This window comes from Crocodylus porosus, unplaced genomic scaffold (assembly GCF_001723895.1).
Source record: "Crocodylus porosus isolate Cpor-Errol unplaced genomic scaffold, CroPor_comp1, whole genome shotgun sequence".
In the NCBI taxonomy this organism is placed as follows: Eukaryota; Metazoa; Chordata; order Crocodylia; family Crocodylidae; genus Crocodylus; species Crocodylus porosus.
In genome coordinates, this window is record NW_017728939.1 from 3,176,176 (window position 1) to 3,248,264 (window position 72,089).

The window sequence follows — 72,089 nt, forward strand, 5'->3', positions numbered from 1 at the left end:
AGCCCTGCCTGGGCGTAGGGGGTGGCTTGGGCACAGCTGCTTGGGGGATCAGGGCAGAAGGCTTCAATAACCGAGACGGTGAATCAGCCGGACGCCTCCTGGCCAAGAACGTAGGGGCATGGGGACTCGGGATGGTGGGAGGAGAGCTGCCTTCCCCTGCTCCGCCTGTTCACTCTACTGCCCAGCCCACCCCCACCCCCACCCCAGCTGCTGGCGGTGACGGTAAGGGTGGGGGCAATACGATGCTGCTTGGCAAAGAAACACTCCTCTGGATCAAAGGGGAGATGGAGGGCTGGGGGGAGGCATGAGGGAGAGTACATAAAGATTAATCCATGGGCGAGTGCTTGACAAGGGGGAACTGGAAGTGCCATGGCTGTGCTGGGCTTTTGTTAGGCACTGCGATAACCAGGAGCAGGCAAAAAGGAGAACACAATGAGGGAGACAGCAAGGCAGATCCTCAGAAAGGCAGAAAGCCTCACGCCGAGGGACTGACAGAGAGATACAGAGGCTAAGGAGCGATCTCCATGGAGGTGGGGGGGCTGGCGCAGTCGTGGGCACTGATGCCAAGGGAGATGAAAGAAGCATTGTGGGCTGACATCCTCTCTGGAGGGAAGCACTGGTCCGAGCGTTCGTTTATTTGCACGGGGCTGTCGTTCTAATCGGGGGCTCGAGTGCATGGCTGAGCCACTGATGACAAATGGGGTGGAAAATTATCTAATTAAACAGATAAAACCTTGAAGGCAGGTAGAGTTATGACTGTGCCTCAGTCTGATTGGTGGGAGAGAGGGACGGGGAAGATGGGGTAGAGAGGAGAGCAGAGGGAGGGATAGGGCAAGGGGATTTTGTTCTGGGCATTGTTTCAATGGATGCCAAAGCTTCAATGACTGCTTGTGCAACGGTGGCACGGCTCAGCGGAGGTGCAGCATGCCGATGTTTTATGGGTGTGTGATGAGGAGTGAGTCTGAGGACTAGGCATCTGCAGTGGGGGGGGGATGGAGGAGGGGAGCACATGTGGTCATTTGTGAGTGTGGGTGAATGTGGAGATGGTGTTCATGCAGAAGCATGAGGCTGCTGGCAAGCAATGTAAGAACGGCTGGTGAAAGTGTGGATATGACAGAGGCAGGAAGGGTTCTGTATGAATACGGCTCAGCCATGTGTGTGTGGGGGGGTGCATGCATGCATGCGTGTGTGTGTGTGTGTGTGTGTGTGTGTGTGTGTGTGAACGCTATCCCCAAGGGCATTCAGAGAATGCATGGGTCTCTGCTGAAGCCACCTTCTCCAAACCTCTGTGCCTGGTGATTTCAGCCAAAAAGTGTCTCCCTAGATACGAACTTTCCCACACTTCTCTCATGATGACCCTCCAGGGACAAATTTCCTTAGGGGCTGAGCTGGGTGCTGGGCTTCTTGGTAAGCTGGCTCCCAGCTGTGGGCTCTGTATATGAGGAAATCTCAAACTGCTGTATCTTGGCATGTGAGATCTGAATAGCTGGAGTTAAGCCCACTTCCGGAGCTGGCTGCCTGGAGAGCATGGCAATGGGCACGCCACAAGACACACTCCACAGAATCAGTGGAAGCAACTGTCCAGGAACAAGTTTAAAACTCTGCAGAGACTAGCACCTGGGAGTCACCCCTCCAGTCTCACTGTTTGCGGTGAGGCAACAGTACAGCACTGGACAGCAGGGAGCCCCCTGCGAGCCCAGCTCCACTCTCAACACTCCCTGCAAAACCAATGCAACTCTTTCTCCCAGGCCAGGCCTCTTTCCCATGTGCTGTGAGGGGAGGTGGGGGGGCTTGGAGATGGTCACGCTCCCTCGGGAAATTAACGAAGTGTGACTCGAGGGACAATCCTGATGGGAAAGTTATTTACACCCACACACCGAGTAACTGATACACAAACTCCCAAACATCCAGCCAAATACAATGGCATAGACACAAATACACAGATTGGCATGAACACATGCACACAAAGATATACGAGTACGCACAAACACATGATCACACACAGTGACATATAGGCACACGCTGTCCAGGCCCTGGACAGAGAGATACAGACAGGCACGCCAACTGGTGACTATTATACTGGGAGAGGAATGTACAGATAGACAGGTGGATACCCCGGGACAAAAGCACTCATGCCCCCACCCCACACACGCACACACTGTGGTGTCCAGACTGGACCAAGTGGGAGGAAAGACGTCCTCTGCTTCTGTCTATGAGGCCCGAGTGTGACAGATTGCTGTGTCAAACAGCTAATATATGGGTGTAATTCAGATCTGCAAATGTACTAGGAAAATCCCCAGCCCTGAAGACATGTGCTGTATCTCTGGGAATAGCTGTGTTCTGCATTGCTTTGTGCTGCCAGCAGATGCAAGGAGCTTTATCCAATTTCTGTTCTGTTCCCCACAAATACAACTCAGCACTCCAAAAGGCAGCTCTGCCACTCCTGCAAATTGGGCTCATCTATTTGTTTTATCCTGCTGGAGGCAGATCCTTCACAGGACAAACACCCTCTTGGAATATAATATTGCCAAGCTGGGCACACAGGAGCGTTCCACATAACCGCTTCAGTGCTGCATATAGGCTAAAGATGCTTCTGTGGACAAGGATGGTGCTGGAGTTGTTCCACTGCCTCACACACAGTTCCTACAGCAAAGGCTGTCACTGTCCATAAGTGACATGGACTGATAGATGAGGTGTGGGCCTAGGAGTCAAGAAACCTGGCTTCTGTTTCTGGCTCCACCACTGACCTCTCATGGGACCTGGAGCAATCACTTCTCTGGATCTCTGCTTCCTTCTTCCTGCCATTAGTTTGCCTTATCTGGCAGTAAAGCTACACAGCTTGCTACCCAGAGCATCCACGGGTGGCAGATAGTGGAATGACCTCCAGGGAAGGTTAGCTGCAAAACAAGCAGGGGTAACTGATGAATAAGCAGTCATGGACCAAGCACCGGCAGCACCACCAGGCTGCGGTGGGGACAGCAGATGGCAATGCTTTCTCTCCTGAAAAGCCACATTTACCCTTTGATGGTGCTGTGACGTGGCAAGTACAGTTTGCCATTATAATAAGTCTTCCCAGCCCCTAGCCATGGGTCTACAAGTCCCCAACAGCAGAGCATGCAGAAGATGTTAGAATCTCAACAGCTGTGAAGGTAGATGAAGGCTGCAGCAGAACGAGATCTCCAATGGTCTTGGCCTCCATGCCATTGTAGCAAGGCCCTGTTCTGTCCAGAACCTCATGGAAGCTGATGTGCAGCAGCTTCTCCACAATAAAGAAATCATGTACGGGCATCTTCCATGGAAACAGCTTGTCCAGCATATTCCTCAGATAAGGAATTGCAGATGATGATGATGTCTTTTCTGTTCAGACGGAAGGCTCTTTGGGGCAGTGACTCTCAGGATGCATATGTGCAGTGCCTAGCACAACAGCAGCCTGATCTCAGACCATCTAGGAGCTACTGTTGCAATAATAAGAGCAGGACAGGTGGAACATTTAAGACCTCAAGCAAGTGCCTAAGAAGACATATTCTTCATAACAGTATTGGTCAGTGTGGAGGGCACTGCCCTTGGAGTCAAGAGAGCAGAGTTTCATTTAGGTTCGGCTGCTAATATACAGAGTAGATCTGGACAGGGTGCTCTACTCGGTACAATGCTTTCTCATCGGAAATTGCTAATTCAGCAATGCCAGAATGTTTCACAGAACTGCTTCCACTTGGATGAATTTTAGCCAAGACCAAGGCAGGAGTCTAATGCAGCTCCTCAGGGGTTGGGAAGCAGCTGGAGACTCTGTTCGTTTCGAGTAAATTGAAAGGAAATGTCTCGTTTTTTTTCCAAAAGAAAAGAATCCAGAATTTCCTCTCCCTGGGGAGGTTCGGACCGTTCAGGTTTTCATTCCAATTTGGAAAGAGACCTTCAGGAAGCTGGAGATGCCCGGGACAAGGAAACTCCATGCTTGATCAGCTTAACTGGGGGAAGGCACATCCCTTCCCCACCCTGCCATTATCTGTGTAATGGCGACAGCAGGGCTGGCCTAGGACTTGGACGTGTAAGAGGGAACTGACACCCTTTGTAACGGGGAGCCAGTTAAGGGCCGTTCAAAAATGGTTAGTCAGGAAAGTGTTTACATCACAGCACCTCCATCCCTAAACCCTGTGTGACCTTGCTGAAAACCTTTACTACTAGCAAAGGAGAGGTGAGCTGGATTTGCTTCTGGCTCGTGAATCATCAACAGATTGGCCAGGTCAGCTCCATTCACAGCTTCTTTACTGCCACTGATGGCATGGGGCAGGAAACAGCCTGCCGCCTTCTCAAATCTAAAGACCTCTTAGCAATGCCATATGTAACAGAGGAAGCCAAGCCTAGTGGTTAAGGCACTAGACTAGGAGTCAGGAGATCTGGTTCCTCTTCTAGGTTCTTCCACAGACATCCTCTGTGACTTTGGATAAGTCACACAAGTGTGACATTTTCAAGAGCTCAGGGCCAGGCTTTCCAGGACTCAACAGGGGCCAGACTTCTGGAAAAGCTCTGTTCCCGTGTAGCCCCTTACGGGGCAGATTTGCACAAGTGCTCAACCCCCAGGGGACTGAGGTCTCCTTGAAACCCAGTTCTGGTTGCTGAGACCAGGCCCAGAGATACTGCCTGCTGCTGGCCATGCGGGTGATTGTGTCCCGGTGCCACGAGGCGCAGTGGTCTGGGCGCTGTGCTTTCAAGAAGGGCTGAATTTGGCCCTTGATCTGTGAAGGGAATACAGTGCCATCTTAACTTTCCCCTGAGGATTTCATTGGGACACAGGCTTCTGTATATAGTTAATCTCACCAGCAAAAACCATGAATCCTACAAGGTTGAAGGTTTATTATATCATTTTCCCTGCTTTACAGGTGGAAAAACCAAGGCACAGGGACATTAAGGTCAGGATTTCACTGCCTCTCTCCCCCATTAGCCCTGCAGAACTGGCACAGGCTCGGAAAGGTGACCCAGTTTCTATTCCAGCTTATGTATTGACAACACGAGGACTCGGGGAGCATATCTGATGTGGTGAAAGGAAACTTTTGTTGCTGTCTGGGTCTGATTTCCATCCCACCAACACTGCATCTATCCTACGGACAAGGCACTGGGATGAATAAGCACTGTTTCTGTTATAGTTTTAATCCTAGCCCAGGGCATTCTAGTTTCAGCAAGGAGCTTTTGGCTTAGAGGCAAGCGAGACTAGGGGGCATCTGAACTCCAAGGCCTCTGCGCTTGGGGCTTGCACACAGGATGCCTGCCATGGATTTGGGAGTATCTGAAGCCGCAGGCTGATGATTCTGGGATGCAGGAAACTTGCCAGTGGTATTGCCACAGAGACTTGAATAATTGAGCTCTGCTCAGTCAAAAATTGGAACTTAATTAGAAACCGATTTGAGCTTGGAAACAAAATATTATTAAAAAAAGGGTTGGGGGAAGAGGGGGGAGCTTTGCTTCAAAGAAGATTTTTTCCTGGGAGTTCAACAAACCTCTACAAAGTAAATCATCCCAGGCAAGACTTGGAAGGGGAAGGCTGGTTAATTTACTGGAAACATGGAAGACCCAAGACACATGACAGCTGAATCACATCTAAAAATAACAACCCATTTCACCACTGCAAAGGTCTCAAGCAGGCATGTGGGCCTGGCCAACTGTTAGATTAACCCCCAGAGTAGCACCACCGAGCATTCCTGATGCTTCTCGCTGAAGTGTTTGTACTTTGGTTTGCTTTTTACTATCTATTTCTCCGCCAACCTGCAGATCAATAATTGAAGCATGACTCATCCATCTTAATCACTTGCTTGCTCAAACTAACCTTCTCCCTCGCACAGAGTTCCTGCCTGCTGGGCTGGAGGCTCTCTGCTGCCTTCAAGGGAAAGCCAAGGTCCATTCAAAAGCCTCCAATCACAGCTGGTATCAGCAACATTTTAAAAAGAGCACTGTTTCTTTAAACCTTCAGCCAGCGTGAGCTGGGCTGGGGTAGGGTTTTAGGTTCAACAGAGGAACGCACAGATAGTTTTTTTTCTGGTTAATCCTGATTTCCACGTTCTAATAAGGTTGCCGTCCGCAGCACAAAGCAAACTGCAAAGCACAGTCCTGGCCAGAGGCAGTGCTGCATCAGAGCCTCTGTATTTAGCACCACTGAATCAAGGTGCCTTCCCAGCATTTCCAGCTGCCCATCCTGTATGGGACAATTCCACAGGAAAAGCAGTCTGGAAATAGCCGCTGAGTTGACAAGGCTGATGGTGATGGACAAACCAGAGCAGAATCTGGCTTTCCCATGCTGGTGCTGAATCAGTGCTGCTAGGCTAGTACAAGAGAGAGTCTGTGAGTGTTAAAATCCCCGGGTTCAGCTCTGAAGACCCACAGATTGAGAGATGCCAAGCACCACAAAGCCTTGTTTTGCAGTCACTTCCCCGAAACATTTTGGGCAAATCATTGATGCTTTTCACTTGACTGAACCAGGACCCAGCTGAAAGGAGCTGCATTTTCATCAGCTACCTAATGCATGGAGGTTTCCGATTCCAGCTGGCAGTGGTGAGTGCTGCTTCCTGCAGAGGCCCCGTGCTTGCTGGAGTGTTGGAAGGATGGGTGCCCCACTGGCTGAGATTTCAAGCCTTCCCCCAGCTGGTTGCAAAATGGGGTCAACCAACAAACCACAGAACCAGGATGTGGCTCCTGCTGGGAGCGTCCATGACACACGGGTAGCATGCAGGTCCAGCCTACGACAGAACGTGTTGCTGTTGCAACCTCACCCTTCCATGGGACTACGTGGCTAGTAGGCCCACTTAATTTTGGCTGAAGGGTCCCCAAAACCTCCGTGCCCCACGAGACAGGAGTGCAAATATCTCATGGAAGGGAGCACCCACTCTGCCTTCCATCGCCTGCACCGCAGACTCAACTTGAGGCTCCTGAAGGGAAGGATGGAAGTGGGGCAGGTGCTTGGCTGTCCACTGCTTAGTGCTCACTGCTGCTCGCCACAGGGATCCTAAACCACAGCAGGGGGGAGCTGGCCAACAGTTCCCAGCATGAACTTCCATGAGGGCTTCAGGAGGCTGCAGACATACAGTCCCCACGCCACCACAGCCCTCTACAACTGCAATAGTCCCCATATAAAACACAGCTTCTGCCCCAAGGATCCCAGGAACTTTACAGATGCATCACACAGTCTCAGCTGGGGGACACATGCAGAGCTCACATCACCAGCCACCGAAATGCAGCCACCCCTGGTGGAGAAGGTGCCAGCTCTCCGCTAATCTAGTCAGGGTCAGGAAGTGAAGGGGAACCCATGAGAAAGCACAGGGGAGGTCTGGGAACAGCAGACCATCATCAGCTGGGTGGGATTATAGCAAGGAGACCGAATGTTAATGCTGAACCAAGGTCAGTTCTGCATCTCATCCCAGAGGTGGGGACGCAATCAGTGAATGCAGACGACTCATTCAGAGAAACAGCAGAGGCAGCAACATTGCCGAATCCCAATTTCAGCTTCTTTTACACTGATGAGGCTGCCTGAGAGGAAAAAGTTTACAATTTTCCTAACTGTGACCAAGATAGGTGCCTATTTCAATGAATGCAACAACTCACTCCAGCTGTTGGGGGTTGCAGCCTCCCTCCTCCTCTTACCTCCTGCAGTCAGTTTTATTAACTCTTGCTACTTTAAAATCAATAGGCTGTGATGAGTGAAGGGCATATTGAACAACCTGCAAAGGCAGCAATAAGGAGATAAACATAAGGGTGCAAACTCTGCGACTGGGCTCCTGCCATCCCCAAGGGTGTCAATACTCAGCGAGCAGAAGATGCAGAGATGCCCATTTTAATTAGAGTAACTGTGAGCTCTCAGGACAGTGCAGCTGAAAAGAAGCCATCGCTGGTCTCATCTAGAGATGCTGCATGTTAGGAGAGGGCCACGCTGAAGAGACCCCTGCAATACTGGCCCAATCCTCCTTTCATTCATATGGCTGGGAAGCTGCCATTGAAACCCACAGAGTTACAGGCCTGCTGGATACAGTTCTGGCCTTCAAGGATTAGGATGAAAGAAAATGAAGGCAGTGACAGGGAGAGAGGGTAAGGGTCTGGGAACTTTTTGAGCGGCAATGCAGAAAGACCGATCCAAGAGTAAGGAGAGTGGGGGAATGTTGTCTAAGGCCCGGAGGAGATGTCTGCCTGTGGCCACAGGACATTCAGCCTCACCACACAAGCAATATGCCCACCTATGCCCGCTCCCCCAGCACCAACCTTGTAAGTGAGGTGGTGAGAGTGCCCTGCTTAAGACCTGCGTTCTTAACCTGCTCGCGTGTGGCATTCTCAGGGCACCCTCATCACCTGATTTCTAGGGTTGATGTACAGAGGGCAGAAGCAAGCAGGCAGGGCTTATTCCATCAGCAACAAGACATCCCTCTTGTCATTGTGGTGTAAAAATACCCAGAAGTGACTTAAACACTAAGTCCCATCTTCCTAAGTGACATGTTTCATTAGAAATAAATGGGATTTGAGCTTCTAAGTCACTTAGGGGCTTTGGAAAATGTTATCCTACAGCTAAAATAATGCAGAAACTGCCAGACGGAAAGGGCCAAAAGGAAGGCAGAGGAGTAAAAGAGACTGCAAATCAGTTGGAATCAATTGCAACTGATCAATTGGAAAAGCAGTATGAAAAAAATAGGATGCAATTCAATAAGGACAAATGCAAATACAACACACTAAGGAAGGAAAAATCGTGTGCACAAACGCAATAAAAAGGAGGCACTGGCCAGGCTGCAGTACTGCAGAAAAGGACCGGGTGGTTATAATAGACCACAAGCAGAAAGTTAGTCAACAATTTAACAGTTTTGAAAAAAAGCCAGGAGCAAACTAGGATGTATTAAGGGGAGCGTTATATGCAAGTCACAGGAAATAATTCTTCCACTCTACTCAGCCCTGGTGAGGCTTCACCTTGAGTACTGTGTTGCACTCCTTAAGAAAGATACGGACAATCAGAAAGATGCCAGAGGAGCATATAACAAAAATTATTAGAAATCTAGAAAACATGACATCTGAGGAGAGGTTGGAAGACCTGGGATTGTTTAGAGCGGCGAGCAGAAGGTTGTGGGGGGAGCAGTGGGATTGGATAGCAGCCTTCAAATATAAGAAAGGCTGTTATAAAGATGGCAATCAATTGTTCTCTGAATCTACAGGGGACAGGACAAGCAGTAATGGGTTTAAATTGCAACAAGGGAGATTTAGGTTAGATATTAGGAAGAGCTTTCTAACAATGCGGGTGGTTAGGCACTGGAACAGATTGCCAAGGCTGAGTATGGAACCTCCTTTACCGGAAATTTTTAAGTGCGAGGGCAAGCGAGGCAAACCCTTTTGTCTAGGCTGGTTTAGATAGAGATGATCCTGCCTTGAGCTAGTTCACAGGACTAGTTGACCCCTTGAGGTCCTTTCTGGCCCCATTTTTCTATGATGATCTGAGCTGTAATTCAGGACCTTGGGAGAGTTCACGTGGGACAGGACAACTCATCAAGAAATGCACCAAAGGGAGCAATCCTTCCTGGCCAGGGCAGGGGCAGGATGGTCTGACAGGCCTTTCCCACCCAGAATGTACCTGGTGCTATGCTCCATCATCATCACTGATGAGTGTCAGTCTCACGATGGAGGGAGCTCCAGAAGCACGTGCTTTCCTCCAGCCCCAGGCACACAGCAAGTCTTCCCTTAGCCCTGTGTCAATCCCACCTCCTCCCCAGATCAAACCCAGAGAAACAAGTCACCTCAAAGAGCACCATTTACAGCCCCAAACCCAGGCAAACTGCTGATCACGGAGACAGTCTAGCCCCAAGAGCAGATGCTGATGTATGTTATGATCCTCACCTCTCCCTTGAAGCCAGCTCAGCCCCCAGGGAAACAAAGAGTGGGGGGGCTGTCTGATATTAAAACACTGCACTTGTGCTCCCACTTTTTCAGGGTTGTTGTTGTTTAATTATTTAGAGCTCCTCTCCTATTTCCTTTGAAGGTGGAAAGCTGCAATTTGATGTCTCCATTTTTGAGAAGTGGCCCCCCCCCACTGTAGGAGAGCAAACAGCAGGAGCAGGCCAGCTCCACGAGCTGCTTGATGGATGCATCAGCATGGCTTTTGCTGATCTGTAATAAAGTGTCTGCTTCATTAGCAGGGGCCCTGACACGGAGGAGCGATTTTCTATGCTAATTGCCTCGCTTGCCTCTCAACCCTTGCTTGCGAGTAGGGCTTGATGCCATGGAGGAACTTTACTGGAGTCAGGGGAGGGGGGAGAGGACAGGTCTGCTCCCCACTCAGATATCAGGCTAGTGTAGGAAGCAGCTGTCTGCTCCCTCAATGTCTGAGGAGCCTTAGGAGCTGCACAGGGTCTTTCCCAACTCTGCTGATGAGGTAGTCACAGAGAGGCAGGTCCAAGAGCTCTTCCCACCCTAAGGGGTCTTTTTCCAGCCCTAGCCCAGTCTGCAGCTAAGTCCCAAGCTGTGTGTCCAGCCAGGTGTGTTTGGCACAGTGGAGTGTGGAGGAAGGACAGCCAAGCCCCAACCTCCAAGCTGTCTCAGGTCTTCTAGGGCAGTCCCAAGCCCTTGCCCTTCCTGCATCTCAACACAGGATGGAGCAATGTTTGTTGCACTGTGGAGTGGCTCCATCCTTGCTTCATCACATGGCCACTCTGCCCAGGGATGCACTCATGGGACTTTCAATTCCTACACACCTGGCCTTCCCCCTCATGTATTGTACTGTGCACTGGCTACAGTGGAATGTATTGCCTCCACCCCAGAGGTAGCTGCATCTCAGCAAGGCTTTGTGGAGATAGCCTGTGATGGATTTCAGGATATAAAGCTTGGGGAAATCAAAGCTCGTGTTTGTCAGCTCTATAACATTAGCCAGCCTGGGGAAATGCTAGGTCGCCTTAGCTGCGTGGTCCATGTTAAAATGCAGCTCCTGTACACACTTTCCCAGAGGAGACAGCAAACATGAACTCTGTGCAACTAAGCTTGGCCCGTCTACAGAACCAGACACCTGGCCAGTAGCGTGAGAAGGGATCTATAGCCCCTTGCTGAGTCATCTTGACAAATCCTCCTCCACTGTGGCTGAAAGCCTGTTAACATAATGCCCGATAAAGGAATTACGCTACTAGAAGAACACAAACCCAGGTTAGCTGGCAGCCAAGCCAGAAGGGATCAGAACTGGAGAGATACAAAACACCTGTCATGAATGACTATCCTACCTGACAATGAATGGCTTGTCTCAGCTTCTTGGGATGAGCTTCCTGTGACCCACAGGCCTTCCCTGGAATAAAGAAATGAGCCCGTGCACAGAAGGAGAAAGTTAATTAACTACAGTTGATGAGCCACATTTATGATGCCACTTAAAAGTCTCCACACTCTGCTTGCTATGGTTTAATAACCCTGAGCTTTCAAAGGAGCCCAGCCCTACGTGGCTGCTAAAAATCTCAGTGTAACTACACTGTAGTAGCACCTCAAAGCAGGACCCCAACATGCTAGGTGTTGTACACACCAACTAAGGGGTGCCTGGACTAATATCAATAGGCAAGGCCTAATAAGATCAACAAGGCCTGCACTATCTCATGCCAGAGCTGCCCGAAGGATAGGGCACTGGGTAGCTACAGTACAGAGTTGCACTGGCTGGTATCAGGGAACAGCCCCTATCTTGGCAGCCTGGCAGAGGAAGGCACTTGTACCAGGGATGTTACCTACCAGTTGGTTTTCAGTCACTTTGCATCAGCATAAGGACAGGGCAGCCAGAAATCAGGCTCTGAAGTTGCAAGCCCAGCAGAAGGGAAAGAAGGCAAGCAAGCAAGAGCAATAGAGAAAACAGCCACAGAGGGCTTGGCCCTGTTTGAGGCCCCATGCAGAAAGCAGTGCACAAGGTTCCTGCCCCTCTGGATATCGCCATGAGGCTGAGTTTGAAGACATATTTGCAAAGTTATTTCCCCCTCCTCCATCAGGAATGCTTTAACCCCAACGCTGCATGCATATTACAGTAGCTGCAAACAGAAAGTCAGGACTGCCAGGGAGATTAAAAATCAAACCCAGAACACATGACATCTCCAGGTAACCAGTGGCAGAGATCATATCTGTGGGGACTCCAGAGACTACTGCACAAATTAATCATTTGCATCCTAAAATAGAGACACAATTTCTGCCTGACCTCTTGGCCTTACCTATTAAGTGGAAATTAGAATAGATGTTCTAAGTCCTTTAAACCATCACCCAGCCCAGTGGGCCAGATCCCCAGACAATATCAGTTGGCCTAACTGCAATGAAGCCTGCAGAGCTAAGCCAGTTTACACCACTGAGGATTTACCCCAGCATGCTGGAGATCACAAGGGCTTTTCCTTAAGATAATTGCCTTGGCTTCACAGTGGGTCACATGTTTAAAACCAGGGAGGACCAAGGCCAGGAGCAGAGAAGTAGATGTAGCTAGGACTGAACACCCTCTACACATAGGAGTAGCCCTAATCTGTAATGTAAGATTAGGGCTTGTTCTTGGGGTTAGTGTGGGTGCAATGGAGAGATAAGCAAGGAGCTTGAGATTTCTCCCCCACTTTTGCTTCTGTGCTCCAGACACCAGGGCTGCAGCCCACGGCTACACACGACAGGAGAAGCGCTTCCTCCAGTAGCCCCAGGGGTAGGCAAGGAGGAGGGGCAGGCATACCCTGCTCCTGGAGCTGGCGAGGCCTGCAAAGGAAAACTGCCCTCCGCACAGGGGCAGGAGTTGTGCCTCAGTGGTCCTGCTCCTTCCTGGTATTCCTTGTGATGCCAGGCAGCTCTAAAGCAGATGCCATCATGGACTCACTCCTGCCTCAGTCCCAACTCCCATCAGCTCCATTTTTTTTTTTTTGAAGACCTAGATAAGGAGCAGCTGTGAAGACAACACAGTGTAAAAACAGCAGAGGGGCTTACACGGGGCTGCAGCAGGGACTTTCTCGCTGCAGTCACTTCAACCTAGGCAAACCTCTGGTACAGCCCTGCTGCAATCACACTGTGTAAACCCACACCAGCCCTTCCACTGGCTTTACCCCAGCCGCACAGTTTTACTCAGGTGCCAGTGAAGAAAGAATCAGGCCCATCTCTCTCCCTCGGATATTAAATCTATTAGGACGCAGGCAGTTTTTCAAGCCAAACCTACAGAAAGGAAATCACCCACAATGCCTCTAATCTAACATTGCTTTACACTGCCAGGCTCCAATCTCTCTCCAGCCAAATGCAATCACATTTTTGCGAGGGTATTAAAAGGAAAAAGAAAAGCCCTCAGCTGGTTGGAAGGGAAGAGAGCAAGGCAGTCGATCTTCCTGGGGCCAGATTGGATTCTCACCCCTTGTACAGTATTTTCTGACACATTCCATAAGTTTCATGCCTTTCCTTCCCCAAGGCTCTTTGGGAGCTGGGGCTATTAATACAGATGTGATCCAGGGGATTGTGTTTCAGGGCAGGCCCGACAAAACCTGAAGGATGTTCCAGGCTCCAGCAATTTCACTCCTGTCTTGAGTTACTCCTTTAAGGAAGCTGGGTATGGAGTCCTTTTTTCTTCATGCCTTCTTCTGGGCATGCATCAACAGAGACCCCCCCACCCTCGAAGCCTGGTGTAAGGAAGGTTACTGTCACACAGGACATGAGCTTTTTTAATCCTATTTTTCCTCCCTCCCCTTAAACTGTGATTTAAATGGAGCTAATGCTGGCATTAAGGAGAGGCAGGAGCATGACACTGGCTTTAACAGAGCCCTGCTTGATGTGCAGAGACACCAGCAGCTACAAGGAGATGAGCTGCACCTCCCCTAGCTGCTCACCTGGGGAAGGATCAGCATCTGCATTTGCCATCTGCAATCTGCAGGTTCCTCCAAAGCCAGCTGCCTGGGAGTGGGGTGTCCACATATGAGCCACCTAACAGGTGCAGAGATGCACACCCAGGCCATGCCACATGGGCACGGAGACCCAGTCTGGATTCTCCTTACCACATAGACCACGGAGGTCAGCTGGTACTGAGCTGCACTTCCAAAGCCACTGGAAATCAACAGATTTTTTTCTTGGTTTCAATGGACTTTGGGCCAGGCCCTTCATATGTACTTCAGAGCCCCCAGCAACAGAGGGTGATGACAAAATTCCTGGCTAGAAGGTACCCCAGCCACTTTCTGGTAGGGGAAACCCCCATAACCAATGGGTTTTCAAACAGGGGCCCTGGAGGAGCTGCAACTCCAGCTAGAAGGGCTCTTTGTAATCCACGCCCACTCACCAATGCCCCCCTCCACTGGTGACGGGCCCAAAAAGGACAGAAGAACAATTTAGCATGGCAGGAAGGGGATAGGGCTTAAACTACATGTTATCTGCAGAAACACCCCATGTGAGGGCTCCCATCCCACAGGAAGTGAAAATAAAACCAAAGTAACTTACTCCTCTTTCATTGAAGGCTAATCTACTGAGGCTGGCATCTACCTCCTAGAGGGGAAGAGTATGCAGACTAGACGTTACTACCGAGCAGCTCACACACAGTAAAGTCCCAGCCCTTTTAGCCCTACGGTGAACTGTGTGTCTGTCCACACCATACCACAGGTTAATGGGCTTGCTCCTGGAGCTAGGAGAAGACCTGATTTTTTTGCCTCAGTAAAAAACTGGGGGAAAAGTCAATTTGAGTCATCAAATTGGTCAATTTGAGTCTGGAACAGAAATAATTCATGGCTTTTGGGAACACAAAACCAAAGAAACCCCAAACCTGTCATCTGGAGTCCATCTAAATGGCTCATTCAACCCCAAATGCAATCTTTTCCTTTCAGGTTATTTATCCCTTTTGTTTTAGTCACTTTTAAACCCAAGAAATGCTACTTCAGGTAACAAGTGTCATTTAGAAAAACACTGAAATAAAACTTTTGGGCATTTCTGCCAGAAAATGTTTTATTGAGGAGATGTCATAACAGAACATTTTGACATTTCATTTCTGAAATCCTCCCTCCCTGCAACTTTTTCAGCTGAAACTTTGTCAAATTTGACCTGAACTCACCTTGAGCTTTGTCTCCCCAAAACTCTGTGGCTGGTGAATTTACTGTAAGTCACCATAAATGTCCCCAACCTCGCCTTTTCACAGCCACAGCTGGCAAAGCTGAGTCTGACAGCTCAGGTGGCAACACACCTGTTTTCAGTTCTGTTCCCCATTACTGGTGACCCAGCCAGTGGCACAGCACTGTGCCTGCCATCCCCACCTAGAGCTCTTATGATACTTCATGCTGGGAAGTAAGAGCAGGGGTGATGGGGATGATTCACCGTGATCAGAAAGCCTCTCTCCCTCACCTGCTTCTATCTCATTATCTCTCCAGGAGCAGAACAGCAGCCAGATGTGTGGACTCCAAAGGGCAGTGGGCTCATTTGAAACTGTCACCCTAGCCATCCGCAGAGTGTGGACAGGAACATTCAGGAGCTGCCTTTGAGGGCTGGGGGCTCCAATTAGAGGGAGGTAATGACTTTCTTTACCCATACTGCAATCAGTCCTGAATCTCACTGTTCAAGGGCTCTTTGGTCTGGAAAGTCAGAGAAATGCGATGTGGCATCTTAACAAGGCATGGGCTATCAGCTAATTATATGTGCTTCTCCACCTCTGTTGCCACCCCACCCAGCACAGTGGGAGACTTTAGGAGTGCTCCCCCACCCCCACCCCCCACAGACCCCTTGTGGCAGTAGAATGAGGACAGTGCAATAGGTAAGAGGAAAGCAAATGAGGGAGACACCAAAGGAAGCAGCGGGTAATAATTCCACAGCGGCAGCAGCCATCTCTACCTGGGTGGTTGAAAAGCTCCCTACAAGGGTCTCTGAATGCTTTAGCTAGGAACATACCCATCCTGGGGTAGAACTACCCCCAGCCTCCAGACCTGAAGCACTGAGGCTCCTCTCCAGCCACTCCTCCACTTTTCTCTCCTCCTCCCAGGGATCTCTGCTGCTCCCAGAAGATTGGCATCTATCGCCAGGCTCCATGCCTAAGCTCAACACCAGAGGCTTTGGCTTCCTTCTGCTCTGCCCACTCAGTGTTGGTAAATAGCCCTTGTCACGTTTTCAATTGCCAGGTCTTTGGGGTAAGGAAGAGGCTTCTTCCTTATCTGGATAGAGCAGAAGTGAAATGTTTTTGTCCATAGTCATATGGCAGGTCAGAAACAGAATTCAGGCATCCTGGCTGCCCATCATTCCTGCTCCAATCACTTGTCACATGTCTCCAAATAAGAATGAAACCCAGGTATCCCAACTCCTCATCCTCTATCCTAATCACCCAGTGACATCTCTCCATATGCTATCTACCCAGTATTCACCCACCATGGACCCCACTGTTCCTTGCTTGCTGATTATTACACAAAGAGAATGGAAATGGATATTGTCTAGCACAGAGTTTCCTGAAGTGTGGGGCATGCCCCCGCTGGGGATGCACAAAGCTCCTACGGGCATACAAATAATGGGCACCAATTTTTACTGACAGCGGTTGACACTGAGGAATATCAGTGCTGGGAAGCAGGAGTGGTGGCTGAAGCAGGTGGGTGCAAGTGCACAAAGTTTGGGAAATGCTGGTCTAGCAAATGAAAAGTCCAGTCTAGTATCCTGCACCAAGAGGTTCCCAGAAAGGTCTGTAGGCTTGGTTTAAAGAGGCCCCAAAACACAGTCCCATTGGAGCTACTAAAACATTCACATAGGGCATGTATACACATGCTATTAATGCTATAAAGGCTTACTGTGCAGTAAAATACTGCACAGTAAGCCTACCTTGGGAGCACATTTTCATGTGCTCCCTGTTGGAAGCAAATTTGATCTGAACAGCAGCAGCCACAGGGCTGCTCCTACCCTGCTCTAGTCCTCTGCAGCAGCCAGAGGGAGCTCCAGACTCCCCCAGGATGCTCATCCAGGCAGGGAGCACAGGGCTGGTCCCAGTGCACACAGGCCCAGGAGATCTCTGCTGGCTGCAGCAGCAGCTGTCTCCTGGCCCCCATGCAAATCGGGAGGGGTCCTGATGTGCAAGAGGCTGGGAGACAGCTGCTGCTGCAGAGCATTCCTATCCCCACGCACATGGGGACAAGCCCCATGCCCAAGGATTTCCCTGCCCAGCCATGGGATACAGAGAGCTCCCCAGTTCCAGTGCTGCCCAGCTCCTGGTTCCTGTGAGGAGCCAGGACCTGGACAGTACCAGGACAGGGGAAGGCAGAAAGGAGAGCAGATTTGCTCCTGGTCAGCATCTATACATATGCTACTGTGCAGTATCTACTGTGCAGTTAGTTTACTACTTGTATTTACAGGTAGTTAGCTAACTGCACAGTAGACTAATTTACTGCGCAGGAAATGGTGCCCACGTATAGATGGCCATGCTTCACTGCGCAGTAGATTAGTCTACTGTGCAGTAAAGCATCTCGTATAGATACAGCCAGAGAGTGTTTGTGCATGCATATGTGTGTGTGCACACAGTCATGCACAGACACAGCAGCACACACACATCAACAGGAACACATAGGTACAGTCACTCATAGATACAGGAATTATTATTTAAACTTCAGGAGCATCTGCAGGGTTATGCCAAATATGCAAACTGTTTCACTCACAGAGAGTCAAATGACTGTCTGTTCCCCCTACAACCATCCTAGCATCCAAGGCTAAGGCCACAGACAGTAGGTATGGGGGAATACATAAGAACAATCAGGCACTTAGGAAGGGTGGGATACACCCCACAACCCACCATCTCCCAACCCACTGTCAAGCACTTTGTAGACATCACAGTATCAGTAGGCTTTAATGATCAAATCAATATAATTTCCCCTACCACTGAAATGCAGCCACTTCTGGGGTAGAACATGGCTGATGCTGAATGGGTTGGAGCTGCACTGTGCATTAGTGCAGGAAGTGAAGATGCTGGAGGGGTTGAGTTCAAGTCAAAGAATGTCACTGCTTAAATCACCTCACTTCCCTACTCTTAGACATGGAGAATGATCACATATTCCTTCCAACACACACTGAGGCATTCGTTTAATAGACTCCAGAGAAAGAGGGCCACCTCCTCTTCCTGCAGCACCTGGCTTTTCCTTTGAGGTCCCTCAGTGGAATGACTGCAGAGGCTTGACCCTTCCTGACTTGTCAAACCTGATGAGGTCACAGCCAGAGGTGGTATGGCTGTAGGCAATACAACCCCCCCTTGGCTATGGCTGACAGCAAATTAAAGCCAGGGCTTTCAATGCATGCTCTGCTGTGTGCTCCCAATACTGTCAGCTCTTTAGGTGCTGTCGCTGCAGTACAGGGTGATAAGCCCCGATGCCATCATTAATTCTGTTTCCTTCTTGACAAGGGCTGCAGCATGATCTCAGGGAAGGGCAGCCAGGACTCCTGCATCCTGTCTGTGACCCTATTGTGAATAATCAGTTAATCTGGTTTATGCACACGCAGTATTGCCACAACAGGGGTATTGTGAGATGAGGAACTGCTCAAACTGTGCTCTGGAACCCCCCAGGAAAAAAATCCTGAAGCTGCTGTACCAAATCCAAGGCCCTACAGGGCTTGGCATGAGTCACTGTGCAGTTCTGAGGATCCTGACAGAAACAAGAGCTGGCCCTGGGATTAATGGATAAGACACTGCCCTAGAGTCCAGGAGACCTAAACTGTGTCTCTGCTACAGACCTCCTGTGTGACCTTGGGCATATCACTTGTTCACTTCATGCCCTGGTTCTTTATCTATAAACCAGGGATAACAAAGCTGCCTTTGTCTTTCCAGTCTGTTCAAGCAAAACATTCCTCTCATCAGCAAGCAACCATCTTTGACTCTTTGTCCATGCAACCCCTAACACAACAGGACTCTGAGCTCAGCTAAGGCCTCCAGGTGCTGCCACACAAGAGCTCAGGTCCTCCTCTTCCTCCCAAAGCACAACCACCTTGTTCGTTACCCAGCAGAGAATCCCTGCCAGCAGTCTAAGGCCACAACAGGTTTGGTCCCATTCAATAGAGGGTAGCAGAGCACAGCCCCACCTACTTGCTCAGTGCAAGGTTTTGGCTACTTGCCCCCAGACATGTTGTTTTCATGGAAAACAGCATTTTGGATCTAAAACAGCAACAGCTCATTAAAACTACCTCAATGTGGAGAGCAACTGAAGCCTCCGAGTGACTCCTGGCTAATGTGGAAAGGAAAGAAAAACATCTCACCCTCCCCCTATCCCTGGCTCACTTTCGATGAGCTTGTGATTAAGTGCCTCCATGCAGAGCTCAGTATGAAACAGGTTTAATTTCCAACACGCTAAATATGTTCCTACAGCCTAACAAGAAACATTAGTGGCAGGCATTGCAACACGCTCACATCGCTCACTTGCTGCTGTCACAGGACAGGCAACCAAGATGCTGCCTCCTGATTTAACAGCCCTCTACTGAAGCCTGGGTGGTCATCAAGGCATCACCCCAGACCCAGGAACCTGCCCATCAGATCCCAAAGTCTAGGACTGTGTTAAAATGGGACTAAGTGAAACGTACTGGTACTACAGGAAGACAGAAGAGGACGACAGGAAAGAAATGGCAGATCTCATCTGGTGGAAAGCGGTCTGGCATCTGCTTTTTCAGGGGCAGGCCCTCTGAGGGGGGCAGTGGGTGGGGGTACGGGTATGAAGATGGGCGCATGGGATACCTGATGCAAACTGTGAAACAGGGGCTGCTTGGCAGAGTGTTGGAGGTGGAGTTGTACATATTTACCAAAAAAAATCCCAAAAACAAAAACAAGGCATCACTCCAGGCCCCTGCACTGATGGAGAAGTGGTAGATGGTATCAGCAACAACCAAAAAGAGGCAGGTTCCTGGTAATTGTCAGGAACAACATCTTCTCTACCCTGCACTGCTGTACCTGGGTAATTTTCCTAGCAGCTCCTCTCCCCATCTCCTATTGCCCTTCAGTACGCAAGCCCCAGACACATCACCACTCTGATAAACCTCAGACCAGGGCAATCCACTTTCCACCCCAGTACCCACCAGGTGCAAATTCAGAACACTGAAGGTGCCTGCTAGAAGCAGGGAGTGCAGCTGCCATGGGCAGGGCATGCGGCAGGTCCTTGGGGGAAGGCTTCTGGAAGGAGCTGGCGGGGTGCGGGGCAGGCAAGTCCAGGTGCAGATGGCTGGGCGGTGTCTGTGAGGGGGAGTTGTCTCTCTGTCTGTACTGGGTGGTACATAGATTTCTCCCCATCTACAAGTGTCCAAGTGTGGTAAGTGGAATATGGGAATGTGTCTGCAGGGATGTTCATGCATGTGTGAGTGCATATATGTGTGTATATACCCATGTGCATGCAAGAAGGGTCTCAGTTGGCAGGGACATGTGAATGCATGACACAGAAGTGACTTTGCAGGAACCTGCCTGTGTATAAGAAGAGGTCGCTTGTCCATCTGTCTGTCCTCAGGAATGTGCGTGCAAGTGTGCTGCAGTTATACCCCAAAATCCATGTGAAGACACCCCCAGTTTTCCCATGGGAAGGAGGGTGAAGCTGCCTCTTGCTAAGGGTGATTTTCTGTTGGTCCCCAATGCTGGGGAGGTAAAGTCAGGCTGACTCCCAAAAGCTTCTGACTTTGCCAGCCCCTGGCAGGAGCCATGCATCCTTTAGTGGCCTCTTGTTCTCTGTGGAGGGCTGGCATCGCACAGAGAGCTGACTTCTACTCTGCATAGGTGGGTACAAGTGTCAGCTGCAGGGGGGGAACACAGCAGAGATCAACTGAGCCATTCAGCTCCCAGGAAGAGGGCTTTGAGACCTCTCCCACCAGCCCATCCCATACTGCTGCATCACAGCCTCACTGTTAAAGGAGCTTGCTCTCCTGAGGAAGCAGGACCCTCCCACCCCCAAAGGATAACTCCTGTCAAGCTACTGCTCCAGTGGGGTAGAAAGGGTTCTCCCTTGCTCCTGTTATGCTACTGCAAAGATAGCAGAGGAGTGGTCTGTGGAAGTCTCCAGGCTCCTTGTCTGCAGGCCTCTTGGTTTTGCAATGCTGGGCAGGCAGGCACATTAGATGGGTGAACCGACAGCTCTGGAGTCTGCCACCTCCTGCAGAAGAAAACCTCAGGACCATCAGCAAGGTGGCAAGAAATGCCACTGAGCAATTAGAGCATGAAGAACAATGGGGAAGGGATTGGCTTCCTCCGTGCAACATTAGGGAAATCATTCAAATTGACATAGGCTGCAATTTAAATTTTGATGCATCTTGGACAGGGAAGAAGTTTTCTGCCAGAACAGAAAGGAAGCAATCAACAGCTGACAGCAGGGACAGCAAGGAAAGGTTTTAACACAGGCTAGCCAGGCTCAGCAAAGCAAAGGGTAAATGCTAGTAGCCTGCACATGGGCCTGGGTCATGGGGACCTCATGAGCTCTAATTTCAGCTCATGCTGATCGGCTGGATGAGCAATTTCTTCCCCTCTGTGTGCCTCAGTTTCCCTTTTTAAAAATGAGAGTAATAATACTTTCTTCTCTGAGGTCCTGTTCTGTAACAGACTCCAAAGCCCACCTCTACTAATGCAGGGAAGATGATTAATCCCATTAAACTGAGGCGGGGGAGCTGAAGCCCAGAGAGAAGGGAGTCTCTTGCCATCACAGACAGTCAGTAACATGGCCCAATGCTTGGGACCCTCAGACAGGAGGTAGCAGAGAAGAGTGATAGTCTTGAAGGGGTAAACTTGAGAACAAAGATGAGGGGCTGGCCAAGGAGAGTTTTGGGTTCAAGCTCCCTACTCCAGTAGTGGTAGACAATGTTACAGTGAGCAGGGTAATCAGCCCCTCCTGCCTCTCTTTCCTGGGAGTCAGGAAGCCCAAATATCCCTCTCCAGGATATGAGCAGCTCCCTCTGGCTTCAGTGGGAATATCCTGCAGTGGAGGAAAGAATGGGCTGTCAGACTGGCACTAAATTCCCTTTTTAAATGAACTGGCCTGATGTGATATTGGCTTTTCAGATTGAAGTAGAGAAAATCCATAGGCAATATAAATATATCCCCTTCCATCTCTTTAAGGTCATCTCAGCAGAGCTGACTGGCTCTGGCTGCCGGCCATGCTAAACTCCCTCTAGGAATACTCCACTCACTGCAGCACACTCTACCTACACCCCAAGCCAAGTAAGTGAGCACACAGATGCTTCAGGGAACCTGACAGACCCCACTGGGGTAAAGTCTTCCCCTAGGAGAGAAAAGGCTACGGAGGGATGAGGGATGTTCTCCTTTCCCAAGGAGTAAAACCCACCAGAACCACCCAGGTCTGCAAGCCTGGAAGAAGGGGCAGCACAATGGAGGACACTAGCCTCACAGGAGTAGGACCACAACCTTGAGAAGTGGGGATGCAGCAAAGGGGAGCCACGCTTCCCTAACTTTACCTCTCCAGGAACTTTGGCTGCCTCTCCACTAGTTTCAGGGAAGGCAACCCCTAGGCATTTATTTGCTTAGAATGACACAGCATATACAGCCCACCCATTTCAACAGGACATCTATACAGTTTCCCCCTGGTCCTAAACCACTGCAGAGTGCTGCTAGCCAGGAGTAATGTTCCACCCCAGAGCTGGCTACATTTCAGGGGTGCTGCAGGCTCCTGTCTTACTCAAGGTGACATATGTAGATATAGATGAAGTTAATAGGACCTAACTGAGGACAGAGGAATGACTTGGCAGACATCAAACCAGCAAGCACACCCCAAACAAAAGCCCAGACCCCACACCCTGTGCTCACAGGAGTAGGATCCCTTCAGCTTTGACAGATACTGCTTGACTCCCCCAGCACTGTGACTGATGGGCTTTGTGCTCTCCCACTGGTGACTGGGAAGTAAACTGGTATGCTGCAACTGTGTAGGGTTATATAGGGCCCTTTCCTCTGGGAAAGCCCAGTGTTCCTCATTAGAATCACCTGCTAGTTCTTACTGGTTTCTGTTGAATGCCAAACAGACCCAGTAAAACCCAGGTGACCAGCTGCAGTTAGCAGGAACCAGTCAGCCTGACCCCTAGGTTTGGCTTAACACCTACGCATTCCCTGAGCCTAGGAACACACAGGGGAACCAGCATCACCTCCTTTATGTGCCCCAAAATATGAAAGGGAGAACAAGTACCCAGGGTTGGGCTAAGACAATGTCTGCCGCTCCCATGCTGTCCTGCAGGCATCTGCTTGTGAGGGGCTCCCATGAAATCCCAGTGCAATTGAGTGCCACCAGGTAGCTGAGGTCAGGTGAGCAGTCTGGATGCATCCACAGTACATACAGCTGGTTTTAATTTAATTTGGGTAAATGGGATTTGTTTTTTAAAAATAATAAAAATACTGCATGAATAATAGATACAAATGAGAAGCAATTTTGGAGACAGAGTGTTATTGCCTCTTGTAAGTGAGAAAGGAAAGAGAAATGGGATTACTGCTGCTGTAAAAATGAGCAGGGGGTGCTAATTAGAAAAAAAGAGGTCTGAGAACAGCAAAGCAAGGGGACTGGGATGGGTGGAGGGGGGCTGTAGTAGCATTCATGCACAGGATCTGCCAGCCCAGAGCTCTCTGCAGATATTCATGGACACTCGTGTATCATCAGTATTAGCCTTGTTTTCATAGCATCACAGGAAATTAGAGTTGGAAGGGACCTCAGAAGGTCATCTAGTCCAATGCCCTAATCAAAAGCAGGATCATCCCCAACTAGATCATTCTAGCCAAGGTTTTGTCTAGCGAGGTCTTAAAAACCTCCAAGAATAGAGATTCAACAAACTCTCTGGGGAACCTGTTCCAGTGCTTTACTACCCCCCCCCCATGTGAAAATTTTTCCTAATATCTAAGCTAAACTTCCTTTGCTGCAACTTGCAACCATTGCCCCTTGTTCTGTCATCTGCCACCGCTGAGAACAGTCCAGCTCCATCCTATCTGGAACCCCATTTCAGGGCATTGAAGACTGCTATTATATCCCCCCTTCAGTCTTCTCTTCTCTAAACTAAATAAGCCCAGTTCTCTCAGCCTCTCCTCAGAAGTCACGTGCTCCAGCCCCCGAACCATTTTCATTGCCCTCCATTTGCCTTTTGCAAATGGGGAAATTGAGGCCTGGGGAGGTCAACGCCAAGGCAATGAAGGCCAGATCATTCCTACCCAGGTTGTTAATTTACAGTGGGTTGTTGAGTGAAGGTTGAGCAGCTCAGCTGTCTACTACAATTTGTACTGACAAGGGCACTGCTTCCCCAGTCAGCTGGAGCTCATCTATGCTCCCCTACAGTCAATGGGAGCAAACAGCTGGAGCATCTCAGCAGTCCCATGCAGCTGTTTGCTAAGACTATAGACTGCACTGGATACTCTATGAGCCCATCTCTTTGCAGGGGGTAAGGAACCTCCCCCTACCAACTATCTAGGTTCTTCTTGATTTTTGCCTCTGATTTGGGATGGAGAAGCTCAGTCTCCACCCTAATTTCTGGAAGGGCCGAGTGGTCCCAAGACCAACTGCAGCCTGCAGACATTCTCAGAGCTGGATACTTTTGGAAATCTGGTCCAGGCTCTCACAAGATGATCAGCCAAACGTGAAAGCAGCTGCAGATGATAAGGTCATTAGGACTTTTAAGTGACCTGCCCAAGGTTGCGCAGCAGAAGGGGCAGAGCTGAGGACAGATGTCAGACAGTACTGCCAACCATAACCCTCAGACCTAGTTCTGGCAGGGCTGCAGGTCAGGATCCCCAGGTTCTATTCCTAGTTCTGCCACTGGCTCTTTGACTGACCTCAGGCCTGTCCCTTAATCCATCAGTAAGATGGCAGCCATGCCCTGCAGGTGGGAGGCAATGCAACCCTAGAAGGGATCACAGAGCAAGGCAGCTTACCTCCGGATTTGAAGTGCTGCTGTTGCTTTGTAGCTGGCAACTACAAAGCAGAGGGAAGGTGGAGGGGTGAGGATGGGATTGGGGCTGAAGATAAAGGTGCCTGATGTGTGGCTGTGTCCCATTTGTAGTGATGGCAGCAGCAGAAGGAGCATGTGGCAGGTTCTTCGGTGTGGTTCCTGCTGGGATGCAGTGTAATGAAGTGCTGGGTTTTTAATTGTATTTTTGTCCTCGGTGGGCCTGTCGAGATGAACATTTTAATTAACCTGAACTGTAATGAAGTAGTTGGGAGGCTGGGAGCCTGTTGAGCCGATTCACAACAAGCCAGCCCCTACCTGATCATTTCAGCAAGGATTTGTGGGGGAGGGATGGGAGAAACAAACCACACTGCTTCTCCCTTGAACTATCCATAGCTCTGCCTAACAAAGCCCCATTTGCACTAGACAGAGCCCACCCACCTTCTGGACAGCTCCAGGAGACCTGCCTCTGCCAGTGCCACTGGGGTTTATTTGCAGGACAGCTGCTGGGTGAAAATCATGGGCAGAGGGCTCCTTCCAGTAAGCACCATGAATGCCCAAATGCACCATTCAAACTCGGACCTTTAAACGGTCTCTTTTTTCCAAAATCTGCTCCCCATACTCCACAGTGATACGGTGCAGCCTATCCCCAATACATGCAGCAGGCTCCATCTCCCCTTCCCTACAGGTAAGGATCAGCTCTTACACTCACCTCCACCTATGGATTCAAGTCCTGTCCACTCTGACCCGTACTTACCCTCTCACTAGATGTGTGACCCCGAAGGAGGCAACAAAGAGGGCTCTTCTTGGGCATTCTGCAATGATAGGGTCTCCTTACAAATAAGACCTGCAGCTCTTCCCCTGAGGCCTAGGGCTCCTTCTGGCTGAAAACGGTGGTGAAGCATCACTCCATCATCAAGCTGTGATGCTTCCTGCTGCTAGCAGCCATGACCAACTTGGTGATCAATGATAACCAGCATGATCAGGAAAGACCAGACTTCTAATGGCTTTTGAAAGAAGATCCTTTCGTGATGCAGATGTGAAGGACAGAAATCTGTCTCATTGCTAAGATACCTAAGTGGTACTTACAGTTTCCAGGCATCTAAATCACCCAACAACATGGTACTTCCATGCAATATCCTGGATCACATGTACATAGCTAAATATTTTATGTGGTAATAGTTTTGCCCTACACACTGAAGTATGTCTTTCTTGCATATGGTTGGAACCAATTCAGTGCTGGGCCAGAGGCGTCTCTCTAAAGTCCACTAACACTATGATATAGATTCATATAATTGCAGTACAGACCCCCTAAGCATACATGTGTGCACACACCCTTTTGCCCAGCAGCTTAGTGTTAGAGCATCTACCCAGGACACAGGACACCTGGGAGATGTAGGGTCTTCCAGGCTCACTTTCCCCTGAGAGGATTTAAACTTTCACCTCTACATCACAGCACAGCAATCTAATCACCAGGCTACAGGCCAGGCAAGACTGAAAGCACATCCCTGTTGAGGCTGCTGGGCAGCACAGAGGGGAAAGCAGCTAGAGGACAGAAGAGGAGGAAAGAGGGAGCTATGTGGGGTGTTACCCTGGCAGGGTGGAGCTGAGCCCTCCTATCCAATGTTTTGTGTATTTGCATTACAATGATTGGGAAACTGCACAAAAAGCACTAGGGCACACAGCAGGCTTCTTCCCGTGTTGCTCCATGCACTTGAAATTCCCTCCTGGGGCTGAAAGAGGGGCTTGGAAAGCCTTTGCATGACAGTCCTCCTGGCAGCAGTGTTTCATGCTAGAGATACAGGCCAGAATCCCTCATGCTCACAGGAAGGCCAGGTTCTCTGGGTAGATGTGATATCTTTTATTAGACCAACTAAACAGTTGGAAAAATTGTTCTTTGCAAGCTTCCGGGTACAAACACCCTTCTTCAGGCAGAGGGAGAGTCTGCTGTTGTTCTGTGTTCTCCTGGATGGAAGAGAAGCCAGTATGCAAAATGCAGGTCTGTGAAAATGCAAATGCGTGGAAGTGAGGATCGGAGGCCACGGGTGACAGTAGGTGTGAGACAGGTAGGCAGGAGGGGGGAATGTTGACCTGGTGATAGAACTTAGCTGGTAAAGTGTAGAGGTTACCTGGGGTTATTGGATGGCAGGCAGGTTATAATGTGCGATAAGTCCAATGTCTGTATTCCGTCCATGATTTTTTGTAGCTCAGATTTATGAAGTGAAGTCTGTAGGCTTGTCTATGAAAAGTGTTTTGTAAATTCCCTTTGAGGATTGGAACTGAAAGGTTGGAGGGAGAGTGGTTGTCTTGTGAGAAGTGTGCACCTACCGGTAATTGGATATTCCTGTCTTTGACAGATTTTCAGTGTGCATTCATTTTGGTATGCACAGAGCCAGATTAACTCATGGGCAAATTAGGCACATGCCTTGGGCCCTGACCAAAGAAGGGGCCCAGTTGTGCTTATTTTACATATTATAATTGTTGAGTAAAAAAACATTAAAAATTAATTTTCAGCTGGGGGGGGCCCACATGTTTGTTTACCTTGGGCCAACTAAAGGGTTAATCTGGCCCTGGGTACACAGTTGTTATTTATTTTCTCTGACATATTTTCCATCAGGGCATTTAGTGCACTGGATGAGATGTATGACATTTCTGGAGGTGCTGGTGTCAGATGCAGGAGCGGTGGTGGTTCTGCTGCGGGGTGTCGTTGTTGTGGGAGTGATGGAGATAGGTTGGCAGGTTTAGCTCAGGTAAGGAACATGTGCCTGGCTTTGGAAACAGGAAAAGAAACCCTCTTGGACTGAGTGTAGCAAGCCTCAGGGTATCTGACTTTCTCTTCAGAAAAAGAAAGCCCTCCCATGTGCAATACTGGGCATGCTCCAGCCCTCTGTCACCAGCCACCCTACTTTGTGGGACAGCAGCTGATTCTCTCCACTGTCAGATTCCTCCTGAGGTCACAGTCCTCCTGCGACCCCTCTCACCACACAGGGAGGTAGAAGGGCACCCTCCGGACCATGGATCCATTTGTTTTCAGACTACCCTGTACACTACAGGCCAGAGTCCCCTCCCATTTGCACTGATGCAACTCCATTAGGACAGATCCTGTCCCTTGTTACTAAAATGTTATCTAGAGCTATGACTGATGGTGATCTAGCTTCAAATCTATGTTAGTGTCTGGGATGCATTTGGCATGAAAGACTCATTACTCAAAGATTTCATAGATTTCATAGACATCAGGGCTAGAAGGGACCTCGGGAGATCATCAAGTCCAGCCCCCTGCCCAAAGGGCAGGAAGTCAGCTGGGGTCATAGGATCCCAGCAAGATAAGCATCCAATTTACTCTTGAAGGTGTTCAATGTAGGTGCTTGAACCACCTCCGCTGGCAGACTGGATAAGAACACCATGGGAACAGGGGCCAGAGCCCATCTCTTGAAGGGCAGGGCTGGGCCAAGCCCTCCTCCCTGGGATACTGAGTTAGGGTCCCTCTTGGCTGTCTAGAGGAACAGATTCAGCAGTAGGGAAATAGAAGGTGTTTCACAGCCATGTCTGCCCCATAGCTTAAGTATAAGGCACTCTATCTACTAGGGCAAAAGAAGTGTAAGTTCAAACCCCATAGGCTTGGGGGGGGGAGGGGGCTTGATCCTATGTCTCCGATATCCTGAACAAGTCCTTAAGCTATAGATGAGGAATATCCTTATGCTGCCTACATAAACCTCTAGGGTGTCTTTACATGTGCTCCAGGAGTGGGGGGGAGGGGTTGCTTCAATTACAGCAACTCTTGGGAGCCACTCTAATTAAAGCGCCCACAGTGTCTTTTGTATTCAGCAGAGGCACATTACAGTGCATTTGACACGCTTTAGTTAAAGTGCCGCTGCCACCATCCTGAAGCATGGGAATGCTGAATACATGATATGCCGAGGCTGCTGGAACATGCTAATTAGTGTGCTCCAACAGACTTAATTAACTGAGTCTGCTCCAACACATCCCACATGTCTACAGGCACCCCTTGCTGCCAGGAGAAAAAAAAGCAGCCTGCTAAGATGCTTTGTGTTGCAAGCACTGGAAACACATAGGGGGTGCACGCAGGTGCACATGCACCCCCTGAGCGTGGCGGTGCACCCCCTGTGAAAAGGCACCACTAACACTGCCGGCGGCATCTGCAGTTGGTCGCCAACCAGTGGTTGGTACTCACCACCGACAGTGCTGCAGCTGCTCACCACTCACCACCATCATGCTTCCACCACCAACAGCGCTGCTACCGCCTGCGGGAGCTCACCGTGCCCCCTTGGCTCCAGGGGCATGCGGCGTTCACGGCTGCAGGGGAAGCAGGATTCCAGGCAGGAGGCTTCACCCCACTGGAAAGGGTGGAGAGCCAGGCACCTCATGGTTATGCCCAGGATCTGTCTGTGGAAACATCCAAGTGCTACCCACTGAAATGAGTGGGAAGTCTGTGCATCCCGATGCCTCCAGGGGCAGCTGAGCTGCATACTAACATCCCCGTGAAAGTATAGGAAAATTGTGCGACTATACAGGCAGAGCAGAGTGTGAACTATGCTAGTAGCTAAACTTTAGATATATAGTAGGTGAAATAGGATTTGGCCCAATGTACCTCCTGGCCATACAGGGCTGGAGGTACCTGTCTGACAGCTGTGCAGCTAAGGTCTGTCCTGCCTGCTCTAAGCAAGGCAAGTGTTCACTAACCTAATGGGAACGTGGCCGCTTTGGCTTGTGGGGCTGGGGTGAACACCAAATTCTCTCTTGAACTGCCTGGGATTTTCATGCACAAGTTCTCATCCCTTCTGCTTAGCTCTACCAATCACTCTTGTTAGAAACACTAGCAATGCAAGGATGGTCCTCCCAGAGCCAACCCACACATTGATACACAGAGCAATCATTTTAAAGGGTTTGAACAACACCCACAACGCTACGCAAACATGCAGGACAGGAATCAAAGGAGGAACCCATCTTACATTGAAATTGCCAAGGATGCATCCCTAGCATCTGCATCCAAGCATACATGCAGCGACATCTGTGCTGGGGCAACAGGGTTTCTGGGAACTGCACGTCAAAATGAAGACAGTTAAAAAAAAAACAAGACTCACAACAAAAAGGGCTTTGAGGTCTCCACGACACAGTGAAAATACCAAGTGTGATTTGCCCTCATCCTCTGAGTTCTTTCAACTTCTGTGGAAATCAGTGGGAATGGAGGGCAATGAGCAGCTTGCTAAAGGTATCAAGCACCTCACTGAATTGGACCCTAAAATCATATAGTGACTTGTCCCTTCCCTTCTGTCCTTCACTGTTCCCCCCTTCTGCCTGCTTTCTCCCCTCTCCCCTGCTGTGATCAGCACGTTAGGTTCCTGCCACTGAGAAAAGCAATCGAGTTAAAATGAAGTAATCACTCTTCAAGTATAGTCATTTGCAGGAAAAATATAGGCCTCTTGGTGATTGCAAGTGGCCTGGACTCTGACACTGTCACTTCCATTGGAAGAATAAATGTTTTCAACTACTGGGTGTTTGATTATAGAGCTCCTGAAACAAAGCATGACTTCATGGTAACAGCCAATGCCACTGCAGAGACAGCATTGGCATTTGGGTATGGCACTGCCCCAGTTTGGGCTGCCTGCTGACCCCCCGGGCTCCTCAGGGAGAGCCCCAAGCCTCTTCCACAGAGATCTCCTTGTGGGAGGAACCACCGTGCAAACACCTGATGATCAGCAGGCCTTGGTCTTGCTCTGAAACAGACTCGTCTGACTGGCAAGGGGTGGTTTGTACAGGTGCACAGAATTTGACAGGAGGCAAGGAGGAAAACCCTAGGCTGATATTTTCAGACACTGCTCCCAGTTCAGGAGTCACCGAAAGGCAGGGCTGGACGGGAGTTTGACAGGTCCTACAGCTCGGCCCCCTGCTCAGGCAGGGTCATTCCTGTCTAAATCAGCACAGCCAAGGGTCTGTCTGCCTGGTTTTAGGGTTTTCAGTGGAGGTTTTTAATTCCAGGGTTTTACACAGAGCTTCACCCAGGTGGCTGCAAGCTTCATCTTCTGGGATTCAGTCCAGATGGCTTCAGGGTCCAACCCCAAGCCCTGTCCAGCTCAGATCCATGTTCTATCTCATCCAGCTTAGAGGCCAGGAGGGTTTGGATGGCTGGGGCTGGTTTATGCCCATCTCTACCTAGCCACGTCAGCCATGTTTCGATTCTACCAGGCTCTGGACACAGACTCTCCTTCACATCCGTCACTGAGCTCTGCCTGATCTGAACTCCAATCTGCTGCCTTGGGGTCCTGGAGGTGTATGACTGCAGCACATGCCCAACCCCAGAACCACCTAGTCCTCCCTTTCCTGTAATTTAAAGTGCTGCTCCAAACACACACATGTCTAGTCTTTTCCAGGAAAAGGCATCGCATGAACTTCCCATGTAACATGCAAACAAGCAGCCTTGCTCTTACCCAGAGAGCCCTTTGCTCTGGTAGGATCAAAAGAGATGTAGTGCAGGAGTGCAGTGGGTCACAAGAATTTTCCCCATGCTTTTCTGGCCAGATTGCCCCTCCTAATGGGGGTCCCTCTGCCTCAGTGTGAACATCCCAGCAAGCCACCGCCAGGATGACACTGCCAATGGGCTTTGGGGAGTCAGCCCACTTCATCTCCTGATTCCCATTTACATGTGCCTTTTGCAAACATCAGGGTGATCTGCAGAATGATAAACTGGCTGCACAGCACTTCCTCAGTATTGGCCTGCAGGCACCTCTGGGGTGGAAGGCAGCAGCTGGCTCCATCCAGGTACAGTAATAGGATGCAATACTTCAGGGCAAGAAGAGAAGGTACCTGCTAAATCCAGGGAGTCTGGTGGATCTAGTTAGGCAGAGTTCAATTAAGTAGGGCTTCACCAGCACGTTAGGATTTAGGCTCCCACCCCAGCTGCTAGAATCAAGTCCCTCATACCGTTTTGAAAGACATCTTTGATTAAAAAGTTCAGGAACTAAGTTGTACCTCTCTCTTACCTACTGAATCACCTGGAAGCTGCCTACAGCATCTTGTTCCCATCCATAACCCAGCTAGTTCCAACCTTGCTATTAGAAGCTGACACGATTATAGTCCGAGGTGGAGTGAGCACCGGCACACACCCCATCTCCTCCCAAGCCCTCCTGACTATCCGTGGGAATGCCACCTGCAGTACCAATATGCTTAAGGAAAAATTACTCAAGAAGATTATTTCATTGTAACTGGGGCATTTTCATGCTGAAAGCTTTTAAGTTACCAGCTGACTTAGAATAACACATTTTACTGCCAACAGAGTAATTTCCCCTTTTGATCCATGAAAAATTCAAGGTATTGAGACAAGATGCCTAACAGGTTATCACAGAGATCAGGCAGGCACCTGGGGCTTCATGACAAAGAGACCTGGAAATTTCCAGCACATAGCAGGGGCCAGGATGGTGGCAGGGGGCAAGTATGTTTGCTTGGAAAGCATCTGCAGCAGTCTGAGCGTCTAGAAATCCCAACAAAAACCAGGGCCCCGTCAGGCTGGCAGCTGAGCACGCATTTAGTGAGGGGCAGTCTTTCCTTTATAGTCTAAACAGATGAGACCATCAAGAGCGGAGGGAAAGGAAATACTAGGGTTTTAGAAATGGGAAAAGAAAGGCACAGTGAGAGTGCTTCACCCTGTGTCACTTTGGAAGTCCCAGCTGAGAAATGAACTGAAGCCCTCTTGTCCCAGCCCAGTGTCTAATCCACGAACCCATCCTCCTCTGAAGACCAGCTACCTCTGAGTTGTGGTGTGATACAGTACTAGGTTGGCAGTCCTGCAGGCTGAATTAAGAACATAAAAATTGCCATTTACTGTGTCAGACCAGAGGTCCATCTTGCCCAGTGTCCTGTGTCACACAGGGGCAGAGAAGTCACATCAGAAGGTGAACAGGGTATGACCATGGCTTTTTCCACTGTTCCTCTCACTTGCAGCCTCCAGCATTTAAGCTATTTACTCACAAGAGATAATCACACCAAACACCTTCCCCTCACCCTACAGGAGAAGTAAATCCAGCAGCTACTAGTGAGATGACATTACCTACCACAGACCACCTTTTCAGTCTTTACCCTCTCACCTGAGTCTAGGATGTTTACTGCACAGCAATGGGAACACTTGTCCGTTGATAAGTGCTTGGAGGCCACGCAACTCATATAACAAACAGCCACCCAAGGCACCAAAAGGGGTTTGATTCAAGGCAGCAAACTCAGCATCCAAGCTGTTTAGTTCCCACCTCCACCCTGTGTGTAGGCCTTTCACAGGCTTCCCCCCATCCCTGTCCCCACCCCCATCACTAAAATATGAAGCCTGGGTGGAAGAACATTCAAAATGCTTTTCGTGCCCATCAGTCCAAGAGGGCCACTTCAACCAAGCACCATTTGGGGATAACCTCCTCTGTTCTAAGGTTTAGTGCTCAGATGAAGCAAAAGACACAGCTCCAGGGTAAACCTGCTAGGATCTCCAAAGCAAATTGTGGAAGGAGAGTTCAGTGCCTTGGGCATAAGGCTGGCATGGAAGAAATCTGGGTAAAATTGCCAATTCTACTACAGTTCCCTGTCTGACCAAGGGAAAGTCACTCCTCTGTGCCCTGGGTTTATTTTGGAGCTAGTAGCAAGCTCCCACCTCACTGCAATGTTGAGAGAGTAAATGCATTAAAGACTGTGAGACACTGTGACAGGCTGTCACTCAATGCAGTTGCTGAAACGCCATCGGTATGTCCCACCCCCTCGGGTCACGTTGCACCTGGGCCTATTCGTCCACCACAATTTTGTTGTTTCCACTGGGTGAACCTTCACTTGCCTGGAGATGATTAGTAGTTCCCTAAGGGTCCGGTGGATACTACAGTGACAAGAGCCACAGAAGAACAAGCCTTCTGCCAGGTAATAGCAGTAAATTACCAGCATCCAATACCTAGGGACCCCTCTTAACACACACCAGCTTGAACCTTCAGCCAAAAATTAGGGAAAACTAAATCCATCCTCTTACCAAGCATCGTTTCCCCTCTTACAAGAACTGAGCCTGCACATCAAACAGGGAGAGCTTCCTTAAGAGCAATGGGGTCTGGCATTCATTTGGAAAACATAACAACAATAAACAAGTATTATGGAAGCAGTAAGTGAAACCCAAACAGCATCATGGGTGGCTGTCATTTGCTTCAGTTTCCCCAGCAGCTCATGTGAATGTCCAATAATAAAAAAGTCCCTTTGACACCTCTCCATCTCCCCCCCATTCGTGGCTTGTTGGAGGTCAGAAGCACACTAGGACAGGTCTGTCTGAAACTGCTGGGGGAACTACTTCTTAGCTTCCATGAAAAGACATTGGGCTTCTGCCTCTGCATTCTCTCTCACTGTGCCACAGGTTGCAGCTTTTAGGTGCCTGGACCTAGCACAAAATCCAGGCCACCGAGATGGGCCCTTCTGTTCCCTATCCATTGCCACCATGATGGACCTGGACAGGCTCGAGAGTTGAGCAGACTGGAACCAGATGAAGCTTAACACTTCCAAGTGTAAAGTGCTCCATCTGGGGGCAAACAACCTTCAACACACATACAGACTTGGTGGTGACAGCTTGTCTTGCACCATGGATGAAAGGGTGCTGGGGTAATGATTGACCATTGTATGAATATGAGCCATCAGTGTGATGTGGTGGCCAGCAGGGCAAATAACATGCTGGCATGCCTCAACCAATGCATTTCATGCAAAACTAAGGAAGTGATACTCCTACTCTACTCAGCACTGGTAAGACCGCAGCTGGAGTACTACATCCAGTTCTGGGTGCCACACTTCAATAAGGACATGTAAAAACTTGAGAGGGTCCAGAAAAGAGCCACCCAGATGATCAGGGACTTGCAAGGTAAGCCATGCAAGGAAAGGTTGAGAGACCTGGGCCTCTTTAGCCTAACGAGAAGGTTGAGGGGGGACATGATAGCGGCTTTCCGCTATATCAGAGGAGTGCATCAGGAGCTTAGTGAACAGCTGTTCACAAGGGCACCCCCGGGGAAGGCCAGGACCAATGGATACAGAGTCCTGGAAGGCCACTTAAGGCTCAATACCAGGAAAAACTCCTTCACAGCCAAGGTGTCCAGACTGTGGAATGATGACAGTACTATCAGCGTATCTTAAGAGGGCTCTGAGCATCCCTACTGGATTAAGACCTTTTGTGGACTCAGGCAAAGGAACACTTGGGTTTCCAGATCTTATCCGACTTAGGCATGTGCAGAAGCAGAACTTTAGGGCCCTAGGAAGTTCACCTCAGTTTCACTTTAGTTCTGCTTAAGGTGCCCAGGGCTTTTACTGGATCTGGACCTTAACTCACAGTATACAAAGTAGACAGACACTCTCATGGGTGTGTGCATGTGTACACACTAAACAGCAAAAAAAACATACTGCAATATCCCACAGTCACAGTCCCAAACATGACAGTAAGCAGAAGTGCCATAACTGGGGTATCTAAAACAGCAGCATCCTGGTAAGTCCCACCCAAGTCAGAAGCAAAATTCTCATGCCTTTCAATGGGGCCTGACTTCACTCTCAGATTTTAGAGCCAAAACGCACCATTACATGCATCTATTCTGTACAAGGTCAGACTGCAGATCAGGAAAATTCCCAAAGATGCTAGCATCTGGCCATGCCTGCTGCTTGAGAAAGAAGACATTTTTCAAATACCTAATAGGGCTTTGCAAAAACTGTGGCTTTGACTAAATAAGAGTTTTCATGAAAGAAGTGTCATCACCAACAAGAACAATCTTTTTTGACTGACTTTTTTTAAAATCATTTTGACCATTTTTCCCCTCAGTGAAAAGCCAGATTTTCTGATAGAAATAACACCACTTTCCACACCGCTGTAGCACACACAGTCTTTGTCCTTTTTAAAAGCCTCTCATCTGAGGATTCAAAGTGCTTTAGGAGGAACAATTTAATCTCATGCTCCCACTTGTAGGTAGAGAGATATTATCCAATACTGCAGAGGGAGAAACTGAGGCAAGGAGTGGCCTGCATCACAGCCAGGGACCACAGACTCCCGATTCACAGGCACATGCTTCAACCACAGCACCATCTCTCCTCCCTGCACAGCCCTTCTACAGGCCAGGAATAGGATTCCTTCCTTGCTCCAACAGGCTTCAAAACTAATGGGATTTTTTTCTTCTCCTGTGGCACGGGCATGGATCACCTCCAGGGGTGTTCTGTCCATATTTTAACTAACAAATTCCCTGCCATTGCAGGGGCCTAAATATTAGTGATACCCCCGGTGCCTCCTACTCTCCTCCTGTGGCATCTGGTATTTTCTGAGGCCTTCTATGTTTTGCACGAGAGGTTCTAAGTGTGCGATAGAAGTGCGTAGTGGCTGGAGGTGCATGGGAGAAGTTCAGGTGGACATGAATCCTTTTGGATCATGAAGTGCATATGAACCATGGATGCCAACAGGACACCTTTGAGCATATTTTGATTGGAGTGGATATGGCTGGATGATCCATGTGGTGTTTTCTAGCCTCATTCCTATCAAGTGCTGGGGTATTGAGGTCTCACAGACCATACATGCTCCATTATAGAACGAAGAAAAAGCAAAGGCAAGAGGGAAACCCCCTGCAGTTACAGTTACTGAACCAACAAATAGAGATGCTGTTTTATGTCTGTTTTTTGTAAGTAATGGAGACATTACAGGCGGGATCCTTATAGAAAATAACCTTGGGTAAAGTGGTCACAAATTGATTTAGTTTAAATAAACTGAAGGATAAACTAAAGCAGATCTAGAACTAAAAGTCTCCATTCCAAAAGGAAGGACTTATATAAGCTAAGAGAACAATTTAGGGAAGTCAACTAGACTGAGGAACTCAAGAATTTGAAGTGGATAGAAGCTGGAATGTCTCCAAGTCCAAGGAGACTAAATGTTCAGAAATCTGTACCCCAAGCAAGGGTTAAACACCTGTCAGAAGGATCTCCAGACATCAGTGAATGAATAAGAACTCTAGAAGGATACTAGGAATAAGAGAGCCTATACAGATGGAAAAATGGACTGAGCAGCAATAAAAACCCTGTTTTAGAGGTCATAAAGTATACGGATAAAGTGAGACTTGCCAAAAACAAGCGGAGTTAAACCCTGAGAAAGATACTAAAATAACTAGCAAAAGATTTTTCAGCTATATACATGAGCTGCTCTAATTAAAATGCCTGGAGCGTCTTGTGTAGCATCTCTCGTGTATCACATTAACTAAAGCACATTAGTGCACATGTAGACATGCCCAGTGACCAGAAAGTGATAGAGTTTAGGATCCTAAGGGGAAGAAGAAAGGAGAGGTACAGAATAAAGGCAGTGGACTTCAAAGCAGACTTTAACAAACTCAGGGAACTGGTGGGTAGGATTCCCTGGGAGGCAAGTCTGAGGGGGAAAAGGGTCCGAGGGAAGCTAACTGTACTTTTAAAAGGCCTTATTAAGGGTGCAGGAGCGAGCTACCCAATATGACAGAAGAACGGAAAGTGTAACAGGACACCAGCCTAGCTAGATGGCAATCTCTACAATAAGTTGAAACTCAAAAAAGAATCCTATAAAAAGTGCAAACTTGATTATATCACTAGGAAAGAGTACAAGAATAGCATATGGGTACAGGTTATATTTATACCCCAAAGCTTGCTAAGGATAATTTTTCCAACTATTTGAGTTGGTCTAATAAAAGATCTCAGATTTACCCAAAGATCCAGAATATCACATGGGCATGCAGGGAGGCAATAAAAAAGGATTATATAAGTGTGTCAGAAGTAAGTAACGTTGGCTCCCTTGTGGAATGCAGAAAGCAATCTAGTTACAGGTGATGCAGAGAAAGCTGAAGTATTTAATGCCTTTTTTAACTTCAGTCTTCACAAATAGGGGCAGCATCAGATGCCAGGTAAAACTGGTAGTGACAACAGGGAAAAAGACAAACAGCCTAGAGTAATGACAGAACAGGGTAAGGATTACTTAGAGAACCTAGATGCTTTTAAGTCAGCAAGCTGGAGGAGATGAATCCTAGGATATTTAAGGAACTGGCTGAGGTAATTTCAGATGGTAGTTTCAGAGTCATTGGCTGTATGAGAACTCATGGAGGTTGGGCGAGGTCCTGGATGACTGGAAAAGGGAAAATGCAGTGCCCATCTTTAAGAAAGAGAAAAAAAGAAGGACCCAAGGAATTATGGACCGGTCAGTCTGACCTCAATATCTGGATACATCATGGAGCAGGCCCTCAAGCAATCTACTGTGAAGCACCTAAAGAAGAACAAGGTGACCAAGAACAGCCATCATGAATTCGTCAAGAGCAAGTCATGCCTAACTGTAACAGGTCACCGTCCCCAGCGCCATCTTCCCTGGTAATCCGCGCCTTACGTGGGGCACCCTTGGAGTCTTCTTTGAAGTTCTGATGTCCCGCCCTCTACTCGCCTGCCACATCTTGATGGAAATTATTATGCTGAAGTTCTTACAAGCGGGAGATTGCCTATGGTATTTTGTATGTTGGGGCCTTTCACTTAGATGGGTCTGACCCCTGTCTTTGTCTTGCTAGGCCTCCCCGTCCAAACCCACCAAACAGGGTTTGGCTCTGAGGCTCTAGCCTTTTTCAGTGTCTTGAGGCTCGTGGCCCCCTTTCCTGCTCCAGTCTGAAGCCCAGCCCCCCTGGTCCAAAGGCACAGCCACCAGCCCCACAGCCAGGGGGGTTGCAAGCTCAAGGCCAGGGGACAGCCCCAAACTTGCACTTTCCCAGTCCAAAGGAAAAAAAACAGAACAAAAACTGTACTTCAGGTGCACCAGGCTTCTCTGGCCTTTTAAGATTGCGCCTTCAGGTGCCAGGGTCATTGTACCCCAAAATCCTGTGCCTCCACTGGCACCTGGGCCTATGTGCCCCCAAAATCCACGCCCTCACTGGCACCGGGGTCTGTGCCCCTCAAAAGCCACACCCTTGCTGGCACCAAGGTCATCACTCTGAAGTGGACCCCAAAAAATGAGGCCTCCTTCTTCCCCTAATAGCCTCACCCAAACCACTGATGTTATTCAACAATCAAAAAGAAATAAAAATAAATAGCCCTGTCCATGGGTAATAACTGCCACCAGCAAATGTGATCAAGAAAAGCAGCATGTCAGCTTACATTCATTGCAGGGTTCATGCTTCGGCTCCCCACCATCAGGTACAGTCCTTGCTGTGGTGCCGCTGCCGTCTCTCCGGGGCTTCTGTAGTTCCCCCCTTCCCACCTCTGGACCACTCACCAAGCCTCTCCAGGGAGCTCTGGGAGGCACTCCTTCCCCTTCAGCTGCCCTCCCCTACTGCCGCTCTGCCCACGGTTTTTATAGTCCTGGCCAGCCCCTTCTGGTCAGCTGACTAGCTGGCCAGGCTCCGCATTTAACCCCTTCTTTACCAGCACGCTGTGCCCAGAACGTTCTGGCCTTAAAGGGGCAGACCTGCCTGCTGGTGACAGGGCTAGGGTTCCCTGTTACACTAACCAACCTGATTTCCTTCTATGATAAGGTGACAGACTGTGGATGGGGGGGGAAACAGTCGATATGACATACCTTGATTTTAGCGGGCTTTTGACACTGGTCTCGCAAAACATTCTAATTAACAAGCAAAGAAAATACAGGCTGGACAAAAATACTAAAGGTGTATACAAAACTTGTGAGATCCTCATGTTCAACAAGTAGTTATCAATGGATCGATGATGTCTAGTTGAGAGGAGGTATTAAGTGGGGTTCCCCAGAGGATTTGTCCTGTCCCTGGTATTGTTCAACATCTTCATAAATAATTTGGGTGATAGGAATGAGTGATCACTTAGTAAATTTGCAGATGACATCAAGTTGGGTGGAGCTGCAATAAACGCTAGAGGGGAGGGCTAGGATCTAGAATAACTTAAATACTAGACTGGAGAAATGGTCTACAATCAATCAGATAAAATTCAGCAAGGACAAGTGTAAAGTCCTGCACTTGGGATAGAATAATTGTGTGCACAGACAGAGACTAGGGAATGACTGGATAGGCTACAGTACTTCAGAGAAGAACCATGGGGTTACAGTAGACCAGAAGCTAAATATGGGCCAACAGTGTGCTCTTATCACAAAAAAGCCAACAGTATACCAGGGTGTATTAACAGACATACCACTTGCAAATCAAGAGAAGTGACTCTACCACTTCATTCAGCACCTGGAGTACTGTGTCTAATTTTGTACCCCACACTTCAAGAAGGCCTTTGACAGTGTTTCTCACCCCATTCTCATAAAAAAAAAAACCCCTAGGTGACTGAGGCATTGATGACTACACAGTTAAATGGGTGGCAAATTGGCTTGATGGTTGCACCCAGAGAGTGGTGGTGGATGGGTCCTTTTTGACCTGGAGGGACGTGGGCAGTTGGGTTCCCCAGGGCTCAGTCCTCAGGCCTGTGCTATACAACATCTTTATCAGTGACTTGGAGGTGGGCATGGAAAGCACACTGTCCAAATTCACTGATGACACAAAGATGTGGAGAGAAGTGGGCACACTGGAGGGGAGGGATAGAATTCAGCTAGATCTAGACAGGTTACAGAGGTGGGCAGATGAAAATAGGATGGAACTCAATGCAGACAAGTGCAGGGTGCTGCATCTAGGGAGAAGGAACCAGCAACACGCCTATAGCTGGGGAACACCCTCCTCAACAACATGGTGGCAGAAAGGGATCTTGGAGTCATTGTTGATAACACCTGGGATAACAAGGAATAATGGCCACATGTTGATTGAGAGCAGGTTCAGGCTTGATATCAGGAGACATTACTTTATAGTTAGGGCTGCCAGACTCTGAAATGGGCTCCCAAGGGAGGTGGTGCTCTCCCCTACCTTGGGGGCCTTCAAGAAAAGGTTGGATAGATATCTGGCTAGGGTATTATGATCCCAGCACTTGTTCCTGCCCAGGGCAGGGGGTTGGACTTGATGATCTGTTCATGTCCCTTTTGACTCTAGAAACAATGAAACTACTATGAAACTATGAGTGGACAGATTGGAAAGTATCCAGCAGAGAACTACAAAAATGCTTAAAGGCTCGGGAAGCTTGACTTTCAAGAAAAGGCTGAAATAACTAGACTTATTTAGTCTGTAGCAGAGAAGACCAAGGAGGTTTCAGAACAGCCTTCAAATACAGCAGGGGTGTAGATGGACTTTCTTCTGTGATCATAAGGGCCAGGACTAGGAGCAATGACCTCAAGCTGCAGCAGAGGAAATTTAGGTTGGAGATTAGAAGGAACTTCCTATGAGGGTGGTCAAGCATTGGAACAGGCTACCTAGTGAAGTTGTGGACTTGCCATCCCTAGACATTTTCAAGAGCAGGTTAGATAGACAGTTGCCTAGGATGGCATAGTCCAAAAGTATACTGACATAAGCAGAGGCCTGGGCTAGATGACCTTATGAGATGCCTTCCAGCCCTACTTTTCTGTGATTTGATGAACACAAGGGGCAAAGAGAAGGTGGGTAATGGTAAGAAGGGTAAGTAAATAAAAAGAAACACAACCAAAGTGAAAGCAAAACTCAAACAGTTCATAGGACTCTAGTCAGGGGGACCAGATAATCCGCACCCCATTGGCCTAGAAAACGTAGTCTGTGACCCTGCAGCGCAGTGACTAGTGTTTTCAAGAATTCTATCAAATTGAGGATGATGCTACATGACCAAAAAATATTTAAAAGAGAACCTAGGCATATGATTTTAGAACACATTTTGCAGGAAGGAATAATTAAGGACATAGGGTAAACAGAAATGGGATAATATACAACCATGGCTTATCAAAGTTATGCTGTGCCAGACTGACCGGATACCTTTTCCTTGATAAGCAAACCAATTTTCTCGATGGATCTCCCCCCGTCTAGACTTCAGTGAAGCTTACGAAACAGTGCTACAATGGACAATGTAAGTGAAGCTAGAAAAGATATATGGGATTCAGTGTCTCAGAAGATCCCTTCCCGTCCCATGATCTGAGGGAAACACACCAGAGCACAAATGGCAAAATCGAGTGGACTGACAGAGAAACTATCCGTCATCTGCAACTACTTGTTCAACCTTCACTGTGAGGAAATGATAAACTGATTCCTGCTCACTTCATCTCCTTCCCCAACCTGCTATATTGCTCGCCCCCTTAGAACTTCACTGTAACTTTTCCCAGTTGCAATAAGATCTTCCAAAGCTGCAAGGAAATTACCCTGCTGAGGATCACATTGTTGCCTCCATTGCTTTAGACGAATTTAGGCAATTTTAGTACCATAATTTTTATCTTCTGGGTTTTTTTCCTCTTCCTTTATTCCAGGCTCTTTACCTTTCTCTCTCTCTCTCTCTATATATATATATATTTTATACTCTATTATGTTGCCTTCCAGATCTTTATCTCTAATAGGACTCAGCTATTTTCTCAAATCACCTACCTCTTTCTAATGCCAAAAATCCGTTTCATTCTTAACAGACAAGATAGATTATCTCATCTAGCCACTCTCTCCCCAACGGTCCACCCACAAGTGGTCAGGAGTCTATTTCAGTGCCGCAGCCACAAGTAATTAGGGCCATTACATGAGTTACTGTAGCCTGAAAGGATTATATTACTTACGTGCCTTCATCCAAATAAACTACTCGAGCCACCTGTATTCCTATGCAATGCAAAAGCTATGGGAAGGTCCCATGAGGAAGTGGCTGGAAAGATCTTATTTAAACTCCACAGGCTAAATTCACTATCGAGTTACTCCAATTTTACGCTGCCATAACTCCAGTGGAGTCAATAGAATTACACTAGTGAGAAATTGGAGTGATGCAGCAGAGAAATGGGCCCTATCACCATAATCTGAAACCGATGGCCATGGTTCATTCATAATTAATTCTTGGATGCACAGTCTTACAGCAAAGCAGGAAAGAGGTACCTCAGTGATGCCCATCTAAGTAGCTGGATAATAGCACACACAGCAAGGGGCTGACTCTCTTCGCCTGCCATCAACTTGACGATGTAATTTTGTATTTGCAATTAACTTCAACAGAGGCATAATTAATCGTGGGAATAGCATTTAAGGTTGAGGTTTTCCAGGCTGCTTTTGGAATTTAGATGCACAGTTCCCAAGGGAACTAAAGCAAGCTGCATGTCTTTGAAAAGCTACACCTGAGTTTCAGACTACCTGGCTATCTGGGAAGACCTGTTTAACAGAGCTCTATGGACTGACTGACCATTGCAAGGCATCTTGTGCTGCCATTTGCACCAGTGCAAAGGGAATGCAAAGGAGGTACAAACTGTCACCAAAGCAAAAGCACCAAGTTACAGCTCCTGCACTGCTTGTAATGGCTAAAAAAGAACCTGCTCTCATTACCTCAAGTTTCTCAATGCTCATAGTAGCCCTGGTATAATAAAGGGCCATCTACAGAGGGAAGTTAGCATGCAGTATGCGTGAGTGTGAACTGTACAGTGCCCTAGCTCCCTGTCGGGACAGTCCTAGCGAAGGGAGAAATAGCTAACTGTGTAGTAAACATCTCCTTTAGGGCACACCTGGAGTGCCTATGCAGGGAGCTCATGCAGAGCACCCAGTGCACTGCAAATCTGCACCCCAGCTTACAGCATTCTAACTTCCCTGTGTAAATGAGCCTGAAGGGTGTGATTATAAACCAGTTTAGTTAACAAAAGCCACATGAATGATCATTTTGGTTTAAGCCTGTGGGGGCCAACCTTTCTGGCAGGCCTACCACAAATTAAGCCCCACACCCTGCCTGATTTCCACTCTGATCCCCTCCCCCAGCCTGACATGCTGCTCTGCTTTCTGCCCCATGCCCTATCTGTCACTGTGTTCCCTGCTCCCTCCCCAATCAGCTGTGCACTACACAGAGGCTACCTGTGCCATGCATGCCACAGATTGGCCATCCCTGGTTTAAGCCATGCCTTATTTGCAGTTCATTTTGGCCAATTAAGAACAGATTAAATCAAAGTAAACTCACATTAAGCCAAACTAAGAGGGACTACTGTGCCAGCAGAGCTAAACAGGAAAGATCTGAGTATGAATAAAGCCTCAGTTCATTAATAAAAACAAGAGCAGGCTCAGCAAGGGAGGGCAATTTTCATCTTTCTTGAAATTTCTCTCTCTCCCCAGATCAATTAGCTGTACACTGTCCTGCTGGCATCCCTCAGTTATTCTGCATGCAGCAGCTACACTGGGGGAAGTGAGGTGTCAGATGTACATCACTGAGATGCTTTACAGTGGCTGAAGGTTCAGAAAGGCTCTAAGAGAAGCATTACTAATGGTGATGCTCCCTTAGTTTGAGGAGTAGCAGTCCAGTTCTAAAGCCCTAATACCAGAAGTTGCCTGGCACCCACAAACTATATTATTCATGGCTCTGGACTCACCGTCTTGCAGGTGCAGGAGGATGGCACACAGACGGTGATGCCAAAGTGCTGACACCATCTAATTCCCTTTGCGGCAGTGACTCATTCAAGCATTCTGACTGGTGTGAGATCCTTTGCTAGGACTTCGCTATCACTGGGGAAGAAAAGGAGGATCCAGAATACATTTATACATGAAGCTTCAAGCCTCCTGGGCATTTCTTTTGCTATCAGCTCTCGAGAAGCAGAGAGTTATCCAAATACAAGTTACAGACAAAGCACCCTTTTAAAGTCCGGTGCTACTCAGATTGTGATTCCTCAAGTGATGACTTGACATTTTCTGATGTGCAGAGGTAGATAATAAAAAGCAAGGTTGGAGAATAATCCAAGAGAGAGTCTACAGGGTGCTTGGCATGATACCGCACTTTAGAAAGCCTTTGCCCAGCTCTCCATCCAGGGTCTAAATCAAGACTCCATGACGCAGAGCTTGTCTCTCATCAGTTTCAATATGAGATGAGGCTCCAATATTGACAAGGAACTCTTCCGGGCAGCAGCCAGGATTTCAAATGAAAAGCAATGCCATGGGATTTTATTAGGGCACTTCCAATGTTTACAAAGTACAGGACCAGAGGATAACACTAACAGTAGGTATTTCAGTGACATAGTCTCAATGTCATGCAGGAGAAAGATTCTCTTTTGTAGGAAGGGAGGCATTATTCTGACTCTGCTTAATACTGTTGTGTCCTGACTGTGCTCCAGCAGTATCTGCTGCCTATGCTCACCCTCATGGAAATGCACCATAGTAGCTAATAGCAGAGGTCATCAAGGCATCTCTACCCCCTAGATGATTAAACAAACCACAAAACCTAGCACTGTGGCACTGCAGAGGATCTTAAGTTTCCTAGAGCATGAAAGCGTTGCTGACCACCCAGGTTGGCTTGTGTATGCATCAAAGTAGGCATCAAAGAGCCCAGAGAGCATAGTAATTGATAACTCATAAACCAAGATTTAATCCCCTTGTGCCTGGGGGTGAAGAAAAGGGATTTATCATAAGTCATAGGGACTTCAGTGCAGCGCCTCCCTGAAAGATGGCACACCAGCAGCCCCATCAGGAAAGAAAGGCTGCCTTCCCCAAGCCTTCAGTACTGGGTCTAGCTTCACACCAGCTGTTCCCTGAGGTTGCTCCTTACCAACATGGAAACAGGGAGAGTGCAGTACCTAGCACACTGCAGCTGGTCCATCAGGGAGCTGCATCATTCACATCATCTCTAGAAACAGAGCAAGCTCCTGGACCTCAACTGACATGTTTACCCAAACCGACCCCTCCCCGCACATGCTGAAATACTCAGCTGGCCTCACCCACTGTGGGCATCAGCAATACAACTGACCCAACTAGAAGGAAGGAGTTAAATGAGCATGAGTAATAATGGCTGTGGCCTGCAAACAGAAAGGTTATTTCCCATGCCCCAAGACTGGCCACAGCTAGGGCTGATTCTGCCACTCAGCTTCTCCATGTTTTGCTGTAAAACAGCCACAAGAAATCGAGGGCCCCAGCCCTGCCGTGTCCTCAGGTGAGCAATCTCACTGGAAGAAAAAAGTACTTAAGTAAGTAAATGATTGCTGGCACAAAGGTTTGCAGGATCCTACCAGGGCAGAGCAATGGTGCTGCTTCCTCTCTCAAGTGGAGGCTCTTGTTACCAGAGATGCTGGCTAATGACATGCCTACACACCATCTCAACAGGGAACCCAAGTGAAGATCAGAGCATTATTCCCCAGCCTGGAACAGCAGCACTGGCTCTGTGCAGGGTGGCAAAGGGAAGGTGCTGAGAAAGCCCTTATGAAACACAGGACTAGGAGCAGGCAGATTCTTGCTGAACACTACAGGGCACCTCCACCCCACAACTGCTTCTCAGCTAGGATTCGCCATGCCTGCTGGTCAGGACATGTGGTCTAACCCAGATTTCCACTGTTACATTTTCAATGAGGCAAGTGACCTGCCACAGGTTTTTCCTCTCCTGATTCCCTAGCGCCCTGCCAAGGCCTACCTGACAGCTGGCTTGGGATTGGCATCTCTAGGAAAAGCTACAGTGCAGATTTTTCATCTGTTCAAAAAAAACTCCAAAAAGCCCATGGTATCTCTGCTTGATCTCTGTTCATTGTTGCCAGCCTTTTAAGGACCACCACACAGAGCTCCCCACCCAACAACCTCCAAGGCGAGGTGAAAGCTTACATGAGGACCCTTCTCTTAAGCAAAACGTCTCTGCAGTTTAGCCATGTATCTTTTTATGCAGCAAATGTCCCATGTAAAGGGACTGACACTGTGAGGTGCTAGGCAGCCTTATCTCCCACTGATCCCAGGACTTAGCAGTGCTGGGCAGGGCCCATCCCCAGCTGTCAAGGAAGCAGTTCTAAAAAGTGCTAGCCAGTGCCTGGGATTTGGCCTTAGGTAGCTTTCTACCCAAACTGGGCTCAGAGCCTGCAACTGGCTGGATTCCCAGCCCTGCCAAGTTTCCCTCATTTGGAAGGAGACAGACTTGCTCTAGGCAAAAGCTTTATTTAAGGTGATGGATGATGCTGCTGCATGCGTCTCAGTGAGACATTTACAACCTCACTCAATGCTTTTTAAAACTGACATTCTTGGATTCCTCCTCATCTTCCCCCGGCTGGTGGGCAGTACTTCATTTGTGAACATCCCTGCCCGCCTCTGTACCCAAGGAAGGCACCCACCCTCTTCCCTATGCAGCACAGGCTGGGCTGTCATCCAGATTCAGCCCCTGTTGTGGGAGTTTCTCCTTATTACTAACAGAGCCCTAAAGGTGTCTTGTCTTTTCACACACCCCCTCACCCTGAGCGCCTCCCTCCTGTCTCCCTCTCCAAGGTCTCTTGTCTCAGTAGGGCTCTCTGCCTTTTACCCTCCCAAACTGACTCTCAAGCACGAGGAGGCTTGAACTGGAGACCTGAGAACCACTTTGCATTTTTTCTACTGTGGAGGGGATGTATGTGAATACAGAGAAACAGATTTAAATCCCTGTATTCAAATCTACTTCTGATTTTAGCCTCAGATAGCATCCAGAATTGCAAGAGTGCCCCACATTCAGGCTTTACTTTGGACGTGGCCAGAATCTCCCGCAATCTGCTGCTGGAGCTGGCAGATCTGAATCCTCAAGATCAATAGGGATGTGAAAACAGCTTCTGTAGCTCTGCTCTGGGGCTAACCCTTCGTTATTTAGAATTGACCTGACAGAAAGAAAAAAGATTTTATGCCCTTCTTTCTTTTTTATGGAGGCACTGTGACATTTATTTTTTTTCCTCCAGTAACAACAAAATATTTGCAGATGTGGGGGCAATTGTTTTAATAGCTTGTTTTGTTTTGTTATCCTATGTGTCAGGAAAATCGACTGTCATGCCTCCAGATTTGCTGGGAGTGTTCTTGAAGAAACCAGCACCGAGGCCTGTGAGTTTTCCAAATTCTATAGCTGAATTCAGTGCAGCGCTGTTCAATTTTTAACCAGAAGAGGAGGACTTTTGCAGCCCCAAGGTTAATGAGGTGTTTGTTACTTTTTGTCAACACCCCTTGAACTCAATTTTTTAAACAGCTTTAACATGGCTCTCTTTGCCTCTTAAGTTAACAGGTCTCACACCCTGGGTTCCCCACACTGTCATACAGTTGTACATTTTTCAGTCAGCCGAAGAGATATTTTGGGACAAAACTGAGACAGAAAACACCTGGATCCTAAACAGCAGAATAAGCTTTAAAAAAAAAAAAAAATCAAAAGACTGTTAAACCCCTTCCTGGTATAAAGAAGCACAAAAGGCCACTAATCCATTATTTTTTTTTTTTCCCTTCAGAGATCACCTTTTCAAGAAATATATATAGCTCTGCCTTCTCCCAGCAGGGTCATTCCTTGCACTAACAGCTCCATTCCTGGCACGGCTTTACAACTTTATATTGGCCAAGATGCCAAATTCACAGCTGATATTTTGCTTTATTTCCTGTTGAAACACGCATACATAAATGCTGTAGTCCCTCTGCCGTGGCTTGATAATGCAGATTAAAGAATGAACAATTGAAGAGGAGAAGGAGGAGGGAGATGAAAGCTCGTGGGCCATTACAGGGCTTTCTGAAGGGACAAGGTAGGTGAAGGGAAAGACACCCCACGTGGCCTGGGAAAGAGGTGCACTAAAGGGTCTGGTGCTCCAGCTGTGGACAACTTCTAGGCTGTTCTTGTTCCGAGCTGGCCATTACCTGGCCACACTCCTGCCCTAAGGAGCTGGGTGAAGGCATGCCCCTTCCCCTGCATGAGCAGCTCTGCACCAGGCTTTGGGCTTCCCAGCAGCCACTCCACCACTGGCCAGGTCAAGCTTCCTGTGCAGAAGGCTTGCCTTTTCTCACCTTATCTTACAGCACCAAGTTGCCTTGCTCTCCAGGGAGCCTCCTTATGCATCAAATAAGCCAAACAGTTCTGTGTTCCCACACTTATTTGTCTGAACATGAAAGCCAGCTGGGCTTGGGCACAGTGTGGGCACATGGTATGCAAGCCTCCTACAGTTAAGGCCTCCAAAGCTAACTGGGCCTTTAATGGGCTTTGACGCAAGCCCCAAGATCCTCCACATGCTCCTGCCCTGCTGTCGTGCCCCCTCACATTACTGCCATTCCATTGGGCCTCCCCAAGCTGCGACTGCTACATGGGATACTTTGGCTGTGTAACTCAGACACCAGTCCAAGGCAGAGGGGAATGAGACAAGTGCTGATAGACAATTTAGTGCCAGGGGAAGTTGCTTGAAAATCCAAAAGAGGAAAGGCCTGAGTCTGATCCCTTGGTTTCCAATGTCAGTCCAGAGTGATGCTGCTGAAGCCAGACTGGCATTGATGTATAAATGAAATCAGAACCAGCATTAACGAAAGTACTCAGTGCAGCCCTAGTCCCCTGTCCTGCCACAGTGTCTCCCAGCTGATCAGCAAGGAGCACCAGGAGATGAGGGGAATTCAACCTCCTCTGTCTACTCATTCCTCAGCTTCTCCATGCAGGCTGTCAAGGAGACATCCCTCTTCAAAGGGTATTTGTAACCCACAGTAGATCATTAGGAGTGTTTGAGAGCAGTGACTCCATACCTCAGGTACCAGGCTTCTGAATTAGAGAGTCGTCCTGAACTTTACAGGATGAAATTCATCCCTGCTACAAGAGCAGAATAGTAGCAGGGGTGTATCTGGCCTGGAGCTTGTGAATGAAGCCCTGTGGCATAGTTTTAATGTTTCTGGCACTTGCAGTAAAAGCATTGACAGGGGGAGAATAAAAGAAAAAAAGAAAAGGCTTTATTTGTAAATTCTCTTTGGTGATTTTTAATACCATAAGCTCTGAAGTAATCTATTGACTTAAAAGCATTTTCTAACTGCCTTCTGAGAGACTTTGTGTTTTGTTCTACCATAAAACATTTGTTCCATAAAAGTCCCAATATGTTTTCAAACACAGAGTTGGATTTTAATCTCAAATGCAAGATGAAAAGTAATGGGTGCAGTGTAAAATGAGCCGGAGTCCTGCAAGTGTATGCATTCAGTGGCCTTCTACGATGCCTTCTATGATGAGGTGACTGGCTCTGTGGAGACCAGTGGATGTGGTGTATCTTGATTTTAGCAAGCCTTTTGATATGATCTTCCACAACATTCTTGCAGGCAAGCTAAGGAAGTACCGGCTGGATGAATGGACTATAAGGTGTATAGAAAACTGGCTGGAGCAACAGGCTCAAAGTAGTAATCAATGGCTCGATGTCTAGTTGGCAGCTGGTAGTGCCCCAGGGGTCAGTCCTGGGGACAGCTTTGTTCAGTGTCTTCATCAATGACCTGGAAGATGGCATAGAGTGCACCCTCAGCCAGTCTGCAGATGACACCAAGATGGGGAGAGTGGCAGATATGCTGGAGGGTAGGGCTAGAATTCAGTGACCTAGACAAATTGGAAAATTGGGCCAAAAGTAATCTCATGAGGTTCAACAAGGACAAGTGCAAAGTCCTGCACTTAGGATGGAGCAATCCCATGCACCAGTAGAGACCAGGGGCTGACTGGCTGGGCAGTAGCTCTGCAGAAAATGACCTGGGGGTTACAGCGGACAATAAGCTGAATTTGAGCCACCAGTGTGCCCTTGTTGCCAGGAAAACTAACAGCATACTGGGCTGCATTGGTAGGAGCGTTGCCAGTAGATCCAGGGAAGTGATTCTTCCCCTCTATTCAGCACTGGTGAGGCCACATCTGGGGTACTGTGTTCAGATTTGGGGCCCCCACTACAGAAAAGATGCGGACAAACTGGAGAGAGTCCAGCGGAAGGCAAGAAAAATGGGGCTGGGTCACAACTGGGTTTATTTAGTCTAGAGAAGAGGGGACTTAATAGCTGAAAGGAGGTTTGAAAGAGGATGAAGCTAGACTGTTCTCAGTGGTGGCAGATGACAGAACAAAGAGCAATGGTTCAAGTTGCAGCAAGGGACATTTAAGTTAGATATTAAGGAAAAAAAACTCACTAAGTGGGTAGTAAAACACTGAACAGGTTACCCAGAGAGGTGGTGGAAGCTCCATCCTTGGAGGTTTTCAAGACCCGACTAGACAAAACTTTGGCTGGGATGATCTAGTCAGGGATGGTTCTGCTTTGAGCATGGTGTTGGACTAGATGACCTCCTGATGTCCCTTCCACACCTAACGTTCTATGTTTCTATGACATATGGGGATGTACCGAGAGCAATGTAAGGACACAGAGCATAGGGTGGTATATAGCAACCCAGCCCTGGTTCACTGGAGCTATGCCGATATACAGCAGCTGAGGATCCACCCTGAGTCTCAAGAGCTGTGGATCAATGTTAGGTAGATGGTAACATTGAACATGAGGGTGTCCTCAGAGCAAAGGTATACAAGGGATCTGTATCTGATAACTGTACTGCAAAGTCACGTTTAAGTTATTGAGTCCTCAGTATTACTATACTCACTCCTGTGTGTCTCTAGTACTTGAAGAGCATCTCCCATGGCTCTCTGTGCTGCATGAAGTGGAGCCGCTCTATGATCCTGTTCCAAAAAACTGTGGGAGAATTTGTCTGTCCTTCTGCATGCCTGGAGGGGAATTGCAGAACAACACTGGTGGACTACCAGCACTAGTTAGCTTGTATTTGCCCAAGTGAAAATAGAATACAGGCTCTAATCCAGTCCCCAGCCAAGCCAGCTAGCCTGGGCTGGAACAGCAGTTACGTCTGGAGCCAGGGCTTGAAGAATGGGTAGAGGAGGCAAGTTAGGAGCAACACCCAAGTAGGAGGCAGGGCAGGCTCTGCAGTAAAGACACTCATTCCTCTTTATTAAATAAACCTGCACTGCTTATTAAACTAGGATTTCCAAATGGCCTAAGGAAGTTGTGTACACAGCTTGCACCTGAAATGGAAACAAGTCTCATTGGGTTATGTCCAATAAACATGAATAAATTTGACTAAGAAGAAGCCCTGATATGTGCAGGGTACAGTGGAAGAAGGATGAGTTTGTGTTTAAGGCACTGAAGGACCTCCAGAGATTTGCACTATACTGCTGGCTTGCCCCAAACTCCCTACATGATCTTGGCTTAAACAGTCACCCTTCCCCTACACTGTGCCTCAATATCGCATCTGTACAAGAAACTTCCTTCTTCCCCAGGATGCGGTGGGGTTAAACCCAGTAACGTGTGCGGAGTGCTCACACAGGACTCTGATGGGGGAGAAGTGTGAAGACAGATAATAGATAACAGCACAATGGGAGCCTTCTGCAGCCTGCCTTTTTCCTCTCATTTGTATTGAATGAAGCTTCTTTTCTTTCTCCCATTGGCAGAGGATCAGAACTCATCAACTCTCCGTTTGCCGTTGAATCTTTTTCTTTTCCTTTTTTTTAAATATATGACAGTGAAACAATTCAAAGTAGAAAAATCTGAGGCAGCTCTGAAGGCTCAAAAAGACTTTGTCTGAGTCTTTAAAAGAAGGAAAACCACCCAAGTCATTTGATTGACTCTTGAGAAGATATGGTCCCCTGAGGTGGGGAGTGTCAGGCATGAGGGTGCTTTTAGATAAAGGGGCCTGAATAAAATGGAATTTACAGGATTGTCCGGCACCTTAAAAGCACTAAATAAGGATTTGAGGATAAACCCCAGATTATGGAAAGCAGGGCCTTAAGCACAAAGCATTTGTTTCCATTTTAAAATTCATGCACGTCTAACAAAAAGTAAATCAACTGATCCTGAGGCCTCATTTCATTTCCAAAGATTTCATAGATGTTAGGGCTAGAAAGGACCTCAAAGATCATCAGGTCCATCCCCCTGCCCCAGGGTCAGGAAACCAGCTAGGGTCAAAGGATCCCAGCAAGATAAGCATCCAAGCGTTTCTTGAATGAGTCCAGAGTAGGCGCCTGCACCATTTCTGAAGGAAATCTATTCCAAGTCTCGGGGGCTCGGACCGTAAAGAAATTTTTTCTTATGTCCAGCCTAAAACGGTCTTATAGGAGTTTATGACCACTGGTCCTTGTTTTTCCTTGGGGCGCTCTGGTGAACAAATATTCTCCCAGATCCTGATGCACACCCCTTCTGTACTTAACAGCAGCCACCAGGTCCCCCCTTAGCCTGCACTTTTCCAGGCTGAAGAGTCCCATGGCTCTCAGCCTCTCTTCATAAGGCTTATTCTCTTGCCCTCTGATCATGCACATGGCTCTCCTCTGGACTCTCTCAAGCTTCTCCACATCCTTCTTGAATTGCGGAGCCCAGAACTGGATGCAGTACTCCAGCGGCAGATGGAGTTTGGCCAGCTTCATTGCTTCTGTCTGAGAGGAGTCCCTGCTCATGGACAACAGTAATTTTACCATGGCTGCAGATGCCCTCAGAGCTTGTTCCTGCCCTCTACTGTGCAGGCTGTGGCCTCAGAGATACCATTTAGCTTCTATACATAAGAGAAAAAAAGAGGGACTAACCTGTGCTCTCCTCAAGTTATTATTCATACTGCAATAGTGTCCATAAGCCCCAGTCTCAGGTCCGGCTCAGAACAGAGACACTCCTTGGCCAAGGATTCTAAAATCTCATGAGGATCTGGTGTCCTTATGCTTGAGGACTAATTCTCATGGGCATCAAGACCTTCTAGAAGCAATAAAGGTGCCTTATAACAGGTTTAAGCTACCTTCACTGCTTAGACCTACCTGGGGGCATTTTTACCCTGCCAAAGGGGCCTTGCTGTACAATGAGAAAGCAACTCTGTAACTGGGTGGTCTACCCCTGTAACTGGGTGGTCTATAGGACCAGCCAGCCCTGCTCAATCATCAGACCAAGCTGGGATTGACAGAAAGGACATTAGATGATGCCTGTGAAGGGCAGAGCTGCAAGTAAGAGATGGGCTTCAGTAGCAGAAAAAAACTGCAAAGCCTCTGGAAAGTGGAGCCTGTAGCAGGCAGTACCACTGTTTTCTTCCGACATTCTGCCATGCACAGAAACTCTGGGCATGACAGCAAGTCCTTTCTGGGCTCAGGAAGCAGCAAAGCAGCTGCTTGCACATGGTGGAGAATGCGAGTAGACAGCCAGCCCTAGAACTGAGGGGATAAGGAGGCTGCTAGCCTGAAGCCAGACCAGAGAGGTGGTGCTGCCAACAGTCCTCCATGGTTTACATCCAAAACACAGGTGCTAGCTCTCTGGGGACCTTCTAATGCAGCCACTCAGTGCAGGGCAGGAACTTTTACTCACTGGGGCAAATTAGGCCCTTAATTATATCTTGTATATCCCCACTGAAAGCAATGAGAGTGAATGAGATCAAATCAGCACGGACCTGTTAACTGATGATCCAACAGCTGCCATCAGGACCTAGACCCTAGGCCCTAGGCAGGTGTTGGACAGACCCATGGTCCTGTCCCACATAGCCTGCAGTCTGCCTTTAGGCCTGCAGCCAAGACACCAGAGCTGCATCTTGTGTTGTCATCTATACTTGTGGAAAGGGAGTATAAATCCCCACTCTTCAGCAGCATTTCACACCCACTCGGCACTAGGGTAACTGATGAAATGGGTACAGGGCACCAGCAAGCCTGGCCCCAGGTTTACATCGTGAGTTGACAGCTCATCCCACTCATTCGCAATCACATGAAGATAAAACCACTCTAGCGTCAGCCCTCATTCTTGCTTGGTAAAGCACCTTGTGCAATGAACACGTTATTCCTACTCCTACTGCATTATGCCTGGTGTCTTTTTTATTTTTACCACTTAAAACAATTCAAAGTTTCTTATCTAACTTTAGAGTTCCCCCAGCACTGAGCAGCACAGATGCCTTGAGCCAGGCAGAAAAGGGGGGCAGATTGAAGTATGGGCACACAGGGCTCAGAGCCAGCAGATTTGTGCCCTGGTCCGGGGGTGGTCACATTTCCTGTTGGCTTCGTGCAATTCACCTCTTTGTGCCTCTGTCTGTTTTCATGTGAGCAGGGTTGGCTGCTGCTTCCCCACACTGTGGGGAGGATTACGACCAGGAACTTTTTTTAAATGGCTGGTGATGTGGGGAGCTTTACTTTAAGCACTTTGCAGGGCTGTGGCACCATGGTTAGGAAATCTAGCTACAGATCTGGCCAAATGAGTGTGAGCCTTGCTCCAGCTTCATACCACAGGCCACCTTCAGTCAACCCAACTATGTGATCATTTAGGCAAGGGAATCACAGGCACTCAATCTGATGTCAGACGCATCACTCCAGTGTGCTGCTGACTACAGATACTAATGTGCCTAAGCCACACTGGACAGCTAAACTTGGCATGGGTCCTTGACCTTTTCTGATTTTAGAGGCCACAAAGGGGCCTGATTTCAGAGGGCCAGCACTCAGCCCTTTAACAAAACCCATACCGCACTCCAAGGGGAGTTGTGTTAAGCAGAGCACTCAAAAGTCACTAGTTATTTGCAAAATTTTGGCCTAGGAGTGTTAAGCATTCTTGTTTTCTGGCACCAGGTTTGCTGAGGTCAGTAGTGGGAGCAAAGGACTTTTAATCCTGCAGAGTGAAGAGTAAATTCAAAACCTTGAGAACTGGCCCCAAGCCCTGATGGCTTTAGATATACTAGACCCCTGGCCATCAATGGAGATACCTTTGCCAGTGGGTACAACCCCATGCCTAGAGAGCAGCCTGCTGGGAAGGAAGAGGGGCCAGTGAATGAGCTGCCAGGATTGAACCCAGCAATGGGTTGTGGGATATAAAGGAGTTGGTGCCTGTGCATAGAGGGCGCTCCATCATTACCTCGCCCTTCATAGTTTGTCTTCCATCCTGGCAATACACTTTCTGGTCTAATGACCTTTCACATGCCTATTACCATGAATCACTCACAACATTCCCAGGGACGGCTTCTTCAAGATGGAGCCCCTGACTCTCACACTGCTCAACCTGTACTCTGCTCTGATGAAGCCGGGGGCAGAGACCTCTCACCCCTGAGCAGATAGTTACAGAGAAAACTCACTTCTTAAATCCCTAGTCAGCATGTCTCAGCCCTGCCCTTGTGAAACCTCAATCCATCCATAGCCCCTTCCTTTGATTCCATAGACATTAGGGTTGGAAGGAACCTCGTATGATCATTGGATCCAACCCCCTGCCCAAGGGGCAGAAAGTCAGCTAGGGTCAAAGGATCCCAGCAAGATAAGCATCCAAATGTTTCTTGAAAGTGTCCAGAGTAGGTGCCTGCACCACCTCTGGGGAAAGTCTGTTCCAGGCCTTGGGGGCTTGGACAATAAAAAAGTTTTTCCATATTTCCAGCCTAAAATGGTCTTGCAGGAGTTTGTGACCATTGGACCTTGTCATCCCCTGGGGTGCTCTGGTGAATGGGCATTCCCCCAGATCCTGATGCACACCCCTGATATACTTATAGACTGCCACCAAGTCACTCCTGAGCCTGCGCTTCTCCAGGCTGAAAGGTCCAATAGCTAGCAGCCTCTCTTCATAAGGCCTGTCCTCTTGCCCTCTGATCATACACATTGCTCTCCGAGGGACTCTTTCAAGCTTCTCCACGTCCTTCCTGAATTGTGGAGACCAGAATTGGATGCAGTACTCCGGCTGCAGCCTCACCAAGGCCGCATATAGCACAAGGATGACATCCTGGGCCTTGCTCAAGATGTAACAGTAAATGCAAGCCAGAGTTTTGTTCTCTTTGCCAGCTACAGTATCACAATGATGGCTCATATTCATCTTGTGGTCAATCCTGACCCCCAAGTCTCTTTTGGTCATGGTGCTAGCAAGCATAGCATTGCCAAGCCTATAAGTGTGATGCAGGTTCCCCCCACTCCCGAGGTGGAGCACCTTGCATTTCTCCATATTAAATGCCATCAGGTTTTCATCCGCCCACCTTGCAAGCCTATCAAGGTTGCCCTGGATCACCAGCCTATCCTCAAGTGTGGAGACTCTTCCCCAAAGTTTGGTGTTGTCAGCAAATTTAGCCAGTCCACTTCTGACCAGAGTCCAGATTGTTTATAAAGACATTAAAGAGTACAGGTCTGAGAATGGAGCCTTGGGGGACACCGCTGGTCACTGAGTGCCACATTAATTTGGTTCTGTCAACTACCACTCTCTGGGTCTGACCTCCGAGTCAATTCCCCAGCCGTCAGACTGTGGTGTAGCTGAGGCCGCAGTTGCCCAATTTTTCCATGACGACATCGTGAGACACCAGGTCAAAAGCTTTTTTAAGGTCCAAATATATGATATCAACCTCTTCCCTTTTGTCCAGGTGATACGTCACCTGGTCATAGATGGAAATGAGATTGGTCAGGCAAGACCTACCTGCAACAAACCCGTGCTGGCTGTCCCTCAGAATGTTGCCTTCTGTTAGCCTGTCAAGAATGGTTTCTTTGATAATGTTTTCCAAGATCTTCCCAGGGGTTGAAGTCAAACTGATTGGCCTTTAGTTTCCCGGGTCTTCTTTCCTCCCTTTCTTGAAGATAGGCACCATATTGGCCCCCTTCCAATCTTCAGGTACTTCACCCAAGCACCACAAGTTCTTGAATATCCTTGCCAGTGGCTGTGCTATGATGTCTGCCAGTTCCTTTAGCACTCGTGGGTGCAATCTATCCAGATCAGCTGATTTGTGGTGGTCCAGCCTCTCAAGGTGCTCCTTCACAAGATCTATGCCAACAGTGGGCATATACTCACCCTCACCCTGGTCATCCTGCATCATGTTAGGCAGGGTGGTCTCTTTCGGCTGGTGAAAAAATGACACAAAGTCATTATTAAGCAGATTGGCTTTTTCCTGGGTGTCAGTAGTCAGCTGTTCCAATTGGTTTAGCAAGGGTCCAATGTTGCCCTTGTTTTTCTTTTGACTCCCCACATATCTGAAGAAGGACTTTTTATTGTCCTTGATTCGTGTAGCCAGTTTGAGTTTAGCTGCAGCCTTGGCTTTCCTACTTCACTCCCTAAGGGTGCAGACCAGTGCAGAATACTCCTTCTTAGTGGTGTTTCCTGCCTTCCATCCTTCGTAAGAGACATAGGAGGTCTAGGAGGACATTGGATGCACACAAGGGAATCAATTAGGACCTAGTTTAGTAAGTACTTTGGCAATGCACTCATCCACTGAGACCCACTAGCTCATGTCACAGAGACCACTCAACCACCACCAAACAGTATCAACTCCCTGCCACCAGCAATCAGGTCCCCAACCAAAACTTAGGCACAGAAGACTTTGGCCAATCCCAAAACCTGCCCCCTCCAGTTCTAATTCATCTGTCAGCTCCAGCCAGGAAAGCCTTGACCAGTGCCAAGCTGCCCCAGCACAATACATCCTCCGGCCTCCCAATAGCACTGAGATTTTCTGCAGCACAGCTAACGTGTGGGTGGTGTTCACCTGCTCTGCCTGAAAGACAACCTACCTGCAGCACCAAATTCTACCAGGGACAGGAAATACTTTAACCAAAAAGGTCACCATTTGCTTCATAAGTTTTCTTCCTTATTATCCCTGAATGAAGAAAACACATCTCAGTTCATTCCAGTAAAAAAAGGCAGTAGATTATTATTTACTTTAATGAAAAAGTACCGATCCTATAAGTAGTTAATTAATAATTGCACATTAACTTGATTAGGTAGTTCTACAATTGGAGGCCTCTTAGAAAAATTGTGATTCCAGTATATTTCCAGAGTCAAGATTATTTAGCTGCTGGGCTAAATGATTCGCAGTGTAAATCCCTTCCAGTCAATGGATGAATTGGGCTCTGTCTGCCTTGAATGACGTTTAAGGCTTCCAAGGTGCCAAACAATTTCACTTACCCTTCTATAGCTTCATGCTTCCCCCTCTGTCTGTATCCACCTCTTGCCACTGGTTCATGTCCTTTGATTGTATGCTCCTTGAAGCAGAAACTGCTTTTTTGCCTGCCCAGCACAGTGATCCATCTGGGACTCATCAGCACTGCTGCAATATAAACAATAATAATCAGTGAGCTTTGTGATAATAAGATTATTTGCAGTATATTATTCAGCCACTAGATATCGCTGTGCGTACAGAGATCCAGGCTAGGTGTGGTATCTGGGAAACAAGCAAGACAAAACAGCAGCTCAAGCTGTAGACAGCATGTGGTATGTTAGCTAGAGAGGTGTCTGTGTAAGGCAGACAGAACAAAGGCAGACAGGACAGTGTCCAGTTAGGGCTTTTTGGAGCTAATCAACAGGTAGCTGATAATGTCCTTCCATTCCTTCCATGGAAAAACATTGTTTAAGAAGGCTTGAACTAATGAGAGAGGCATTTCTTTTGCTGATGAGCCAATAAATGCTCTGTAAATCCCTGCTGTATAAGTAAATGCTGTGTACATCCCTGCTGGCTGAGGGGAGGAAACCCCTCCCTAATCAGAGCATCCTGCTGGAGCCTGGCCACACCCCCTTAGCTCAGTATGTATAAGGGAAGGGAGGGCTGCTCTAGTGCCCCTGGTTTCTAGCTGAGCCACTGCAGGCATGTGCCTGCATTTCTGGGATGTCTGTGCAGTTACAAGCTGGTTCAGCCTAGCCAGGTTAGACCAACCTTGAAAGATTGAATCAATTCAGGCTCAGGCTTTTTGAATGTCTGTCCCTAGCCTAAGACTTAGAGCCATTTCCCCTTCTTTCATCCCTGCTTGACATGCCTAAGTGTCAGTTCTACCAGGAATGCCTGTCCCTATGTCAAGGACATCCCCCGTTGGGTTCTAGAAAAGCCTCCACCACATCATCTCCTGTGAGTAACTATGAACCAATGTAGCGCTGGTGACTATGTAAGAGAAGGATTCTAAAACTGCCTTGGAGCAGAACTAATGGGAGAGGGTCCCTGCAAGCCTTCCCTAGAGCACCAGCTCAGCCAGTTCTACTCAAATCATAGTGAAATCACAGCACCTTCTGCTAACTCTCATCCTTCCTCTGCAGCTCTACATCTCCCCCCTCACCCCGGCTATTGCAAAAGGCTGTTTCTATGCACTCCAACCAAAAAACAGGTAATTGTGAAACAGGCAAACGCTGCTACAAATTGGAAAGTGAAGTGTAAAGCTGTGTAACAGGCAGAGCAGAGCTCAGTTAGGAAGGGGTCCTGGGTGTTTAGGGGAACCAAGATGCTGGGCTGAGCCTGGGGAGCAATTGTGCAGGCCTCCAGAATGCAGGGCATGCCAACAGCTAACGCAGGGGTAGGCAATTATTTTGGGCAGAGGGCTGCTTACTTAGTTTTGACAAGCCATCAAGGGCCACATGACAGGCAGCCAGAAGCAGATAATTATTAATTTTCTAGAGGGGCTCACGGGCCGGATAGAATGGCCTGGGGGGCCGCATCTGGCCTGTGGGCCACATTTTGCCCACCCCTGAGCTAAGGCATAGCAGCACTCCCCAACCTAGGCTTTTTTGTAAGAAGGAACATGGCACTGGGCTTGAGAAGCAGCCTCCTGGGGCTTTAGGGTCTGAGGTTTTTAACGGTTACCATGCAAATCTCTTACAAGCAAATGCAGATTTTTTAACATTAGCTGTTCTCTCTCACACTCTGTTCGCATCTCTCCCATCTCCTACTCTTAGGACAACGAGCAAGCAGGCAAACTCCCCAGACGCCTGCAGGACCAGCTCAGCATTACATCCTTGGCTAACAGGTTTGGATCGTTCAGCTCCAGCAGAAGTGGTGCTAACATCTAGAATAACTGAGCCCTGAAGTCGCCTGCTAGAGTGTTGGGGAAACACCCACGTCACACATGGACAGCAAATGACCATTGCCTCACCCTCAAACTCAGCTCCATCAGATCCCCTCCAGAACTAAGGCTCTGACTACATCACCCAGCTGCCATCCACGAGGTTTCCAACTGGGTGTCTCTTGAAGCCAAAGTAACAGTTGGGTAAAGTCTCCGCTGGGGGCTGAGTAGCAGTGTATGAACTTCCATTTTGCTTTAGGGGCCAATGGAAGCAAAAAGGCTTGATGAGAACAGGTGGGAAGCAGAAGAAACAAAGGATTTTAGAATAAAGCTTAAGGTATTGGGGGGGGGGGGGTTTCCCTTCTGCTAATCTTCTTATCTGGGGCAGCTTCACTCATCAGCTACCTTTGCAATAAGGATACAGTCTGGAAGGGTGTCAAGGCTTTGGGGTGCTACTGCCATCTAGAGGAAGGAGCTGAGAACCGCGCAGCGTCGGAGCTGCATCAGATTCTGAGACAGAAGCAATCTGCCCTCCCTGGAACTGACACACAGCAAGTATCTCTCCCAAACTTGGTGCTGGTGAATTGTTTTAAGATGTGAAAGAGCCCTGTGGATTTTTTAGGATCACCTTCTGGCCTGTAATAAAAAGGGCCACGGTCAGAAATATTGACAGCTTTAAAAAGTGTGTAGTAGGAAGTAAAAACAAAAGAAAATAGAAAAACTGAAAAGGAGGGGAAGAAAAAATATATGATGGCAGGAACTGCCGTGTGAAAAAAGGCAGCCTGAACCACATGGAAGGAACAGGGGGCAAAAGGTACTAGACATAAACAGCAAAAGGGGATAGGCAATATCCTCAGGCCTGAGAACACAAGATCCATGAGCTCTCCTGAAAGATGTCTTGCATCTGAAAGCGTATCTAACTTTATCCCAGCTCTGCAGTGGATGCAATAAAAGGTATCACCCTAAGAAATCCTTGCCACTTGTTCTATTCCCAGCTTAGTGGCTGGTCTGCGGTGTGACCATAAACAAGTCACTTCCTTATTGCGTCTCTCTCACATCGGCTGCAAAATGATCATAAAGCCTACATTTGCAGCAATCTTTAAGATCCTCAGATGAATTTAAATGCTAATTATTCTTTAAATACAATCTACTCCATTCCTGTATGAAACCTGAACTCTGCAAGGGGACAAGGTGCATTGATTTTACAAAGGCTTCTTCATGATAATAAATTTCTTCAGATTGTCCCGGTGGTTTTACTCACCTTGTTAAGGCTGAGCATCAGGCCAAAGACAAGAACCTGAGTCACAGTCACCGGTTCAGGGCAACACGGCAAAGTATCAGGCAAGAGAAGAGATAAAGAGTCTTACTTCAACTCATGGATAGACAATGCTGAGCAGACTGCTGCTGCTTCCCTGCAAGCCCCTTCAAAGACTCAGCAGCTTCCTGGGTCCTGCTTCCTGTGTGTCCTGTGAATCAATGGGGGTCCCATGAGAGCAGACATGCAAGTGAGCCAAATGTTGTTCCTGTTACTTGTAATGCATGAAGTACTCTTATGCTAGGCACTTACATACATACAAGATGACATGGTAAAGTCTACATTGCCCTGATGTCCTGTGGCTCCTACAGACCCTAGTGGACAGCTGCTTAGTGGTCCACATGAAATAAGTTGCTGAGTTCAGTTCAGACCTATGAGATCTCACCATCACTATGAGCACTAATCGTTACCGAAAATCACTCTCTGGAGCATTGAGGGCAAGCCTCCTCTTCACCCCAGGGTAGCTAGGTCTGGGACAGAGCATGACAGCACATCAAGGCAGGAAGCAAGCGCTGCTGGCTGAGCTGCAGACAAACAACTCAGGCCATGGCTTTGCTACTCCAGCAGTTTACCCTGGCATTACATTTGCTTAACAAATGCTTTAAAAAATAAATCCACTATCCCGTTGGCAGCACTTCTGCTTTCAAAACGTGAACAAGCAGGAATTACTCGAATCAATCAATAGTTGAGATAAATCATCAGTTCATAATTAACAATAATGGTTATTAGCTGGGAAAGGCAAGAGGGAGCAAACAGCATCATTCATTCCCCTGGCCCAGAGCAATTCTCCCTCTTTGGAGAAGCAGGACCCACGATTATCAAACAGTTGCTGCCAATGCCTTGGCGTGGCTTCTGATTCCCCTTTTTTCCCTTCCTAAAAAACCCCAATATGCATGTGTCTTCTTTAAAAAAAATGTAATTTCAAGGGATGAAATAGTCATTAATCACAGGAAATTGTGCTTGTTACAGAAGAAACATTAACAAAATAATCATAAATTGTCTGCCAACCCCAATTTGCACATACATACATTTCTAACGATATGGAAAAGAATCTCATTTTGCTAGTGTAATTAGTTACTAACCCCTTGCCTCATGCTGAGAAAGGTTAATGTTGGCTGGATAGACACAAAGCGCAAGACCCATTTTCACCCCTTGCAACTCTTGATTACATGGATGCCAGCTCCCTGGCCATTGGAGTAGGGAATGGGTCAGGCAGGTGGACAAAGGTGCTCCCCGAAACAGTTCACGTTCACCCAAGTTAGGGTTCAGAGTTGACATCCTGCAGAAGTAAAAGTGTCTAAGACTCTGAACTAACAGACACCTCTAATGTGGCTGCAACGAAAGGTAGTAATAATTTGTGCCGCTTTTTCACAGCGGGTATCTATTTGTGCATGGCACGAGAGTGTGGGCTGCCCAGAGCTGCCCATACTCTCCAGCCATCCTGGGCAGCCATTCCTGGGGACTGAGGTGCCTGGTCCTGTGCACCCTGGGAAATTCCTATGCAGGAGTAGTCTCCTCAAGCCCTTAGATTACCTGCCTGACTTTCCCTTCACAGAGACATGCTCCTGGGAACCTCCAGAATGTATCTCTGAACACAGGGAATGTGCTGCCTGTTGTCCTACATCAACAGGCAGGACAACAGATGGTGTGTGTTATACCCAATGAAGCACATCAGCTTCATTTGGCAACACTATTTATACCCCAACCAATGAAGGACTAATGGGGTTAAAACAGGGATTCACGTGGCCCATTGTTTCTGCCTGTCTCAAGCCAAAAGTTGTTGTAACAAACTGGCACTAGCTGCCTCCAACACACCCTCCCGGGATTGAGTGAAGTTGGAATCAAGAAACAAGGAAGCTCATCAATTCACATGGGGGTGAAGGTACAGCTTTCGCAGGGGAAAGGGTTCAAGGGGTGGGCTGGGCCATCCTGAGAGAAGATCCCTACCAGCAAGTCAATCTGCAGACAAGACCTGAAGTAAAGTTTCTGGCACCTTGTTGATTCATTTGTGAACAGAGCCAAAGCTGAGGAAGAGGTGGGCTGTGTATGCAGAGTAGGCTGGGAAAGGCGTCTGCTCCCCGGCTTCCATTAGTTTCACAGGAAGACAGCAGTGTACTTAGGGAACTAAAAGAGAGCTCAACAAGACGTTTGCTGTGTAACAGTGGAAAAAAACAGCAGTAAAAAGATGAGAGAGGGAAAGGGGTACAAAAAATATGAAGGGTTATGGAGGGGAAGGGCAAGGTCAGAAGTAGGGAGTGGGAGTCTAGGCCAGCAAAGTACTTTAGTGCAAATTTGAACACATACACACACATGCAGCATGAATTTTAAAGCTGTCACTAAGGAGCTGTGACTTGCCTGCCTAATACTTACATGTCAAATCCCCCCAGGTCTCAAGAATTTAATTGGCAGCACTGTTGAACAAGAACTCCAGTTTATTAGGCAGCTGCTGACTTTTAGTGTTATCAGCATCAGGGATCCCTATCTTGTTCCAGCTCTGATTTCTGGGAGGGGGGTGCAGGCAAAGGAGGTGGACTCTCAAGCCTTGTCTGCGGTAGTATCTGGCACACAATCTCCCTGCATTGTAAGTCTGTTGGGCCAGCTCTGTCCACACAGTTAGGCCACTGGCATATTTGTCATCTTGTCCTCCACCCACATTCAGAGAGGCGCAGCCAGCATGATGGTTTCTGCCCCAGTGGTTGGTCTGCCTTAGTGCTGTCAATGGTGAGAATGCCCCCAGATCTGCGCCAGATGACAGGAGGCTGCTGCTACCACTGGGACTGGCACTGGGCACAGCCCGCACCCAGTGCCAGGAAAGACACCAGCGGCAGCCTCCTGTCATCCGGGCACAGATCTTGGGGTCCATACCTCCGGGAGGGCTGCAGGGTTGTGCTGGACTCCTCCCGTGGGTGTGGACCCCCAGATCTGCACCAGATGACAGGAGGCTGCCACTGCCATTGCACCTGGGACCAGCATTGGGCACTACCCATGCCCAGCACCAGGCTCCATGGAGCTCAGCCTGGCAGAGGGAGGTGGAGTGCATCCCCAGATCTGCCCGCCTCTCACCACCAGGCTGGGCTCCAATCGGCTCCACCAGCCCCACCAAGCGCAGCCTAGCGGTGGGAGGTAGACAGAGCTGGTGTTGCACTCCACCTCCTGCCGCCAGGCTGCGCTCCGTGGGGCTGGTGGAGCTGATCAGAGCTCAGCATCAGCTCTGTCTGCCGCCTGCCACCAGGCTGCGCTCTGTTTGGCTCTGCGAGCCCCACGGAGCGCAGCCCGGCAGTGGGAGGTGGGGAGAGCCAGGGCTGCGCTCCCTGCTGGGCTGCGCTACATGGGGCTGCAGAGCCGCTTGGAGCGCACCCCTGGCTCTTCCCTGCCTCCCGCCACCAGGCTGCTTCGAAACTTGAAACATTTCGAAAATTTCAAAATGGTTTGAGTGCCCTCATTTCATTTTGAAGCTGTTTCGATGATTTTTGTTTTGTTTTGATTTTGCTGTTTTGAGCTCAAAACACATCGAAACAGCTTCGAAACGAAACACTTGGCAAAATTTCGCACAGCCCTAGCAATCAGTTTCTTTTAAGACATTTCCCATGCAAAATATTATAGGAAGCCAGTGACCCTGGGAGACAGCCCCTTAGAAGATGAGCAATATAAACTTTTTATCCACAGGTCTCAAAATATCTAAAAATTATGAGAAGAACGTTAGCTTTCTTTTACAGGTGGGAAACTGAGATATGGCATGACAAAATGCCTTCACCAAAGTCACTTTTAGAGTGAGAGCCATGACTCCTGAGTCCCAATCCAAAATGCAGTTTCCTAGCTAGGACTACTCCAAATTAAGCCTGCAATGTTTCCTCAACCTTTCCTGCTGAAGCATGAGACGAACTCAATTCCAAATGTATACAGTCTTCATGTGTATAATGGGTCAATTTGCTAGCTAATTATACACTCCAAACACAGATTTTACATTACTGTAAAAAAAAGATAATTAATCACATCTGGCATCATTTAAAAGCTGTGTTTTTTAATATGATTAAAATCCCATTGTTTTATTACCATGATTAGATCAAAATGCTGATTTCAAATTAATCATTTAGTCCTACAATGCTCCCTTAGTCTCTAGGAAGCCTAAGCTCACACTGTCGCCAAGGATGACTTCTTCCTGAATCATAAAGATACTTTTGAAGGACACTTTTTTTTTCAGGAACCTACTGCATAGGTGTTTGCAATCCAGGTCATAAGAGGTAAGCCAGCTAAAGAAGTCCCATTAAAATAGACTATGTTGTCCCATTAAAATAGACTATGTTGTCCATGACTGTGCCAGTGCAAGACTGTTCTGCATGTCTGTTCTGCCTGTGCTGTCATGTTCTGCATGCAACTTTTGTACCATTATAACTAGGTAGGACCCAAGAATTAATTTTCATTGACTTAGTGATACATAACCACTAATGCATATGTAGTTTTACTAGCAAAAATGTGCTTGTACCATTATGCTCCTCTCCCTTCCTATACCAGAATTAGCTCAACAGGCACAAAGCATCTTTACACCAATGTAACTGTGTCCACACTAAGGAGGTTGTACTGCTTTAGCTATACCAGCACAGCCAAAATACCCAAACTAGGGCTCGTAGCTCCAACTGGGGCCACAGCATTTATAAGTAGGGTCATAAGCCCCACAGAAATTCAGCTGTGAAAGTCTAGCTCACATTGGAACTGGGGTGGCAAGCTCTTAAAGATTGGGTTCTTCTAATCTAAGTCATTCTGGAAAAGAAGGATACTTTGGTGGTGAAAAGTGAGTCACAAAGGAGTTCAGAGTTATGAGATCCTTGCCCTTTATTGCTTCTTTATGGTCCATAAAAAGAACCTGAGAGTAGTTTATTTGTTTAAAGTTTTACTGATTTTGTTTGACCTTGAAAGGATCAGGCTTTGTCTATATTGGTCTGGCTAAAATATGCAGTCCATGGCAGTGTAAAAGAAGTAATAAAACACCTGTGTGTTGGAAAACCAGTAGACCTGTTTCCACAGGAAAAGAGGAATAAGTTGTACTGGTATACGGATCATTTATAGCAGCTGAACACTGGAAGATGGCCTAATATCAGTGAAAACAAAAGCAGGCCAAGTAAAAACACTTTGTACAGCAGGCCTCAGCAAAGTTAAGAATTTCGGCACACACGAAATAGAGAGAGATAAAGCAGAGTATGAGGTTATGGCCCACCTCCTATTCCATGGTAACTGCATGTGTGAAGGCCTTGTGGTAAATGTGAGATAGCTCACCTCTCAATGAAAGCCAGCTACCTTGTGATAAATGCAAGGCAGTTTAAGGCAGATAAGGTTCTTTGGGTAAATCAGATATCTTTTATTAGACCAACTCGAATAGTTGGAAAATTTCTTCTTAGCAAGCTTTCGGGCACAAACATCATCAGGTTGAAGCATGCTTGTGCCCAAAAGCTTGCTAAGAAGAATTTTTCCAACTATTTGAGTTAGTCTCATAAAAGATATTGGATTTACCCAAAGAACCTTGTCTGCCTACCAACACAGCTACAACCTACACCCCTGAAGGCAGCTTAAGTGCACAGAGGCAGATGCCAGAGTAGCTAACGCTGTAGTCACACTATCTCTTGCCACTTGATAGCTTGCTCGTACCCTCATACTCACTCTACCCAGCTCAGTTAGAGAAGTCATGACAAATCCCAGGGAAGTTTACTGTATACCTCCTTAACTGAAGGAGTGAGGGTTTGTTCAAAGGCTTCCTTTCTCCAAAACATTAATTACTAACATTAAGCACACGTTAATGAAAACAAAATGTGTAGAGTATAAGCAAAAATCTCTCCCCCTCAGTTTTCACTGGTGATGTCATCCTTTACACTCATTCTCCAGGGACCAGAGGGCCAGAGCACAGAGATTTTCAAATGCTCAGCAGCTCCCACTGTAACACTTACAGGCAGATTTTCAAAACAGATTTAACACACGGAGCTCTTCTGAAAGCCTGGCCCCAGCTGCGGGTGCTGAGCCCTGCTGAAAATTCTGGCTCCTGAATCTTCCAGGTGAGAACGGACTTGACAAAAACAACAGGGTTGGAGATAGGAGACTCACAGGCCTTATTTCTGTATCACAAAGAGGCACAAAAGGCTGTTTGGTTTTTTGCATCCACGGTCACATTTAAGGCACATGACTCAGGAGATCTGAATTCAGTTCCCATTTTTGGTATAGGTTGCTTTCTGACCTGGAACAGGTCACATTATATTCTCTTTGCCTCTGTTTCTGCCCCATTAAAAAGAAGTAATAATACTTCTCTGTATCCCAGAAGTGGGGCATGTAGTCAAGGGACTCAACCAGCTCATGTGGTCAAGTGGACTCAAGAGATGGGGGCTCTACTCTTGGTTCTGTCACCAACTCCTTGTGAGGCCTTGAGATATTCACTTATACCCACCCAGATCCTGAAAGGCTGATTTTCATGAGAGGTAGGTATTGAAGCACCTTTGGGAATCTGGGCTGTAGAGCCTGATTTTCCTAATCCAATGAGAAATGAGGGTGCCCATCACACCCGCAAATCAGGTTCTTAGGTCACTGGGGCTAGGGACAGACACTGCAAAAGCTTGCGTCTAAATTGATTCAATTTTTGCAGGTTAGTCTAACCTGCCTATGTTGAACCAGTTTGCAACCACACACACATTCCCTCTGGACTGAAGAAATGCAGGCACATGCCTGCACTGGCACAGACTAGAAGCTGTGGGGTGCTAGAGCAGCCCTCCCTTCCCTTCCCTTCCAAAGTGCTGAACTGAGGCAGGCATGGCCAGGCCCTGGCAACACACTCTGATTAGGGAGGGGTTTAAACCCCTACCCTGGCCTGTACTGTCCCAGGCTTTTCCCCACTTGCTGCTCAAGGGGAGGGAGTGTTACCAGCCCCCAGCCCCTGGCAAGCGGTCAGAGGCAAAGCGGGGGTGTGCAGTGCATGCATCTGTTGATGATACGGAGTTTTTCAGTCTGCCTCCTGCTTCTTCATACTGTCTGCAAACTTGAGAGGGCTGCAAATCAGCAGAGGGCTGATAAAACCAGCAGGGGAGTAATACCTCAGTGTTTATCAGCCCATCAACAAAACAAAGGCCTCTCTCACTAGCTCTTCTTAAACAGCTTTTTACAAGGAAGAAATGGAGGAACATAACCAGCTGACCTATTGATTAGCTCCAAAAAGCCCTAAGTGGACATTTTTCTGTCTGCCTGTCCCAGTGAAATTGGAGACATGCACACAGAGACACCTAGGCATTAGCTAGCATACCACATGTGTACGGTCTGTGGGGTTGGGGTCCGTGATGTAGGAGATGAGAGGGAGGGGGGAATCCCTCTCTGAGCAGTGAGGAAGCCAGGAAGTCCCTGCTGTGCCTGCAGTCTGCCCTGGAGCATTGGCTAGGGAGCAGAGGGGTGGGGCCATCCTGTTTTCTGGAACAGAGACCCCAGCCCAGGGCTGCAAAGCATGCTGGGATGCTGGGGGACTCTGGTTTAACTTAAACCCAGAAGGGGTGTGGGACAGACATTGCATAAACCAGTTTGACCCAAATCAGTTAAGTCTGACACTACATTCAACCACGTTTATCTTAAACCAGTTTTGAAACTGGTTTATGTGCCCTGAACTTATGTTCTGTTACAGGTTTAAACCAGTTTATGTGTAATGTCTGTCCCTAGCCTGGAAAACAAGGGTAACAGGAGGAAAAAAACTTTAATTCTTGCACTCAATTGCTAGTATTAGCCAATAACTTTCAATCCCAGTGGAAGTTGTTTTTCCCCCACAGTCATTCTCCTATACTATTGGCAATGCATTGCAACCCTCATGCTAGGACAGAAAGTAAAACTGACCAAAAACAATGTTATTTTCCTGTCCAAACTAGGACAAATATAAAAATCAAACTGTGTAAGTGTCAAAAGTAAAGCAGCTCTTCTACCTAATTTGTCTTTGAATAGTCAAAGTTACTGGCAAGTGTACTAGACAAGGACACTTGTTTGGAAATATGCAAGGTCTGATTCAACAGTTCATTACATCCCTCCAGCTCCACTGACCTCAGAAGGAGTTGCACACTGGCCTCAAAATGGAGTTGTAACCCAGGTACACCCAAGGGTGTGTCCTATTCTTAATTGGATGGGATGGGTAGGCAGGAGAGGGTGCTGTAAGAGGGATGCCAGAATTTCTAGCAGATCCCTCTTTCCTCTATATAGTTAGCCCAAGCCCAAAGTTCTTAACTATATACAATTTACTGAGTTATAATATACATAATCATAAATAAAATATCATATACATATATTTAAACAGTGAACATTAACCAATAACCAAGGTCAAACCCTAAATAACACTAGTTACACATCACAATAAAACAATGTCAGCAGCATCAACACAATACAACATCACAATACAACATTTCAATTACAAAATATAAGGTGCAAACATGAACAATCTTAATAACATCTATTCCTTAATATAATGCCTGACCCCTGGCAAGAGATAGTCCTCCTTCCAACGGGGTCCCTTGGGGGGTGTCCTGGAAGCACCAGGGGCCCCTCCCCTAAGGGCCTTGACTAGGCTGTGGGGCTGCTCACCCAGCCTACTCTCTGGGTTTACCCTCCCCAAATGTCTTTCCCCTGTGGGACCCAAGGGCCCAATGACTCACACTCCCTCAGGTGGCAGTGGTCAGGGCACAGCCTGATGGGGTCTCCTCTGCTGGAGCACCTCTCCAGGCCTCTCCTTCGCTGCTGGGCTCCTCCCCACCCTGTGCCCCACTCTGAGCACCAAGGGCTCAGCTCCTCTCAGCAGCTGCATCACTGCCGTTGGCATCTGGGTGTTGGGCCTCATGCTGCAGCACTATTATTTCCCCATGCCCTGGCTCAGCACCGAGGGCTCTTTTAGCACAGGCCAGGCCCTTCAGGCTCTGGCAGGCCATCCTTACGCCAGGTGGCTAACCCAAACAGCCTCCGCTGCTCCCTGGCTCCACTCCCTCATGTGCTGCTTGCACACCTCCCTGCCCAGCCATTTGCTGGGGTTACTCACAATGATGCCTGAGCTGCCCTGCCACGGCTCCCAAGGCCCATAAGCCGCCCTGCACACCGTGTGGCCTGCTGGCCCTCCAGAGCTGCAGGTTCGAGCTGCCACCTGCAGCTCCCAAAGCCTGGGCTCCGTGCACCAAACTGCACGCTTTGATGTGCCCGCGTGGTCTCATACTGCGCCCAGGGCCGGGTCTCTGCGCACCAGCCCTGTGCACCATCAACAGCCCAAGCAATCTTGCACCACTCCCAAGGCTGCTCCTCCAGTGGCAGCTTCAGGAGTCTTGGGCCTACTGCCCGCTGGGGGAGAGCTCCCCAGCTTTTCTTGGCTCCGCTCTTCTTGAGTCCCTCGCTGCATCTCCCCTCATCCTGGACACACAACTCCTTTTATACACTCCTGAAGTCTTCCAGACCTGACAGATTGCAATCTTCAATCAGGTCCGGGGGAGCTCTTGTCCCCCCATCCCCTCGGGAAAGAGGCGTGACTTTATTTCTCTTGCTGCCTCCTGATTGGTGGATGGGCTCCACCAATCAAAACAGCAGCATCTCAAGCCTGGGACTCAACCCAAGCTCTGAAAGGTGAGCCTGCTACAGCGTTACACAGCAGACAAACAGGTGCAGGATTTTTAACCTGACAGCATCCATTTAGAGGGAGTCAGAAAACAACTCCAGCATCCTCAGGGCAATGAGAGAGTTTCCGTATGTGGCACTGGTACATACTAACATCAGTTTTCCCCCACACTCTTGTCTCTTATAGTAGAAAAAGGAAGGCTGCAAACAATCTCCAAAGCAGCTTAAAAGTAACAAAGCACTGAGATGTCCCTCCCCAAAAAGCAGGAGTTCAGAGTCTTGTCATTGTCAAGAGACTGCAGTAGCCTTGGCAGAGCATGTTCCAGATGTGTCAAAGGATGAAAGGGAGCCAGAGACAAGGAAGCCAAGAGACTGGGAGAAAGGGAATAAATGAAGGGTCAGAAGAAATGGAGGGAGGGAATAAGAAAATGAAATGAAAAAAAAGCACCCACTAAATTAAAGAGGAAAGGTGTGGATAAATCAGGATGTGATATGGAATGGCAAGAGAGAAAACAAAATAATGCAGGAAGGGCAATGAATCAGCAAGAGTACTAAATAAAAGCAAAATAAAAAGAGTGTGTTTGTATCCTTTTTGCTTCTGTGACTAGTTAATTTTTTGGTGTAGACAAAGAGCAATGTTTTCAACACTGGGATGCAAAGGGAAAGGCCTGCTGAGGTGGTCAGTTTACAGAGCAGATCAGGAATTTTTCAACCAAGTTTTGGGGGGGGGGAGGATTCACGGATTAATCAAAACTGAAACATTTTTGCAGCAACTAAATGTTCAATTCAAGAGAATTTTGACCAAAAAAAATCCTTTCAACATTTTTAAAATCCTAGGCTTCAAGTTTGAATTGTCTGTTTGGTTTGAAATAGAAACTAATAGGGAAAACATTAAAAGTGAAAAATGGTCAGAAATAAAATGAAATATTTAAAACTCATCAAAACAACAAGTTTT